At 34.7% G+C, this 72,089-nt stretch overlaps 3 protein-coding genes across 3 annotated transcripts in view; 1 reads left to right on the plus strand and 2 right to left on the minus strand.

Moving 5' to 3' along the window:
- Nucleotides 1-7,435, plus strand: part of LOC142235562 (uncharacterized) — a 12,899-nt gene extending 5,464 nt beyond the window's left edge. Inside the window, exons 3-4 of the mRNA XM_075306815.1 lie at nucleotides 1,986-4,130; nucleotides 4,179-7,435. Of these exons, the coding sequence (XP_075162930.1) occupies nucleotides 1,986-4,130; nucleotides 4,179-7,435 (5,402 nt within the window). The remainder of the gene's footprint in view (nucleotides 1-1,985; nucleotides 4,131-4,178) is intronic.
- Nucleotides 7,436-32,358: 24,923 nt separating this feature from the next.
- LOC142234548 (uncharacterized) lies at nucleotides 32,359-40,802 on the minus strand. Its single transcript, XM_075305708.1, has 2 exons — nucleotides 40,521-40,802; nucleotides 32,359-33,513 (listed from the first exon to the last, which is right to left on the minus strand). Exon 2 carries the CDS (start codon nucleotides 33,509-33,511, stop codon nucleotides 32,585-32,587), a length of 927 nt encoding a protein of 308 aa, XP_075161823.1. The 5' UTR covers nucleotides 33,512-33,513; nucleotides 40,521-40,802; the 3' UTR covers nucleotides 32,359-32,584.
- On the minus strand, nucleotides 33,569-39,092 carry LOC142235563 (uncharacterized). Its single transcript, XM_075306816.1, has 3 exons — nucleotides 38,675-39,092; nucleotides 38,120-38,588; nucleotides 33,569-37,655 (listed from the first exon to the last, which is right to left on the minus strand). Exons 1-3 carry the CDS (start codon nucleotides 39,090-39,092, stop codon nucleotides 33,569-33,571), a joined length of 4,974 nt encoding a protein of 1,657 aa, XP_075162931.1.
- Nucleotides 40,803-72,089: the final 31,287 nt, after the last annotated feature.

Here is a 72,089-nt window from a genome sequence, read left to right on the forward strand (position 1 = left end):
AACATACATTGACCACACAGCTGGTGATGCATTGACTGACCAACAAGCGGACAGCCAAAAAATAGTCAAACACACACACGTACATACAAACATATAAAGCATAGAGAGAAAACAAAATAAAAGGGTAATGACATTAATGCTACACTGTAAAAATAAAAGGTTATGACATTTAAGTAAAATGTTTGAAAAATAGTAAAAAATTGTGGACAATAATAATTTTGAAGTGTTTTTTCGAAAAATTGTGTACTTTTTGAAAAATTAGTGAATTTCTAAGAAAAAAAAAGTGTTTTTCGAAATCAAAAAATTTAATGACCCAACATACAAAAGTGTTTTTTCGTAATTTTTTGATCAATTAATCAAAGAAAAACTGATTTACACTGGAAAAAATAATGAAAAAGTGATTTCCTTTATTTTTTGCCATAAGTAAAATTTTTATTTGTGATATTTTAAAAAATCAGTTTTTTGCAAAATTGGTCAAAAAATTACATACAAGTGACCCATACAAAATTAACCCAAGTTTTTTGTGCATTTTCATTAAAATCAATTCTCGGTTCGGTCGTGTAAAATAAAACAACAAAAAAAAAATTGAACATTGAACTTTGGACATTTTTGGTGAATTTGGACAAAACCGTAACAACGGTTTTTTAAAAACTACATTTTGTCCAACAATAAATATACAGTTTTCACGACACAAATCAGTCTCTAGCGACACAACACAATCTTCAACAGCACTACAAAGCGACACAACAACAAAAACAACACAGCGGCAGAAAGCAGACGCCATTTTTATACATCCAATTGCACACACACATACAAATTTACAAAGCTTCAAAGTGAGTACCTATTTTTTGATTTTTTTTTGTGGATTTTTGGTATACAGTTTTTGCTGAGCTCATAGTTGAGAGCTTGTTGTTGCAAAGACTCTGTATAACCCGAAAAAAAAAAAAAAACAACTCCGAATTTGTGATATGTTCATGACACAGAACTTTGGACACATATTTTATTACGTAATTTGAGAAAAAATTGGAAAACGAATCATTTTGGAAAAAAAAGCGGCTACACTAAAAGAAATTTTTTCCTCAATTCTTGTTGGAAAAAATTACAAACATTTTTAAATTTTATTTTTGCTCAAAAAATTTAATTTATTTTGTTTTCTTAAATCATAAAAAACATCAAATTGGAAAATTCATAAAAATTTTGGATTTTTTTTGTTCATCAAATCGATTTTTGATTTTTTTGGATTTTGGAAATATTTAATTGGGAATTTATCATTTTATTTCCCGTACACCGTAAAAAAAGAGACCCTGGAAAAAATTTACCATTGAATCAATCGGCAACAATTGAAACTTTTTTTGAAGAAAACAATTTATTTTATATTTATATTTTTTATCAACCTTTATTTCAAAGCCAATCTATCTATTCGACCCTCTGACCCACAAAAAGGTAGGAGATAGTTGGTTTTTGAAATTTTTTGACACATTTTTGTTAACAAATTTTTTTTCAGCTTTTTTTTTAATTTCGTTTATTTGTATTGCAAAATTGCTAAAATCCATATATTTTTGAGCATTGTGCTTTAACAAAATATTGCTTTTCTGTTTTTTGATTTTTTGGGTGTTTGGGAAATTTTTCGTAAAATTTTTTTTCGAGATTTTTTTTGGAAATCTTTTGGAACATTTGTTGTAAACGTAAATTTGTGGGATTTTTTTTGTTGTTTTTACGTAATTTTGGCCCAATTTGTCTACTGACCCAATTTTTTTTGTTAAATTTGACTCGTTTTTTAATTTTTCTTGATTAGTAAATATTTTCGACACTACAAATTTTGTCCCGTTTGAAAGGATATCTTGATTTTGAAATAGTTTATTGTAGAAAATTCGTGTTTTTTCTGAATAAAACTAGTTTTTTGAATCTTTCGCGAGTTATAATATATTTTAATTTTTGACCGGTGCAAAAAAGTTTAAAATACATTATGGATAGAATTTTGAAAGAAAAATTTGCCAATTGTTTGAATGATCTCGTGGATGTTGAAAGCGTTTTATCTGTTAAGGCGGCCACCGAAGATTTACACGCGTTGGAAGCGGCTCGAGTAGAGCTAAATACGTTATGGGACCAAGTTAGGCGGGCTTATATAAACTGTCGAGATAGGGTTCCAGTTGAGGGAGAGACTCCAATAGATAAGGATAAGCTTCGCGGTCATTATAAAAACGGTATGGACGTCTATAAGACAGGTTTAAGTACGATTAACTCACAGATCTCGGCGCGGCAGGAACGGGAGAATCAGGAAAAATTAGCTAGGGAATCATTAATGACACAAAATATGGCAGTAGACCCAAATTCGACCCCAAATTTACGATTACCACCATGCGACACCGACATTTTTAAGGGCGGGTATAGCGAATGGCCTACATTCAGAGATTTATTTGCTGCAATTTACATAAATAACCCAAGATTGAGTAAAGTCGAGAAGTTATTCCATTTGACCCAAAAAACTTCGGGAGAAGCGCGGGAAATCATTACAAATGTACCCCTAACTAATGAGGGTTTCGATATAGCTTGGAGAAATTTAGAAAATAGATACGAAAATAAACGGATGCAAGTTAACGAACAGCTTAGGATTCTCTTTAATTTGCCTACAGTATCAGTTGAAAACGCGTCAACGATACAAAAATTACAACGCACGATTAACACTTGTACACAAACTTTGGAAACTTTACTAGTAGACACGGGAGAATGGGACCCAATATTAGTATACCTTGTTTCAACAAAATTACCTCGTACATTCTTGGAAGAATTTGAGAACAGTTTAGAGGATTGTTCGACACTTCCAAGTTGGCAGAAATTAGACGATTTTCTGTCACACAAGTTTAAAACATTGGAATCGGTGGGGAATATTAAAATTCAAAATTCGAAACATAATCAATCAAGATCGGATAATGATAGAAGGGGGAATCGTGTTAATAGTTTTCATACAAATGTCACTCAGAAACATAATCCTTCGGGTTCAAGACTCAATAATAATAATAACAATTCACAAGCCAACCATAATTCGAAAAATATTAATAATCCTAGTCGCAAACAAAGTGAAAGAGTTTGTCCAATTTGTCGGACAAATCATTTGTTGCGAAACTGTCCCAAATTTTTGGAAAAGTCACCCAATGACAGAATACAAATAACGAAACAAAATCATCTTTGCTACAATTGTTTATTGGCCGATCATGGAGTTCGGGAATGCAAAAGTCGTTATAGTTGTAGGGAATGTAATCAGCGACACCACAGTCTGTTACATAAGGGCAATGTTGGCTCTGCCCCTACAAACACAACACATACACGAGACGCAGCACAATCTAGTGCAAGTGCTGTTGCTCTCAACACTTTAATTCATCAAGTACGAGACGGAGCACAACCTAGCACAAGTGCTGCCGCTCTCAACACTTTTGTTAATCAGGTTCAAGGTGGAGCACAATCTAGTGCAAGTGCTGCCACTTGTTCCACTCTAGTTCAATCATCGATTTCATCTAGTATACAGTCCACTTCTACTAACGAAAGGCCTAGTATAACGACTCTCACGTTGCAAGAAGATAGACCCACTCCACGACCCGAAACTACACTTTTGTTTACCGCAATCGTTCAAATCGAATCAAAGGGACAGAGATATGACGCCAGGGCAATCATTGATCCTGGGTCACAATCGACATTTATTTCTGAAAGAATCAAAAACAGATTACAACTTCCTACAGTCAGGAATTTAGTTCACGTCACAGGTTTGAGTGACACAGTTGCTGAGACATCTACAAAGGCTTGTGTTTTTAATCTTTGTTCACGCATAGACCCTACTTTTGAATTAGAGGTTTGGGCACCCGTGTTAAAGACTCTTCCGTCTAATTTACCAACGCATACTCTTGATCGAACATTGTTTGATGAGTTCCGGCATCTTAGATTAGCCGATCCGCAGTTCTTTGATAGTCGACCCGTTGATATGCTCATCGGACTTGATATAGGACCGTTCATATACACTCATGATGTTCCTATGAAATCTTTTGGCTCAATATTGGCACAAGACACTGTATTTGGATGGATAGTTGGCGGACCCATTCAACAAAATATTGAGACAACTAGGAAAATTGCTCTTCACAGTGCCTCATCTTTGGAAAAAATAATCACACGTTTTTGGGAGGTGGAAGAAACCCCAAAAAAGATTTTGAGGTCAGCTGAAGATATTTATTGTGAAACAAATTACACGTCTACGACGAAACGTAATGAAGCGGGAAGATACACAGTGACTCTACCATTCAAAAGTTGCGCAGAAATTGGTGCATCTCGAAACATCGCACTTGCACAATTTCACAGAATGGAGAAGAAATTGGCCAGGACCCCTGATATAAAGGCGGAATACGACGCTGCTATTAGGGAATATCTTCAATTGGGACACATGCGAAAAGTTGATCCACAAAATATTTACAAGACCCCTCATTACTATTTACCGCACCACGCAGTTATTAAACCAGATAGAACGACCACCAAACTTAGAGTGGTATTTAATGCATCAAGCCCTACTTCAAATAAAAAGAGTCTTAATGATATTTTACATACAGGGCCTATTCTTCAACAGGATTTGGTGTTACAAATTTTAAAATGGCGTTTTTTCAAATATGTTTTCAACGCCGATGTTACAAAAATGTATCGGCAGATATTAATAGACCCAAATCAAGCTTCGTTTCAAAGAATACTTTTCCGATTCTCCGAAAATGGCCCAGTGGAAGATTTTGAATTGTTAACCGTCACTTTTGGCGTAAATTGCGCACCGTTTTTGGCAATAAGAACCCTGCTTCAATTAGCTGAAGATGTACAAGACTCATACCCTTTGGGCTCAAAAATAATCAAAGAAAATTTATACGTTGATGATGTATTAGCGGGGGGACACACGATTGAAGACACCATCGCCGCTAGAAAACAATTAACATCTGTTTTAGACTCTGCTGGTTTCGAGTTGAGGAAATGGACCTCTAACGACCCACGTCTATTAAATGATCTACATCCTGATTTATTGTTGCCTGTCAATTGGTTAGATCTTTCTGAAGGATCGTCAACCAAGACCCTTGGCATTCGGTGGAATGTAGCGACCGATGCTTTCTCATTTAAAGCGCCAAATGTTGAAGAAAGAGAACTTTTCACTAAACGCGAAGTTTTATCGACAATTGCTAAATTTTTCGACCCTTGCGGCTGGCTTGCTCCGATCATTATAGTTGCCAAATTAGTGATGCAGCAAGTCTGGTTAGATAAAATAGGGTGGGATGACACATTAAGACCCGTAACCACTATGAATTGGAGAAATTTTGTGAAAAATAGCCCGATTATTAATACTATATCTGTACCAAGATGGATTCGATTTTCACCCTCAAGCGCGGTCGAAATACACGGTTTCTGTGACGCGTCGGAAAGCGCGTACGCTGCTACGCTTTATATTCGAGTAGAAATCGGAAACCAAGTAGACACTTTTCTTTTAGCAGCCAAAACTCGTGTGGCTCCAATAAAGAAAATTTCTCTACCGAGATTAGAGTTATGCGGAGCGGTTATGTTATCAAAGTTAGCAAATGCAATCATTCCAAATCTACAAATAGCGCAATTTACGACACATTTCTGGACTGACTCCACCATAGTTTTAGCGTGGCTTCGTAAACCACCGTGTTCTTGGAGCACTTTTGTTGGAAATCGGGTTTCCGAAATTTTAGAAAGCGTCGGTAATGAAAACTGGAATCACGTGGACTCTGAATCGAACCCAGCCGATATCGCGAGTCGTGGTTGTTCACCAGATGAGTTAAAAGAACATCATTTGTGGTGGACGGGGCCGGAATGGTTGAAATTGCCCAGAGATCGGTGGCCCAAAACTCAACTCAACGCAGATACGAATCTTGAAGCTAAACAAGTTAAAGTTTTCGCGACAACTGTTTTCGAAGACCCTTTGACCCGTTTCTCATCTTTATCACGCGCTTATCGAGTGCTATCGTATGTAATGCGTTTTTGGCGGAATACAGGTTCAAATCGGTCTCGAATTGCGTCGGAGGACATATCCTCATCTGAACTCAATGATATAAAAACTCGTCTAATCATCGTTACTCAAAAACATTATTTTGCTGAAGAATATTTAGCTTTGACTCAAAAGAAGCGAATCTCGCCAAGCAGTAGTATTTTATCGTTTAACCCATTTATCGACTCAAAAGGAGTGCTTAGATCAAACGGTCGTTTAGTTCAATCTCAGGCTCTTACATATAGCGAACGCCATCCTATCTTAATTCCATACGACTCTCGGTTTGCTCTTTTATTTGTAGAATTTGTTCATAAGGTCACAATGCACGGTGGCAATCAACTAATGGTTCGTGTCATTCGATCGGAATTTTGGATTTTTCGTGTGAAACAATTAGTAAAAAAGGTTATTCACAATTGTCGGATACGTTCTATACATCGACACCGGACCCAAACTCAAATTATGGCATCCCTGCCACCAGAACGCACTATGTTATCTAGACCCTTTCAAAATACGGGCGTAGATTTTGCTGGACCCTTTGGGATAAAAAGTTTGACTGCTCGAGCTTGTCTTATTACAAAGGGTTATGTCTGTATATTGGTTTGTTTTTCGACTCGCGCAATCCACTTAGAAGCTACTAGTGATTTGTCGACCCAATCCTTCATAGCTGCTTTAGATCGCTTTATAGGCAGAAGAGGGTGTCCAGAAAAAATATTCTCGGATAATGGGAAAAACTTTATAGGTGCCGCGGAACTTATTAAAAAAGATAGGATCGCATTTATGAAATCAATTCAAGACACTACTATTCAAAGACACGCGCATCAAAATTTAGAATGGAAATTTATTCCTCCAGGGGCTCCCCATATGGGAGGTCTGTGGGAGGCGGGTGTTAAATCGTTCAAGACCCACCTTCGTAAAACAATGCCAAAAATGAATTTTACGTTTGAAGAATTATCAACTATTTTAGCCCGCATAGAGGCTTGTCTTAATTCACGTCCGATTAGTCCAACTAGTGATGACCTTTCAGACTTAGAGCCTTTGACCCCAGGACATTTTCTGATAGGTTCTCCATTGTTGACCCCGGCAGAACCCTATATTTCTGGTGGGGATGTGACATTAATAAATCGGTGGACACGATTAAAAGTTATTTCTCAGAATTTTTGTCAAAGATGGAAATCGGAATATTTGAATGAATTACACCGTAGATACAAATGGAAATACCCACAACAAAACCTTGCCATAAATGATTTAGTTATTATAAAAGATGATCACTTACCTTCAAATGAATGGAAACTAGGGAGGGTTGTCAAAACCTACGAAGGCGCTGACAAAAATATTCGAGTAGTAGACATTAAAACCGCTAGCGGTATGCTCAGCCGACCCATAACGAAGATAGTAAAACTATTTGCGGACTGACTAGCATATCACAAATTCATCAAAAAACACGGTACTCACAAAACTTTTGTTACAGAAATGGCCGGAGTATTACCAGTTCGCGACCCATCACCAAATGGACCCTCTCGCCCCAATCGCCGACACCGACCTGCGCACTGGCAGTATGCATGTGGGCTGTGCCAAGACGACCACCCAATCAGGTCATGTGCCTTCTTCCGCCGCCAGACCCCATATCAGCGGTATGAAACAGTAGAGAGGCGCAGCTACTGCCGTAACTGCCTGGCGCGCAGTCATTTGGCTCCGGACTGCCCAGTCCTCACCGCGTGTCGGGAATGCAACCTCCGTCACCATACGATGTTGCATGGGGCTCCTCAGCTGCGAGAAACCTTTGGACGTTATACGCCACCACCGGTAGAGTTGCCATACCACCGATCTTCGGTTTTTATTCCTACAGCCCAGGTGGATATGATGGCTGAGGAGTCTGAGGACTGGGCCAGTGTAAGAGTGCTTTTATGCCAAGCTGCCACACACACACGAGTTGCTGCATCGACCGTTAACCGGCTCCGAATCCCAACAAGGGAAAAGGATGGTCGTACGTTCGCCACAATCCGACTTAGGGCACGACGCTATGGAAGTCGCCTGGTGTATAAGCTCAGAGCTTTGTTGACCCGCGACCTACCCAGACGCCCATACTCCGACCCCATCCTTGAGGACCCTGCTGCAAATATGGAGGCTCATGAGTTGGCCGATATCGATCCTAGAGGCAATGAGTCCATCGACGTCGAAGTGGGCGCAAGTGCTTATGCCTACTTGCGGCGAGATGGCGTCGTACAGACGGGCCTTGGAAGAGTTTTTGCCCAACTCACCGATTGGGGCTATGTTTTCGTGGGACCAGTCAGTAGTCCAACCGAGGTCAGCAACCAGTAAGGTAAGGTAAACTACACTCTTTCGCGGGGGGCAGAATGTTCAAAGTTTCTTTGAACCCGTTTTGAAACACTGTGCGTAGCGGCACAAATAATTTTTAATCGTCGTGTCCTTTTGTTTTTCTATTTGTTTACCTGGAAAGTTGCCCTTTGATCGATGCTTGTAGTTTTGTCGCTAAGCTTTGCATCGGCTACTAAGCATCACTCAAGAGGGCAACGAACCAGTCTTAAACCGACCATCAACTCGCGTGCGCGCTGCCGATCTCCCCCCGTGATAAACAAGTGTAGTGAAACATTCGTTATTGAAAAAATAAAACAAACTTTGAAACATATAAACATTGAAGTGAACATTTAAAAATAAAGAACATTTACAGGTAAACTATTAGTGAAGACGATTAATACACAGTGATGCATAAAGACACATCAACACCATAACAACCCATTCCCCACTCATAAACCCAAAAAGAAAAGTGCCGGCCACTAACAACAATCATCATCAACAAAAAATCATCAGAACAAAATCACAACACAAAATACACAAATTTTTACTTAATACTATATTGCACTGAAGTTTACATTGAAATTGCACTTAGTTTTACTTACAACTATATTGCACAAACCCATGTTAAATTTGAATTGAAACAACCCTTGTTTACACTGTTTCCTTGAATTAATTTAAAGTATAATTTTTTTTTGTAAATATTTTAAACCTAAATCTAAAACTTAATTGCTAATTTAAAACTTAAATCTAATAATAAATTACGAATAAAAATTAGAATTATATTAAAAATACACTACAAAAACCCTAAAACGATTGAAAATAAATATTCCAGAATTTTAAAATTTAAAACGAAAATTTCTTCAAGTGTAATTATTTCGGAAGGCAAAATTAGTTTTACTTTCCAGCTCTTCTTCAGTTCAACCCCGAACACTGATTATTAGAATTAAATTACAATTAATGACTTTCTTTATGATGTATACATTGAACTAAAAAAGAAATACCTTCTTATTGTTCTAATGTGATAAATAAATAATTAATAATAATATACGCGTCCTAGAGCGAAAAGGACTTTCATTCGTAACACCCCAAAAAATTTAATAATCCACTCAAAACCTAAAAAAATTGCTATTTTTATATGAAAAAGTTATTTTGCCCATATCTCCTTAAATATACGTCCTAGGGCGAGATGGACTTTAATTCGTGACCACCCCCAAAAAATTGACAAATCCACCCAAAACCTAAAAAAATTTAAATTTTGATATGAAAAACTTATTTTGCCCATATCTCCTAAACTAAGCGCCCTAGCGCGGAAAGGACTTTAATTCATGACCACCCCCAAAAAAAATGAATAATCCTCCCAAAACATAAAAAAATTGAAATTTTTATCTGAAAAACTTATTTTGCCCATATCTTCGTATATACGCGTCCTAGAGCGAAAAGGACTTTAATTCATGACCACCCCAAAAAATTTAATAATCCACTCAAAACCTAAAAAAATTTAAATTTTTATCTGAAAAACTTATTTTGCCCATATCTTCGTATATACGAGTCCTAGAGCGAAAGGGACTTTAATTCGAAACACCCCAAACAAATTAATAATCCACTCAAAACCTAAAAAATTGCAATTTTTATATGAAAAAGTTATTTTGCCCATATCTCCTTAAATATACGTCCTAGGGCGAAAAGGACTTTAATTCGTGACCACCCCCAAAAAATTGACAAATCCACCCAAAACCTAAAAAAATTTAAATTTTGATATGAAAAACTTATTTTGCCCATATCTCCTAAACTAAGCGCCCTAGCGCGAAAAGGACTTTAATTCATGACCACCAAAAAAAAATTGAATAATCCTCCCAAAAACTAAAAAAATTGAAATTTTTATCTGAAAAACTTATTTTGCCCATATCTTCGTATATACGCGTCCTAGAGCGAAAAGGACTTTAATTCATGACCACCCCAAAAAATTGACAAATCCACTCAAAACCTAAAAAAATTGAAATTTTTATCTGAAAAACTTATTTTGCCCATATCTTCGTATATACGCGTCCTAGAGCGAAAAGGACTTTAATTCGTAACACCCCAAAAAATTTAATAATCCGCTCAAAACCTAAAAAAATTGCAATTTTTATATGAAAAAGTTATTTTGCCCATATCTCCTTAAATATACGTCCTAGGGCGAAAAGGACTTTAATTCGTGACCACCCACAAAAACTTGACAAATCCACCCAAAACCTAAAAAAATTAAATTTTGATATGAAAAATTTATTTTGCCCATATCTCCTAAACTAAGCGCCCTAGCGCGAAAAGGACTTTAATTCATGACCACCCCCAAAAAAATTGAATTATCCTCCCAAAACCTAAAAAAATGAAATTTTTATCTGAAAAACTTATTTTGCCCATATCTTCGTATATACGCGTCCTAGAGCGAAAAGGACTTTAATTCGTAACACCCCAAAAAATTTAATAATCCGCTCAAAACCTAAAAAATTGCTATTTTTATATGAAAAAGTTATTTTGCCCATATCTCCTTAAATATACGTCCTAGGGCGAAATGGACTTTAATTCGTGACCACCCCCAAAAAATTGACAAATCCACCCAAAACCTAAAAAAATTTAAATTTTGATATGAAAAACTTATTTTGCCCATATCTCCTAAACTAAGCGCCCTAGCGCGAAAAGGACTTTAATTCATGACCACCCCCAAAAAAATTGAATAATCCTCCCAAAACCTAAAAAAATTGAAATTTTTATTGAAAAAATTATTTTGCCCATATCTTCGTATATACGCGTCCTAGAGCGAAAAGGACTTTAATTCGTAACACCCCAAAAAATTTAATAATCCGCTCAAAACCTAAAAAAATTGCTATTTTTATATGAAACAGTTATTTTGCCCATATCTCCTTAAATATACGTCCTAGGGCGAAATGGACTTTAATTCGTGACCACCCCCAAAAAATTGACAAATCCACCCAAAACCTAAAAAAATTTAAATTTTGATATGAAAAACTTATTTTGCCCATATCTCCTAAACTAAGCGCCCTAGCGCGAAAAGGACTTTTATTCATGACCACCCCCAAAAAAATTGAATAATCCTCCCAAAACCTAAAAAATTTAAATTTTGATATGAAAAACTTATTTTGCCCATATCTCCCAAACTAATCGCCCTAGCGCGAAAAGGACTTTAATTCATGACCACTTCCAAAAAAATTGAATAATCCTCCCAAAACCTAAAAAAATTGAAATTTTTATCTGAAAATCTTAGTTTGCCCATATCTTCGTATATACGCGTCCTAGAGCGAAAAGGACTTTAATTCGTAACACCCCAAAAAATTTAATAATCCGCTCAAAACCTAAAAAAATTGCAATTTTTATATGAAAAAGTTATTTTGCCCATATATCCTTAAATATACGTCCTAGGGCGAAAAGGACTTTAATTCGTGACCACCCACAAAAACTTGACAAATCCACGAAAAGGACTTTAATTCATGACCACCCCCAAAAAAAATGAATAATCCTCCCAAAACCTAAAAAAATTGAAATTTTTATCGGAAAAACTTATTTTGCCCATATCTTCGTATATACGCGTCCTAGAGCGAAAAGGACTTTAATTCGTAACACCCCAAACAAATTAATAATCCACTCAAAACCTAAAAAAATTGCAATTTTTATATGAAAAAGTTATTTTGCCCATATCTCCTTAAATATACGTCCTAGGGCGAAAAGGACTTTAATTCGTGACCACACCCAAAAAATTGACAAATCCACCCAAAACCTAAAAAAATTAAATTTTGATATGAAAAACTTATTTTGCCCATATCTCCTAAACTAAGCGCCCTAGCGCGAAAAGGACTTTAATTCATGACCACCCCAAAAAAAATTGAATAATCCTCCTAAAACCTAAAAAAATTGAAATTTTTATCTGAAAAACTTATTTTGCCCATATCTTCGTATATACGCGTCCTAGAGCGAAAAGGACTTTAATTCGTAACACCCCAAAAAATTTAATAATCCGCTCAAAACCTAAAAAAATTGCAATTTTTATATGAAAAAGTTATTTTGCCCATATCTCCTTAAATATACGTCCTAGGGCGAAAAGGACTTTAATTCGTGACCACCCCCAAAAAATTGACAAATCCACCCAAAACCTAAAAAAATTAAATTTTGATATGAAAAACTTATTGTGCCCATATCTCCTAAACTAAGCGCCCTAGCGCGAAAAGGATTTTAATTCATGACCATTTCCAAAAAAAATGAATAATCCTCCCAAAACCTAAAAAAATTGAAATTTTTATCTGAAAATTTTATTTTGCCCATATCTTCGTATATACGCGTCCTAGAGCGAAAAGGACTTTAATTCGTAACACCCCAAAAAGTTTAATAATCCGCTCAAAACCTAAAAAAATTGCAATTTTTATATGAAAAAGTTATTTTGCCCATATCTCCTTAAATATACGTCCTAGGGCGAAAAGGACTTTAATTCGTGACCACCCACAAAAACTTGACAAATCCACGAAAAGGCCTTTAATTCATAACCACCCCCAAAAAAATTGAATAGTCCTCCCAAAACCTAAAAAAATTGAAATTTTTATCTGAAAAACTTATTTTGCCCATATCTTCGTATATACGCGTCCTAGAGCGAAAAGGACTTTAATTCGTAACACCCCAAAAAATTTAATAATCCGCTCAAAACCTAAAAAAATTGCTATTTTTATATGAAAAAGTTATTTTGCCCATATCTCCTTAAATATACGTCCTAGGGCGAAATGGACTTTAATTCGTGACCACCCCCAAAAAATTGACAAATCCACCCAAAACCTAAAAAAATTTAAATTTTGATATGAAAAACTTATTTTGCCCATATCTCCTAAACTAAGCGCCCTAGCGCGAAAAGGACTTTAATTCATGACCACCCCCCAAAAAAATTGAATAATCCTCCCAAAACCTAAAAAAATTGAAATTTTTATCTGAAAAACTTATTTTGCCCATATCTTCGTATATACGCGTCCTAGAGCGAAAAGGACTTTAATTCGTAACACCCCAAACAAATTAATAATCCACTCAAAACCTAAAAAAATTGCAATTTTTATATGAAAAAGTTATTTTGCCCATATCTCCTTAAATATACGTCCTAGGGCGAAAAGGACTTTAATTCGTGACCACACCTAAAAAATTGACAAATCCACCCAAAACCTAAAAAAATTAAATTTTGATATGAAAAATTTATTTTGCCCATATCTCCTAAACTAAGCGCCCTAGCGCGAAAAGGACTTTAATTCATGACCACCCCCAAGGTTAGGTTAGGTTAGGTTAGGTTAAAGTGGCAGCCCGATTAAATTTCAGGCTCACTTAGACTATTCAGTCCATTGTGATACCACATTTAACTAAAAGTACCTATTACATATGGGCACTTCTAGTCTTAACCACTGAACCTTCTCCATTATTTACTTTTGTGGAACCAACCAGATTGCTCCAAAAACATTAACTTAAGTTAACGTGGAACGTAACGTGGAACCAACCAGATTGCTCCAAAAACATTAACTTAAGTTAACGTTTTCCAGGTCAGCCAGTAATCTAAAGTTATATGCTCCTAAAATTCGCTTACGCCTTACACAAAAAGCAGGACACTCACACAAGAGGTGTTTAATTGATTCCTTTTCCTCCACGTCATGACAGCTTATACAATAGGCATTATTCTTCGCACCTATAGTTTTTGCAAATTCGCCTATCAGGCAGCGACCCGTTATAGCAGATATTAGAAGTGCTATCTGACGCCTTGAGAACACTAGCATATCTAGTGTGCGGTTTAAGTTTAAATGGGGCCATATTTGCTTGGTGTCGTTACAACCCTTGCAATTTTCCCATCGAATATTGGCCATCATAACAGCCTTCTCACGCAGTAAGAGCTTGCAGGTGGCCAGAGGCATACCAACAGATTCTAGTTCCCCTGGAATATGTAAGGTAGTTCCTAGCCTTGCTAACACATCTGCTTCACAGTTCCCCGGTATGTTCCTATGACCAGGCACCCATATTAGGTGAATATTGTACTGCTCAGCCATCTCGTTGAGAGATTTGCGGCAGTCTATGGCCGTTTTTGAGTTAAGGAACACAGAGTCCAAGGATTTTATTGCAGGTTGACTGTCTGAGTATATATTAATGCCAATATTTTTTGGAACATTACTTCTCAGCCAATTCACCACCTCTCTTATTGCCAATATTTCAGCCTGAAAAACACTACAGTGATTAGGTAATCTTTTCGCTATTCGAATTTCCAGATCTTTAGAATATACTCCGAACCCCACTTGTCCATTCAATTTGGAGCCATCAGTATAGAAATCTATATATCTTTTATTCCCCGGGGTCTGTGTACACCACGCCTCACTGTTGGGAATTAGAGTTTCAAACTTTTTGTCGAAAAGTGGTTTTGCCAGGGTGTAATCCACTACGTTAGGCACATCTGGCATTACTTTGAGGACCGAACTATGACCGTACATTTTTTCCGACCACAGCGATACCTCGCGCAACCGCACAGCCGTTGTTGCAGCTGACTGTTTGGCCAAAATTTCTAAAGGCAATGATATTAAGGGAGTCTGTTCCTGTCTTACTAAATGCGCCTGAGATACATAAGCTCGCCATACGCTGAACTTTATCTAAACAAGTCGGTTTCTGAAGTGCCGGCCACCAGACTACAACACCATATAGCATTATATGTCTAACCACTGCCGTGTATAGCCAATGCACAATTTTTGGTCTTAGTCCCCACTTTTTCCCTATTGCCTTTTTGCACGAGTACAAAGCTACCGTGGCTTTTCTCGCCCTCTCTTCAATATTAAGCCTAAAATTCAGCTTCCTGTCCAAAATAACGCCAAGGTATTTTGCATACTCACCAAAGGGAATTTCAGTACCCCCTAAGGAAATGGGCCTAACCGTGGGAGTTTTGCGATCTTTGCAGTACATGACTATTTCTGTCTTTGCTGGATTTACACCAAGACCATTATCTTTCGCCCATTTCTCAGTCATCCGGAGAGCTCTCTGTATAATATCTCTGATTGTGGATGGGAATTTTCCCCTGACTGCCAGCGCCACATCATCTGCGTATGCCACCACTTTTATCCTTTCTTTTTCTAGAGAAACCAGAAGGTTGTTTATAGCAACATTCCAAAGAAGAGGTGATAGAACTCCTCCTTGGGGAGTGCCCCTGTTCACATACCTTTGTATGTTTGCTTGCCCTAGTGTGGCTGAAATACGTCTCTTTATTAGAAGTTCGTCTAACAGCCTAAGTATACCTGGATCAACATTCAGAGTTGTCAGTCCATTTAATATCGAGCTCGGATGGACATTATTGAACGCCCCTTCGATGTCTAGAAACGCCACGATTGTGTATTCTTTGACAGATAGTGAGCTTTCAATAAAGCTGACCAGTTCATGCAATGCGGTCTCAGTAGACCTGCCCTTCGAGTATGCATGCTGTCGTTTCGAGAGCAAACTTGAATCCACGCTAGTTCTAAGATACATGTCTATCATCCTCTCCAGGGTCTTAAGTAGGAATGAGGATAAGCTGATTGGTCGGAAATCCTTCGCACTCGAGTGAGAGGCTTTTCCTGCTTTAGGTATGAAGACAACTTTTGTTTCCCTCCACTTTTCTGGAATATATGCTAAGTTTACACATTGTTTATATATCACCGTCAACCAGGGGATAATTCTTTCAGCCACTGCCTGTAACTCCGCCGGAGTAATTCCATCAGGTCCGGGGGATTTGAATGGTCCAAAGCTATTTAAAGCCCATTTTATTCTAGATTCCGACACAATTTCCTCGATAGGAAATGATCGCTGAGCCTCTGTTACACCGCCAGAACATGGTTCAACCGTCTGATTTCCAGGGAAGTGTGTGTCCAAAAGTACCTCCAACGTCTCCTCACTGGACGTTGTCCAATTTCCCTCCGATGTTTTAATGAAACCTGGAGCGGTGTTAGTGGATGCTAGTACCTTCCGTAGTCTGGAAGCCTCTGACGTATTTTCAATACTGCTACAGTAATCATCCCAAGAGTTTTGTTGAGACCTTCTCAGTTCTCGTTTATATTCTCTCAGATTCATCTTGTAAGTGTACCAATCCTCCGGAGCTCTTGTGGACTTTGCTTTGTTAACGAGCTTCCTGCAGGATTTCCTCATATTACTTAACTCCGTAGTCCACCATGGCGGCCGATTTTTTCCCCTTGGCTTTCCTCTAGGGCATGCAGCTTTCAGTGAAATGTTGAAGGCCTTAGTAATCCGCTCCACTGCGTGTTCGATATCTTGCACAGTGCTCATATTTGTCTCCGGCACTTCCGGTATCATCAAATTGAACGATTCCCTATACCTATTCCAATCAGCTTTCCTAACATTTGGCGGAAATATGGTCTTTGAAGTACGAACAGCCAATCTGAAACTGATGTAGCGATGATCTGAGAAGCTATGTTCCCTCAAAACTTGCCACTCAGATATCTTATCATTCAGTTCCGGAGAGGTCAACGTTACGTCCAAAACCTCTTGTCTGTTCCTGGTGACGAAGGTTGGTGCATCTCCCTTATTGCAAACTACCAGGTTAGTACGCAAAATAAACTCTATTAGCGACTCTCCCCTTGCATTAGTATCACTACTTCCCCAAATACTATGATGTGCATTTGCATCGCATCCCATAATGAGTTTTGTCTTTGTTTTTAGTGACTCCTCAACTAAGGTCTTAACGGCACAGGGTGGCATCTCCCTATCATGTCCCATGTAGACCGAAGATACCCAATATTTGCATGTGGATATCTCTAAACTGGCTACGACAGTGTCTGCATTACTCAATGAAGGAAGCAGAAACAAGTTTAGTTCGTTTCTAGCAATTATACATGCTCGATTTATATCGTTACCGGTATTATGCAAAAGACCACCCCCAAAAAAATTGAATTATCCTCCCAAAACCTAAAAAAATTGAAATTTTTATCTGAAAAACTTATTTTGCCCATATCATCGTATATACGCGTCCTAGAGTGAAAAGGACTTTAATTCGTAACACCCCAAAAAATTTAATAATCCGCTCAAAACCTCAAAAAATTGTTATTTTTATATGAAAAAGCTATTTTGCCCATATCTCCTTAAATATACGTCCTAGGGCGAAATGGACTTTAATTCGTGACCATCCCCAAAAAATTGACGAATCCACCCAAAACCTAAAAAAATTTAAATTTTGATATGAAAAACTTATTTTGCCCATATCTCCTAAACTAAACGCCCTAGCGCGAAAAGGACTTTAATTCATGACCACCCCAAAAAAAAAATTGAATAATCCTCCCAAAACCTAAAAAAATTGAAATTTTTATCTGAAAAACTTATTTTGCCCATATCTTCGTATATACGCGTCCTAGAGCGAAAAGGACTTTAATTCGTAACACCCCAAAAAATTTAATAATCCACTCAAAACCTAAAAAATTGCAATTTTTCTATGAAAAAGTTATTTTGCCCATATCTCCTTAAATATGCGTTCTAGGGCGAAATGGACTTTAATTCGTGACCACCCCCAAAAAATTGACAAATCCACCCAAAACCTAAAAAAATTTAAATTTTGATATGAAAAACTTATTTTGCCCATATCTCCTAAACTAAGCGCCCTAGCGCGAAAAGGACTTTAATTCATGGCCACCCCCAAAAAAATTGAATTATCCTCCCAAAACCTAAAAAAATTTAAATTTTTATCTGAAAAACTTATTTTGCCCATATCTTCGTATATACGCGTCCTAGAGCGAAAAGGACTTTAATTTGTAACACCCCAAACAAATTAATAATCCACTCAAAACCTAAAAAAATTGCAATTTTTATATGAAAAAGTTATTTTGCCCATATCTCCTTAAATATACGTCCTAGGGCGAAAAGGACTGTAATTCGTGACCACCCACAAAAACTTGACAAATCCACGAAAAGGACTTTAATTCATGACCACCCCCAAAAAAATTGAATAATCCTCCCAAAACCTAAAAATATTGAAATTTTTATCTGAAAAACTTATTTTGCCCATATCTTCGTATATACGCGTCCTAGAGCGAAAAGGACTTTAATTTGTAACACCCCAAACAAATTAATAATCCACTCAAAACCTAAAAAATTTTTATATGAAAGAGTTTTTTTGCCCATATCTCCTTAAATATACGTCCTAGGGCGAAATGGACTTTAATTCGTGACCACCCCCAAAAAATTGACGAATCCACCCAAAACCTAAAAAAATTTAAATTTTGATATGAAAAACTTATTTTGCCCATATCTCCTAAACTAAGCGCCCTAGCGCGAAAAGGACTTTAATTCATGACCACCCCAAAAAAAAAAATTGAATAATCCTCCCAAAACCTAAAAAAATTGAAATTTTTATCTGAAAAACTTATTTTGCCCATATCTTCGTATATACGCGTCCTAGAGCGAAAAGGACTTTAATTTGTAACACCCCAAACAAATTAATAATCCACTCAAAACCTAAAAAAATTGCAATTTTTATATGAAAAAGTTATTTTGCCCATATCTCCTTAAATATACGTCCTAGGGCGAAAAGGACTGTAATTCGTGACCACCCACAAAAACTTGACAAATCCACGATAAGGACTTTAATTCATGACCAACCCCAAAAAAATTGAATAATCCTCCCAAAACCTAAAAAAATTTAAATTTTTATCTGAAAAACTTATTTTGCCCATATCTTCGTATATACGCGTCCTAGAGCGAAAAGGACTTTAATTCGTAACACCCCAAAAAAATTTAATAATCCACTCAAAACCTAAAAAAATTGCTATTTTTATATGAAAAAGTTATTTTGCCCATATCTCCTTAAATATACGTACTAGGGCGAAATGGACTATAATTCGTGACCACCGCCAAAAAATTGACAAATCCACCCAAAACCTAAAAAAATTTAAATTTTTATATGAAAAACTTATTTTGCCCATATCTCCTAAACTAAGCGCCCTAGCGCGAAAAGGGCTTTAATTCATGACCACCCCCAAAAAAATTGAATAATCCTCCCAAAACCTAAAAAAATTGAAATTTTTATCTGAAAAACTTTTTTTGTCCATATCTTCGTATATACGCGTATTAGAGCGAAAAGGACTTTAATTCGTAACACCCCAAACAAATTAATAATCCACTCAAAACCTAAAAAATTGCAATTTTTATATGAAAAAGTTATTTTGCCCATATCTCCTTAAATATACGTCCTAGGGCGAAAAGACTTTAATTCGTGACCACACCCAAAAAATTGACAAATCCACCCAAAACCTAAAAAAAATTAAATTTTGATATGAAAAATTTATTTTGCCCATATCTCCTAAACTAAGCGCCCTAGCGCGAAAAGGACTTTAATTCGTGACCACTTCCAAAAAATTGAATAATCCACTCAAAACCTAAAAAAATTGACATATTTATCTGAAAAACTTATTTTGCCGATATCTTCGTATATACGCGTCCTAGAGCGAAAAGGACTTTAATTCGTGACCACACCCAAAAAATTGACAAATCCACCCAAAACCTAAAAAAAATTTAAATTTTGATATGAAAAATTTATTTTGACCATATCGCGAAAAGGACTTTAATTCATGACCACCCCCAAAAAAATTGAATAATCCTCCCAAAACCTAAACAATTTAAATTTTGATATGAAAAACTTATTTTGCCCATATCTCCTAAACTAAGCGCCCTAGCGCGAAAAGGACTTTAATTCATGACCACTTCCAAAAAAATTGAATAATCCTCCCAAAACCGAAAAAAATTGAAATTTTTATCTGAAAAACTTATTTTGCCCATATCTTCGTATATACGCGTCCTAGAGCGAAAAGGACTTTAATTCGTAACACCCCAAAAAATTTAATAATCCGCTCAAAACCTAAAAAAATTGCAATTTTTATATGAAAAAGTTATTTTGCCCATATCTCCTTAAATATACGTCCTAGGGCGAAAAGGACTGTAATTCGTGACCACCCACAAAAACTTGACAAATCCACGAAAAGGACTTTAATTCATGACCACCCCCAAAAAAATTGAATAATCCTCCCATATCTTCGTATATACGCGTCCTAGAGCGAAAAGGACTTTAATTCGTAACACCCCAAAAAATTTAATAATCCGCTCAAAACCTAAAAAAATTGCAATTTTTATATGAAAAAGTTATTTTGCCCATATCTCCTTAAATATACGTCCTAGGGCGAAAAGGACTGTAATTCGTGACCACCCACAAAAACTTGACAAATCCACGAAAAGGACTTTAATTCATGACCACCCCCAAAAAAATTTAATAATCCTCCCAAAACCTAAAAATATTGAAATTTTTATCTGAAAAACTTATTTTGCCTATATCTTCGTATATACGCGTCCTAGAGCGAAAAGGACATTAATTTGTAACACCCCAAACAAATTAATAATCCACTCAAAACCTAAAAAATTTTTATATGAAAAAGTTTTTTTGCCGATATCTCCTTAAATATACGTCCTAGGGCGAAAAGGACTTTAATTCGTGACCACACCCAAAAAATTGACAAATCCACCCAAAACCTAAAAAAAATTAAATTTTGATATGAAAAACTTATTTTGTCCATATCTCCTAAACTAAGCGCCCTAGCGCGAAAAGGACTTTAATTCATGACCACCCCCAAAAAAATTGAATTATCCTCCCAAAACCTAAAAAAATTGAAATTTTTATCTGAAAAACTTATTTTGCCCATATCTTCGTATATACGCGTCCTAGAGCGAAAAGGACTTTAATTCGTAACACCCCAAAAAATTTAGTAATCCGCTCAAAACCTAAAAAAATTGCTATTTTTATATGAAAAAGTTATTTTGCCCATATCTCCTTAAATATACGTCCTGGGGCGAAATGGACTTTAATTCGTGACCACCCCAAAAAAATTGACAAATCCACCCAAAACCTAAAAAAATTTAAATTTTGATATGAAAAACTTATTTTGCCCATATCTCCTAAACTAAGCGCCCTAGCGCGAAAAGGACTTTAATTCATGAGCACCCCCAAAAAAATTGAATAATCCTCCCAAAACCTAAAAAAATTGAAATTTTTATCTGAAAAACTTATTTTGCCCATATCTTCGTATATACGCGTCCTAGAGCGAAAAGGACTTTAATTCGTAACACCCCAAACAAATTAATAATCCACTCAAAACCTAAAAAAATTGCAATTTTTATATGAAAAAGTTATTTTGCCCATATCTCCTTAAATATACGTCCTAGGGCGAAAAGGACTTTAATTCGTGACCACACCCAAAAAATTGACAAATCCACCCAAAACCTAAAAAAAATTAAATTTTGATATGAAAAATTTATTTTGCCCATATCTCCTAAACTAAGCGCCCTAGCGCGAAAGAGACTTTAATTCATGACCACCCCCAAAAAAATTGAATTATCCTCCCAAAACCTAAAAAATTTAAATTTTGATATGAAAAACTTATTTTGCCCATATCTCCTAAACTAAGCGCCCTAGCGCGAAAAGGATTTTAATTCATGACCATTTCCAAAAAAAATGAATAATCCTCCCAAAACCTAAAAAAATTGAAATTTTTATCTGAAAATTTTATTTTGCCCATATCTTCGTATATACGCGTCCTAGAGCGAAAAGGACTTTAATTCGTAACACCCCAAAAAGTTTAATAATCCGCTCAAAACCTAAAAAAATTGCAATTTTTATATGAAAAAGTTATTTTGCCCATATCTCCTTAAATATACGTCCTAGGGCGAAAAGGACTTTAATTCGTGACCACCCACAAAAACTTGACAAATCCACGAAAAGGCCTTTAATTCATAACCACCCCCAAAAAAAATTGAATAGTCCTCCCAAAACCTAAAAAAATTGAAATTTTTATCTGAAAAACTTATTTTGCCCATATCTTCGTATATACGCGTCCTAGAGCGAAAAGGACTTTAATTCGTAACACCCCAAACAAATTAATAATCCACTCAAAACCTAAAAAAATTGCAATTTTTATATGAAAAAGTTATTTTGCCCATATCTCCTTAAATATACGTCCTAGGGCGAAAAGGACTTTAATTCGTGGACACACCCAAAAAATTGACAAATCCACCCAAAACCTAAAAAAAATTAAATTTTGATATGAAGAATTTATTTTGCCCATATCTCCTAAACTAAGCGCCCTAGCGCGAAAAGGACTTTAATTCATGACCACCCCCAAAAAAATTGAATTATCCTCCCAAAACCTAAAAAAATTGAAATTTTTATCTGAAAAACTTATTTTGCCCATATCTTCGTATATACGCGTCCTAGAGCGAAAAGGACTTTAATTCGTAACACCCCAAAAAATTTAATAATCCGCTCAAAACCTAAAAAAATTGCTATTTTTATATGAAAAAGTTATTTTGCCCATATCTCCTTAAATATACGTCCTAGGGCGAAATGGACTTTAATTCGTGACCACCCCCAAAAAATTGACAAATCCACCCAAAACCTAAAAAAATTTAAATTTTGATATGAAAAACTTATTTTGCCCATATCTCCTAAACTAAGCGCCCTAGCGCGAAAAGGACTTTAATTCATGACCACCCCCCAAAAAAATTGAATAATCCTCCCAAAACCTAAAAAAATTGAAATTTTTATCTGAAAAACTTATTTTGCCCATATCTTCGTATATACGCGTCCTAGAGCGAAAAGGACTTTAATTCGTAACACCCCAAACAAATTAATAATCCACTCAAAACCTAAAAAAATTGCAATTTTTATATGAAAAAGTTATTTTGCCCATATCTCCTTAAATATACGTCCTAGGGCGAAAAGGACTTTAATTCGTGACCACACCTAAAAAATTGACAAATCCACCCAAAACCTAAAAAAATTAAATTTTGATATGAAAAATTTATTTTGCCCATATCTCCTAAACTAAGCGCCCTAGCGCGAAAAGGACTTTAATTCATGACCACCCCCAAGGTTAGGTTAGGTTAGGTTAGGTTAAAGTGGCAGCCCGATTAAATTTCAGGCTCACTTAGACTATTCAGTCCATTGTGATACCACATTTAACTAAAAGTACCTATTACATATGGGCACTTCTAGTCTTAACCACTGAACCTTCTCCATTATTTACTTTTGTGGAACCAACCAGATTGCTCCAAAAACATTAACTTAAGTTAACGTGGAACGTAACGTGGAACCAACCAGATTGCTCCAAAAACATTAACTTAAGTTAACGTTTTCCAGGTCAGCCAGTAATCTAAAGTTATATGCTCCTAAAATTCGCTTACGCCTTACACAAAAAGCAGGACACTCACACAAGAGGTGTTTAATTGATTCCTTTTCCTCCACGTCATGACAGCTTATACAATAGGCATTATACTTCGCACCTATAGTTTTTGCAAATTCGCCTATCAGGCAGCGACCCGTTATAGCAGATATTAGAAGTGCTATCTGACGCCTTGAGAACACTAGCATATCTAGTGTGCGGTTTAAGTTTAAATGGGGCCATATTTGCTTGGTGTCGTTACAACCCTTGCAATTTTCCCATCGAATATTGGCCATCATAACAGCCTTCTCACGCAGTAAGAGCTTGCAGGTGGCCAGAGGCATACCAACAGATTCTAGTTCCCCTGGAATATGTAAGGTAGTTCCTAGCCTTGCTAACACATCTGCTTCACAGTTCCCCGGTATGTTCCTATGACCAGGCACCCATATTAGGTGAATATTGTACTGCTCAGCCATCTCGTTGAGAGATTTGCGGCAGTCTATGGCCGTTTTTGAGTTAAGGAACACAGAGTCCAAGGATTTTATTGCAGGTTGACTGTCTGAGTATATATTAATGCCAATATTTTTTGGAACATTACTTCTCAGCCAATTCACCACCTCTCTTATTGCCAATATTTCAGCCTGAAAAACACTACAGTGATTAGGTAATCTTTTCGCTATTCGAATTTCCAGATCTTTAGAATATACTCCGAACCCCACTTGTCCATTCAATTTGGAGCCATCAGTATAGAAATCTATATATCTTTTATTCCCCGGGGTCTGTGTACACCACGCCTCACTGTTGGGAATTAGAGTTTCAAACTTTTTGTCGAAAAGTGGTTTTGCCAGGGTGTAATCCACTACGTTAGGCACATCTGGCATTACTTTGAGGACCGAACTATGACCGTACATTTTTTCCGACCACAGCGATACCTCGCGCAACCGCACAGCCGTTGTTGCAGCTGACTGTTTGGCCAAAATGTCTAAAGGCAATGATATTAAGGGAGTCTGTTCCTGTCTTACTAAATGCGCCTGAGATACATAAGCTCGCCATACGCTGAACTTTATCTAAACAAGTCGGTTTCTGAAGTGCCGGCCACCAGACTACAACACCATATAGCATTATATGTCTAACCACTGCCGTGTATAGCCAATGCACAATTTTTGGTCTTAGTCCCCACTTTTTCCCTATTGCCTTTTTGCACGAGTACAAAGCTACCGTGGCTTTTCTCGCCCTCTCTTCAATATTAAGCCTAAAATTCAGCTTCCTGTCCAAAATAACGCCAAGGTATTTTGCATACTCACCAAAGGGAATTTCAGTACCCCCTAAGGAAATGGGCCTAACCGTGGGAGTTTTGCGATCTTTGCAGTACATGACTATTTCTGTCTTTGCTGGATTTACACCAAGACCATTATCTTTCGCCCATTTCTCAGTCATCCGGAGAGCTCTCTGTATAATATCTCTGATTGTGGATGGGAATTTTCCCCTGACTGCTAGCGCCACATCATCTGCGTATGCCACCACTTTTATCCTTTCTTTTTCTAGGGAAACCAGAAGGTTGTTTATAGCAACATTCCAAAGAAGAGGCGATAGAACTCCTCCTTGAGGAGTGCCTCTGTTCACATACCTTTGTATGTTTGCTTGTCCTAGTGTGGCTGAAATTCGTCTCTTCCTTAGAAGTTCGTCTAACAGCCTAAATATACCTGGATCAACATTCAGAGTTGTCAGTCCATTTAATATCGAGCTCGGATGGACATTATTGAACGCCCCTTCGATGTCTAGAAACGCCACGATTGTGTATTCTTTGACAGATAGTGAGCTTTCAATAAAGCTGACCAGTTCATGCAATGCGGTCTCAGTAGACCTGCCCTTCGAGTATGCATGCTGTCGTTTCGAGAGCAAACTTGAATCCACGCTAGTTCTAAGATACATGTCTATCATCCTCTCCAGGGTCTTAAGTAGGAATGAGGATAAGCTGATTGGTCGGAAATCCTTCGCACTCGAGTGAGAGGCTTTTCCTGCTTTAGGTATGAAGACAACTTTTGTTTCCCTCCACTTTTCTGGAATATATGCTAAGTTTACACATTGTTTATATATCACCGTCAACCAGGGGATAATTCTTTCAGCCACTGCCTGTAACTCCGCCGGAGTAATTCCATCAGGTCCGGGGGATTTGAATGGTCCAAAGCTATTTAAAGCCCATTTTATTCTAGATTCCGACACAATTTCCTCGATAGGAAATGATCGCTGAGCCTCTGTTACACCGCCAGAACATGGTTCAACCGTCTGATTTCCAGGGAAGTGTGTGTCCAAAAGTACCTCCAACGTCTCCTCACTGGACGTTGTCCAATTTCCCTCCGATGTTTTAATGAAACCTGGAGCGGTGTTAGTGGATGCTAGTACCTTCCGTAGTCTGGAAGCCTCTGACGTATTTTCAATACTGCTACAGTAATCATCCCAAGAGTTTTGTTGAGACCTTCTCAGTTCTCGTTTATATTCTCTCAGATTCATCTTGTAAGTGTACCAATCCTCCGGAGCTCTTGTGGACTTTGCTTTGTTAAAGAGCTTCCTGCAGGATTTCCTCATATTACTTAACTCCGTAGTCCACCATGGCGGCCGATTTTTTCCCCTTGGCTTTCCTCTAGGGCATGCAGCTTTCAGTGAAATGTTGAAGGCCTTAGTAATCCGCTCCACTGCGTGTTCGATATCTTGCACAGTGCTCATATTTGTCTCCGGCACTTCCGGTATCATCAAATTGAACGATTCCCTATACCTATTCCAATCAGCTTTCCTAACATTTGGCGGAAATATGGTCTTTGAAGTACGAACAGCCAATCTGAAACTGATGTAGCGATGATCTGAGAAGCTATGTTCCCTCAAAACTTGCCACTCAGATATCTTATCATTCAGTTCCGGAGAGGTCAACGTTACGTCCAAAACCTCTTGTCTGTTCCTGGTGACGAAGGTTGGTGCATCTCCCTTATTGCAAACTACCAGGTTAGTACGCAAAATAAACTCTATTAGCGACTCTCCCCTTGCATTAGTATCACTACTTCCCCAAATACTATGATGTGCATTTGCATCGCATCCCATAATGAGTTTTGTCTTTGTTTTTAGTGACTCCTCAACTAAGGTCTTAACGGCACAGGGTGGCATCTCCCTATCATGTCCCATGTAGACCGAAGATACCCAATATTTGCATGTGGATATCTCTAAACTGGCTACGACAGTGTCTGCATTACTCAATGAAGGAAGCAGAAACAAGTTTAGTTCGTTTCTAGCAATTATACATGCTCGATTTATATCGTTACCGGTATTATGCAAAAGACCACCCCCAAAAAAATTGAATTATCCTCCCAAAACCTAAAAAAATTGAAATTTTTATCTGAAAAACTTATTTTGCCCATATCATCGTATATACGCGTCCTAGAGTGAAAAGGACTTTAATTCGTAACACCCCAAAAAATTTAATAATCCGCTCAAAACCTCAAAAAATTGTTATTTTTATATGAAAAAGTTATTTTGCCCATATCTCCTTAAATATACGTCCTAGGGCGAAATGGACTTTAATTCGTGACCATCCCCAAAAAATTGACGAATCCACCCAAAACCTAAAAAAATTTAAATTTTGATATGAAAAACTTATTTTGCCCATATCTCCTAAACTAAACGCCCTAGCGCGAAAAGGACTTTAATTCATGACCACCCCAAAAAAAAAATTGAATAATCCTCCCAAAACCTAAAAAAATTGAAATTTTTATCTGAAAAACTTATTTTGCCCATATCTTCGTATATACGCGTCCTAGAGCGAAAAGGACTTTAATTCGTAACACCCCAAAAAATTTAATAATCCACTCAAAACCTAAAAAATTGCAATTTTTCTATGAAAAAGTTATTTTGCCCATATCTCCTTAAATATGCGTTCTAGGGCGAAATGGACTTTAATTCGTGACCACCCCCAAAAAATTGACAAATCCACCCAAAACCTAAAAAAATTTAAATTTTGATATGAAAAACTTATTTTGCCCATATCTCCCAACCTAAGCGCCCTAGCGCGAAAAGGACTTTAATTCATGACCACCCCCAAAAAAATTGAATAATCCTCCCAAAACCTAAAAAATTTAAATTTTGATATGAAAAACTTATTTTGCCCATATCTTCGTATATACGCGTCCTAGAGCGAAAAGGACTTTAATTTGTAACACCCCAAACAAATTAATAATCCACTCAAAACCTAAAAAAATTGCAATTTTTATATGAAAAAGTTATTTTGCCCATATCTCCTTAAATATACGTCCTAGGGCGAAAAGGACTGTAATTCGTGACCACCCACAAAAACTTGACAAATCCACGAAAAGGACTTTAATTCATGACCACCCCCAAAAAAATTGAATAATCCTCCCAAAACCTAAAAATATTGAAATTTTTATCTGAAAAACTTATTTTGCCCATATCTTCGTATATACGCGTCCTAGAGCGAAAAGGACTTTAATTTGTAACACCACAAACAAATTAATAATCCACTCAAAACCTAAAAAATTTTTATATGAAAAAGTTTTTTTGCCCATATCTCCTTAAATATACGTCCTAGGGCGAAATGGACTTTAATTCGTGACCACCCCCAAAAAATTGACGAATCCACCCAAAACCTAAAAAAATTTAAATTTTGATATGAAAAACTTATTTTGCCCATATCTCCTAAACTAAGCGCCCTAGCGCGAAAAGGACTTTAATTCATGACCACCCCAAAAAAAAAATTGAATAATCCTCCCAAAACCTAAAAAAATTGAAATTTTTATCTGAAAAACTTATTTTGCCCATATCTTCGTATATACGCGTCCTAGAGCGAAAAGGACTTTAATTCGTGACCACCCCCAAAAAATTTAGTAATCCGCTCAAAACCTAAAAAATTGCTATTTTTATATGAAAAAGTTATTTTCCCATATCTCCTTAAATATACGTCCTAGGGCGAAATGGACTTTAATTCGTGACCACCCCCAAAAAATTGACAAATCCACCCAAAACCTAAAAAAATTTAAATTTTGATATGAAAAACTTATTTTGCCCATATCTCCTAAACTAAGCGCCCTAGCGCGAAAAGGACTTTAATTCATGACCACCCCCAAAAAAATTGAATAATCCTCCCAAAACCTAAAAAAATTGAAATTTTTATCTGAAAAACTTATTTTGCTCATATCTTCGTATATACGCGTCCTAGAGCGAAAAGGACTTTAATTCGTAACACCCCAAACAAATTAATAATCCACTCAAAACCTAAAAAAATTGCAATTTTTACATGAAAAAGTTATTTTGTCCATATCTCCTTAAATATACGTCCTAGGGCGAAAAGGACTTTAATTCGTGACCACACCCAAAAAATTGACAAATCCACCCAAAACCTAAAAAAAATTAAATTTTGATATGAAAAATGTATTTTGCCCATATCTCCTAAACTAAGCGCCCTAGCGCGAAAGAGACTTTAATTCATGACCACCCCCAAAAAAATTGAATTATCCTCCCAAAACCTAAAAAAATTGAAATTTTTATCTGAAAAACTTATTTTGCCCATATCTTCGTATATACGCGTCCTAGAGCGAGAAGGACTTTAATTCGTAACACCCAAAAAATTTAATAATCCGCTCAAAACCTAAAAAAATTGCTATTTTTATATGAAACAGTTATTTTGCCCATATCTCCTTAAATATACGTCCTAGGGCGAAATGGACTTTAATTCGTGACCACCCCCAAAAAATTGACAAATCCACCCAAAACCTAAAAAAAATTAAATTTTGATATGAAAAACTTATTTTGCCCATATCTCCTAACCTAAGCGCCCTAGCGCGAAAAGGACTTTAATTCATGACCACCCCCAAAAAAATTGAATAATCCTCCCAAAACCTAAAAAATTTAAATTTTGATATGAAAAACTTATTTTGCCCATATCTCCTAAACTAAGCGCCCTAGCACGAAAAGGATTTTAATTCATGACCATTTCCAAAAAAAATGAATAATCCTCCCAAAACCTAAAAAAATTGAAATTTTTATCTGAAAATCTTATTTTGCCCATATCTTCGTATATACGCGTCCTAGAGCGAAAAGGACTTTAATTCGTAATACCCCAAAAAGTTTAAGAATCCGCTCAAAACCTAAAAAAATTGCAATTTTTATATGAAAAAGTTATTTTGCCCATATCTCCTTAAATATACGTCCTAGGGCGAAAAGGACTTTAATTCGTGACCACCCACAAAAACTTGACAAATCCACGAAAAGGACTTTAATTCATGACCACCCCCAAAAAAATTGAATAGTCCTCCCAAAACCTAAAAAAAATGAAATTTTTATCTGAAAAACTTATTTTGCCCATATCTTCGTATATACGCGTCCTAGAGCGAAAAGGACTTTAATTCGTAACACCCCAAAAAATTTAATAATCCGCTCAAAACCTAAAAAAATTGCTATTTTTATATGAAAAAGTTATTTTGCCCATATCTCCTTAAATATACGTCCTAGGGCGAAATGGACTTTAATTCGTGACCACCCCCAAAAAATTGACAAATCCACCCAAAACCTAAAAAAATTTAAATTTTGATATGAAAAACTTATTTTGCCCATATCTCCTAAACTAAGCGCCCTAGCGCGAAAAGGACTTTAATTCATGACCACCCCCCAAAAAAATTGAATTATCCTCCCATAACCTAAAAAAATTGAAATTTTTATCTGAAAAATTTATTTTGCCCATATCTTCGTATATACGCGTCCTAGAGCGAAAAGGACTTTAATTCGTAACACCCCAAACAAATTAATAATCCACTCAAAACCTAAAAAAATTGCAATTTTTATATGAAAAAGTTATTTTGCCCATATCTCCTTAAATATACGTCCTAGGGCGAAAAGGACTTTAATTCGTGACCACACCCAAAAAATTGACAAATCCACCCAAAACCTAAAAAAAATTAAATTTTGATATGAAAAATTTATTTTGCCCATATCTCCTAAACTAAGCGCCCTAGCGCGAAAAGGACTTTAATTCATGACCACCCCCAAAAAAAATTGAATTATCCTCCCAAAACCTAAAAAAATTGAAATTTTTATCTGAAAAACTTATTTTGCCCATATCATCGTATATACGCGTCCTAGAGTGAAAGGGACTTTAATTCGTAACACCCCAAAAAATTTAATAATCCGCTCAAAACCTCAAAAAATTGTTAATTTTATATGAAAAAGTTATTTTGCCCATATCTCCTTAAATAGACGTCCTAGGGCGAAATGGACTTTAATTCGTGACCACCCCCAAAAAATTGACGAATCCACCCAAAACCTAAAAAAATTTAAATTTTGATATGAAAAACTTATTTTGCCCATATCTCCTAAACTAAGCGCCCTAGCGCGAAAAGGACTTTAATTCATGACCACCCCAAAAAAAAAATTGAATAATCCTCCCAAAACCTAAAAAAATTGAAATTTTTATCTGAAAAACTTATTTTGCCCATATCTTCGTATATACGCGTCCTAGAGCGAAAAGGACTTTAATTCGTAACACCCCAAAAAATTTAATAATCCACTCAAAACCTAAAAAAATTGCAATTTTTCTATGAAAAAGTTATTTTGCCCATATCTCCTTAAATATGCGTTCTAGGGCGAAATGGACTTTAATTCGTGACCACCCCCAAAAAATTGACAAATCCACCCAAAACCTAAAAAAATTTAAATTTTGATATGAAAAACTTATTTTGCCCATATCTCCTAAACTAAGCGCCCTAGCGCGAAAAGGACTTTAATTCATGACCACCCCCAAAAAAATTGAATTATCCTCCCAAAACCTAAAAAAATTGAAATTTTTATCTGAAAAACTTATTTTGCCCATATCTTCGTATATACGCGTCCTACAGCGAAAAGGACTTTAATTCGTAACACCCCAAAAAATTTAATAATCCACTCAAAACCTAAAAAAATGCTATTTTTATATGAAAAAGTTATTTTGCCCATATCTCCTTAAATATACGTCCTAGGGCGAAATGGACTTTAATTCGTGACCACCCCCAAAAAATTGACAAATCCACCCAAAACCTAAAAAAATTTAAATTTTGATATGTGTTTTTTACCACGGTTTTGGTTTCCAAAAAAGTTAGATGCAGGATTTTAATTCAATGTGTGGTTTGTAGTTTTATTGTTTGTTGTATTTATTCTAGGCAAATTAGAGACAACTTCAAGAATTATGCAATGTTTTAGGTATATTAAAACAAGATTTAAGTTATTTTAACTCATGTGCAATATTAGTTTATGGTAAGTATATAAATGTATTTCAATATTTTGTAGTTTTAACAATGTAGATTTAGTCCTTTTTATTACAACCAAGTGCAATATAAATCAAATGTGATATATGTACAAGTAGTTTCATGTAGTTTGTAGATTAGTTTTTAGGGAATCAATGTGCAATATTTACAAAATTTATGGGAAGGTGCAATAATAGGCGTAAGTAAATTATTTTATTCTTTTTTTATACAAATTTACTGGTAAGTTCAGATAAGTCTTTATGTATATAATTTACAGTTTTGTTGTTGTAATCTATGTCACTTTTTATATTCCCTTTGTTTATTACAGTTTCGTTGAGTTTGTATATTTTAATTCAAACAAATTTAACTTATTTTTTGTTCACACAATTTTAAGTTCACTTTATGTTTTAAGTTTTTAATCTTGGGTTTAACACTTTTGTTTTATATTTTTTTGTTTACTGTATTGGTCACGGGGAGAAGCGTACGCTTTGAAAAACCGATTTAGATTAACAAAAAAAGAAGAATCAATGTCATGGCCAGCCTGTTGAAAGTGAAGTTTGGCTCTCATTTACAACAACAATAGGCATGTACTAAAAGGGCTCATATGTATGTGTGACATTTGGAGCAAACCGCTATTTACATGCCTGTAGCATTTAAATAGCACACCATACAGAAACCAATAAGGTGCATAATTTTAGCACACCCTTCAACATTCCGCCCCCCCGTGACCAAGTGTTAAAATATTAATGGCTGAGGTTCCTTATGGGACCGGAAATGATGTATCCCAGCACTGTTTTGTAGGCGTTCACATCGCCAAGTCCGGTGAATGTGGATCCCTCTCGATAAATTGCAGAATAAGTATCCGCACCAAGTTCAATGTCGATGGGTACATTACTTCTCGGGTCTGGGTCGGCAAGGGACTGATCGCTAAAATCTCTTGTAGGGTCTTCGAGTAGAGGGTCCGAATAAGGTCTTCGTGGAAGTTCATCAGTTATGAGCGCGTTTACCTTCAGTGCCCATGTGCTGTTTGTACGACGGGACATAATTTTGAATTTCGTGAACCTTTGACCCTGATATAAAAATGATCTGAGTCCCAAACGTCGAAATGTGGAATATGCGATACGTGACATTGATGATGCTTGACAAATTAGCGCTCTCACTGTCGCCCAACTGTCAACTTCTTCCAAGGCGACTCTTATCATTGCCGTTGGAATGAATACGTGGTCCCATAGATACCTCGTCGAGTTCACAGGCACTGATAAAATGGCAGAGGCTAGAGAGTCCTCTAGCTGAGATGCCCCATGCAGAAGTGTATGGTGTCTGTGACTACAACGGCGACAAGTGATGAGACTTTGACAATCAGGTGCCAAATGACTGCGAGCCAAACAGTTTCGGCAGTACCCTCTTCTTTCTACCGTCTCATATCGTTGGTAAGGGGTCTTGTCGCGAAATCTTTGGCAAGAACTAAGGGGGTGATCCTCCTGGCAGAGTCCGCAAGAATACTGCCAGTTTGCCGGTCGTTCAACTCTACCAGGATGGACTTCGGCTCGACCACTAGATCGGTTTCTTGCGTGTTGGTGATTGCGTCTGTCATCAGCTCTGGGTCTTCTACCATTATCGTTCTGCTGCTCCTCCTCCAATGGCTCACGGCGTGGTAAATAAGCTGCCATACCTGTAACGAAAACTTTGTGAGTACCGCGGCCTTTCATTTGAAAGTACACGACTAGTCATGCTGAAAATAATTTGACGATTTTTGTGATGGGTCTATTAATTGTACCACGAGACGTACGAATATCAACTACTCTGGTATTTTGGTCAGTCCCGGGATAAGTTTTTACGATGCGACCCATTGCCCAGTCAGTCGGAGGAAATCTCTCATCTTTTATGACCACGAGATCATTTTCTTTAATATTTTCTTGTTGATGCTTCCATTTTGTACGACGGTGTAATTCATTAAGGTATTCTAGCTTCCACCTTCTACAAAAATATTGAGAAATAATTTTAAGACGTTGCCACCGATTTGCAAGCGTAACATTCTGATCTGAAATATCAGGCTCCGCTGGCGCCAACATGGATGTACCAATCAGAAAATGGCCAGGAGTCAAAGGGGACAAGTCATTAGGGTCATCACTAGCCCTACTTAATGGTCTTGAGTTTAGACAAGTTTCAATGCGTGCCAATATAGTGGAAAGTTCTTCGAACGTAAAGCTCATACTAGGAATGAATTTGCGCAAAAGAGTTTTAAAGGATTTCACGCCCGCTTCCCACAAACCACCCATGTGAGGAGCGCCAGGAGGTATAAATTTCCAATTAAGGTCATTATGCGAATATTGTTGCAGTGTTTCTGCTTGCAGAGTCTTCATAAACTCGAGCCGATCTTTTTTGAATAGAGCAGCCGCTCCCGTAAAATTCTTCCCATTGTCGGAATAAATGCAAGAAGGGCAGCCTCGTCGAGCAATAAATCTCGCAAAAGCCGCAAGAAAAGACTGCGAGGATAGATCACTTGTAGCTTCTAAGTGAACAGCTTTTGTCGCAAAACATACGAAAATACATACGTAGCCCTTTGTTATTAAACAAACCCGAGTTTTGTAATTTTTTATATCGAAGGGTCCAGCAAAGTCAACCCCTGTATTAGTAAATGGTCGGGAAAGAAAAGTTCGCTCAGGTGGAAGTGAGGCCATTATCTGAGACTGGGTGTGTCTCTTAAACAAAATGCATGTTTTACAATTGCGTATAACCTTCTTCACTAAAGGTTTTAGTCTGAATATCCAGAATTCAGATCTCAGGGATTGGGTCATCAATTGATTTCCCCCGTGTATTGTAATTTTATGAGTAAATTCAACAAGAAGTTGTGTTAAACGTGCTTCGTAAGGTAAAATAATAGGGTGTCTTTCATTATAAGTCAATGCAGGCGATTGAACAAGCCGCCCATTGGATCGCATTATACCACCAGAGTCTAAAAACGGATTCATAGTTAATAAACTGCTACTGGATGAAATTCTAATTTTATTTTCCAAGTTTGCATATTCCTTTGCAAAGTAGTGTTTTTGGGTCATGATTATTATACGACGTTTCACGTCTAAAATTTCTTCAGGCCTGATCTCATCAGATCTAATTCTAAGATGTGTACGATTTGAGCCGGTATTTCGCCAAAAGCGCAAAGCATAACACAATACACGATAAGCATGTGACAGCGAAGAAAATCTTATTAAAGGGTCTTCGAATGTAGTGGTTGTCAAAACTTTCACAGCTTTTGCTTCTAGATTTGTATCTCCCAGAATTTCATATGCTGGCCACCAATCTTTAGGCAACTTAAGCCATTGGGGCCCATGCCACCACAACGCATGATTATTCAGATCAGACGGTGAACAACCTCTGCTAGCTAGATCGGCTGGATTACTTTCAGAGTCAACGTGTTGCCAATTATGATTACCAACATTCTCTAAGATTTCTGAAACACGATTACCAACAAAGGTACTCCAATTGCATGGAGGCTTTTTCAACCAAGCTAAAACAATCGTTGAATCTGTCCAAAAATGAGTCGTCAAATCGGAGATCGGAAGTTTTGCAATTACTGTGGATGCTAACTTCGAAAGTAAAACAGCACCACACAATTCAAGACGTGGCAATGAAATCTTTTTTATAGGAGCGACTCTAGTCTTAGCCGTTAGAAGATGAGTGTCTACTTGTTTATTAATGTGTTCTACCCTAATGTTTAAAGTGGCTCCATAAGCGCTTTCAGACGCATCGCAGAAGCCATGAATCTCTACATTGGACTGGGGAGTGAAGTTAATCCATCGAGGAATTTTTACTAATTCTACTGCAGCACTATGTTTTACAAAATTTTTCCAATTCATGAGTGTAACTGGCTTCAACGTGTCATCCCAGTCAACTTTATCAAGCCATATTTGTTGCATGACTAATTTGGCCACGATAACAACTGGTGCCAACCAACCACACGGGTCAAATAACTTTGCGATTGCGGATAAAACTTCACGTTTCGTATAGTTTGACCTAAGTTCCATGGATGGAGGAGTAAAGGTAAAACAATCACCTGAAATGTTCCATCTGATACCTAGGGTCTTTGTAGATGAGTCTTCAGACAAATCTAACCAGTTTACTGGAAGTAATTGATCTTTCGGCAAATCTTGAATGATGTTGTGATTATTAGTAGTCCATTTCATAAGTTGAAACCCTGCGGATTCCAAAGCTAAGATCAACTGCTTTCTAGATGTTATAGCATCTTCTATTGTGTGTGCCCCTGCTAACACATCATCAACATAAAGATTTTTTTGAAGAATTTTTGAAGCTAAAGGGTATGTGTCAGCAACATCTTCAGCGAGTTGAAGAAGTGTACGAATTGCAAGAAAAGGCGCGCAATTGACTCCAAATGTAACTGTTAAGAGTTCATAATCTTCTAGTGTTTCAGTGGGCGATTTCCGAAAAAGTATACGTTGAAACTGTGTCTGAGACGAATCAAGAAGGATCTGCCTGTACATTTTTGTAATGTCGGCATTATAAACGTATTTGAAGAACCTCCATTTCAATATTTGCAAAACAAGGTCTTGTTGCAGTATGGGACCCGCAAACAAGTTATCATTGAGGCTACGTTTGTTGGACGAAGGACTGGAGGCATTAAAAACTACTCTAAGTTTTGTTGTGAGTCGATCTGGTTTGATAACCGCATGATGGGGCAAATAGTAATTTGGGGTCTTAGCAATTTCATGAGGCGTTATCTTCCTCATGTGTCCCAGTTCCAAATATTCTAAAATGGTTTTGTCATATAATTCTCTTATATCAGGTGTTCTCATTAGTTTTCGCTCCATTCTATAGAATTGGGCCATTGCAATATTCCGAGAACTTCCCAACTCTTCACGATTTTTAAATGGTAGTGTCACAATGTACCTGCCATTTTCGCTTCTTTTTGTGGTTTGTTTGAAATGCTTTTCGCAAAATGTGTCATCTTCAGACCTCAAAATACTTTTGGGGGTCTCCTCCACCTCCCAAAATCGTGTGAGTATGCTTTCAATAGAAATTGTATTGTGTAAAGAAATTTTATTATGATCATATGTTCCCTTGGTTATCGGTCCACCGATAATCCATCCGAATACTGTTTTTTGTGCAATAAGTGAACCGATTGACTTCATAGGAGTTGTAATATCAAAAATTAAGGGTCCTATGTCCATACCAATTAGGAGATCAACCGGTTGGCTAATGTGAAAGTTTGGATCTGCCAATTCAAGGTTGACAAAATCGCTCAGCTGAGTCAAACCCAAGTTTCGTGTCGGCAAATTTGATGGCAAAGTTTTTAAAACAGGGGCCCAGACGTCTAATTCAAATCTAGGTTCCAACCGCGAACGCAAAGAGAAAAGACAAGATTTTGTAGATGTTTCTGATAATATTTGACTGACCCCCGTGACATGAACTAAATTTCTTTTGGACGGAAGAGTCAACTTATTCTTAAGTTTTTCAGTAATGAATGTCGACTGTGATCCAGAGTCAATAATAGCTCTAGCATCATACAATTGTCCTCGAGATTCAATTTGGACAAGAGCTGTAAAAAGTAGAGTGCCACCAGGATGATTCTCCCAAGTTCGATCATTCTGGAGGGTCAAAGTTGTAACATTGTTTTCCAAGCTAGGTGTGGACTGTATTTGTGTTGTCAGAGCAGCAGCACTGGTACAAGGTCGTACTGCCTCTGTCGATGGATCTTGTGAATAAGGTTGGGTTTGTATACCCTTATGTAACATAGTGTGATGTTTCATATTACATTCTCTGCAATTATACTTGCTTTTGCAATCTTTTATCCCATGGCTGGATGAAAGACAATTATAGCAGAGATGTGAAACTTCACACAAAGAAAATTTCATTAAAATTGAGCCAATGAAAATTTTTCATTGATACAACGAAACATTTTCATTAAGACAATGAAAATATTCGTTAATAGTACGAAACGTTTCGTTGACTAACAGAAAAATCGTTATAATAACGAAAAATTTCGTTATATCAATGATTTTGTTTCATTGGCTCAATTTTAATGTCACATTTCATTAATATAACGAAACTTTTTCTACCAGTGTTTAACCACATGAATTCGGTCATTGATATTCTTTTCTATAAACTTTGGACAATCTCGGATAAAATGTTGTGCCTTACAAAGATGGCATTGTTGTTTGGTCATATTTTGGTTCCTGGATACCAAATTCGCATTAAATTTACTTTTTTCCCCATAACTTTGTGTCTTTTGTGAAATATTTGTATGAAAACTCTTTACGAACTTCCCTTTATCAAATCTGCTTTGATTATTATCATATTTATTTTGAATCTGCTTGTTGAGAATTGGCTTGATATTGCCAACTGACTCAAGCGTTTTGAATTTATGGGTCAGAAATTTGTCAAATTTTTCCCAACTTGGTAGTATTTTACAATCATCAAGTGTATTTTCAAATTCTTCAAGGAAGGATCTTGGTAACTTTGACGAACATAAGTAAATTAAAATTGGATCCCATTCCTTTACTTCGACCCCAATTGTTTCCAGAGTTTGCATGCAACTATTTACGGTTCTTTGCAATTTCTGTAAAGTGTGACTTGATTCTGGCGTTACATTTGGAAGATTAAATAGAATTTTCAACTGTTCGTTCACCTGCATTCTTCGATTTTCGTAGCGATCAGTTAAGTTTTTCCACGCCAATGAAAAGCCCTCGTTAGTCAGAGGGACATTGCTTATTATTTCCCTAGCTTCACCGGCTGTTTTTTGAGTTAAATGAAAAAGTTTTTCAACATTGCTTAATCTCGAATTTTTTATGTAAATTGCCGAAAAAAGATCCCTAAACGTGGGCCATGATGTATATCCCCCTTTGAAAACATCAGTGTCACAAGGAGGTAGCCGTAAGGCTGGAGAAAAATCCCCATCACTGATGATTCTCTTTGTGATTCTTCTTTGGCAGCATCTTCCTTTAACGCAAGAATATCAGCATTCACAGAACTCATTACTCGCTTATATGCCTCCATGGCTTCACTATAATGGGTCCGAAGTTGTGTCTTGTCAATGGGTCTTTCCCCCTCCGTCTGTTCATGATTTCGACAGTCTAAATATGACTTCTTTACATTTTTCCACAGGGTTTCAATTTCTGCTCGTATGGCCTCAAGCGAATGAATATCACCCGTTGTGGTCGCGACAGCATAAGTACTTTCAAAATCATTGAGGTCGTTGATGCAATTGGCAAATCTTTCGCTTTTTACTTTTTCCATTTTGTGCTGTTTAATATCTTACTTCAAGGTTTTCAATTTTTCGAAATCCTCGTGAAGATTGACACAAGTTGTAGAATGCAATTCGGAATAAAACTTCTTTTCAAAAAAGAACACTTTTTTGAAAGAGTTTTTTTCGAAATTTAAAATAAACGCCAAAAGTTGTTTTTTTTTTGATGAAAATACTCGCACACAACTTAGAATTTCAGTCTTTATCTTATTCAAAATTAATTTTCTCCCAATTCAGTTAAGCAATTTTTCCAAAAACGGATGAAATATAACCAATTCGTCTTGGGTCACTATGGCGTAGAAACTACAGTTAACGAGGGTCAAATATCCACCTGCTATGAAAGTTTCACGAAACCGACAATGGAGATGAACGATTCAAAATGCAAAAATTTTAACAATTTTCGCTGAATGTTTGAAAGTTTAATAAACTTGATCGCGCGGGATATAATTTCGTGAGAGTCGGAGATTATATTTTTTATCGGCTAATTGTTTTTGACAAATATCAACACAACTTTCGAAGAAATTTTTATCCAATTTTGATTAAAGTTGAATTTTAATGCATCATGAAAAAAAAACAATTCAAACACAACAGCCAATTTTCATGTTCTTACATAAGAAAACCATAAGAAACAAGAAACAAATTGGTACGAAAATCCACACAAAAAAAATCCAGAAAATGTGATAGTAGTCATCACAAAATTTTTCCAAATTTTCACCAGCGTGATTGATAATCGAATTCTTCTTAAATATTCTCAAAGTCCAGGGATGATGAGACAAGTATCAAGAAAACCAAATTAAGTTTAATTATTTTCAAAATGTTGACTTAAGTCTTTTTCCAAAAAAAAAAAACACAAAATTAATGGCAACCCAGTTGAGTCCTATTGTTACACAGCGTACACAATACAAAAATGGTGGTGGTGGAGTACATGGGTCAAAAAATGCTTTCCCAAATGCAAGTTAATATTATTTGTATTTTTTTTATAAAAAACCGCTCTTTTTTCGATACAAAAAATATTTATACATTGCATACACCTCTAAGTGATCGTGTTTATAAATTTTTAATAATTTGTGTCATATTGCAAAAAAAAATTTTTTCCAAAAAAAATTTATTTAAGTTGTTTTGCAAAAAATTTACCGAATATGTTTTTATGTGGAATGGAAAAATTTACATAAGTGTCAATGTGTCAAAATGTAGTTGAAAATGCGAGCGAGTCAAAAATATGGTGGGTCAACAACTTCACCAACATAAATCGCCAAATATTACACGCAACAACAAGTCTACAGCACGAAACAAGTACAGCATACCGGGTAATACATGGATCGCCAGATCTTTCTCTTATGTACAAGGAAAGGGAGAGTCAAAGCCGCCCAATATTCTCTCCTTGTATCGTGCACAAATAAAATGAAAAAAATGGTACTCACTTTGGATGTATATGTGTATGTGTGTAATGTGTGGTTGTGTACTTGCGCGGGAATAGGGTCGCTGGTGTGTCTGTCCACTTCTGAAATTCCGTTGCAACGGGAATTTACTGGCAGGTTAAATTTTTGATTATGTAATTCTTTGATTACGTAACCGAAACTACCGAGTTGGCACTATGTTAAATTGTTCTTGCACTAGGCTCACAATGTTTTTGAGATTTAAAATTTTCAGACTATTTTTAGTTTTTACTACAAAAAATTTTCTGTAAACATCCACTTATTGAATTTACAAATTTTCTTGAATTTTTTCACTTTTTTAACAACTTTTGTTTTTGTAGCTCACAATTTTTTTCCAATACAATTTTTTCTTAGATCCAACCACACAATTTTGAGAGTTTTCACAGGTAAGTGTAAGAAATGTTTTTATTATTTTGCTTTTTATTATTTCTAGGGGAATTTTGCAATATTAGCACGTAAGTATAACACAATTTTGACGTTAAATTTTTTTCAATTAATCCAAGTCTATTTTATTTTTTATAATTTTGTTAATTTTGTAGTACAGTGTAATTTCCAAAATCAACTTTGTCCTTCTTCAATTGCTATTTCACAAATTTTATTTTCTCACTATAACAAGTCTTTTTAATTTTCACTTAATTTTCTGTTTGTCCAAAGTATTATTAGCAAAAACACAATTCGGCTTCGAATGGACCAAAATGTTTTTTACCACGGTTTTGGTTTCCAAAAAAGTTAGATGCAGGATTTTAATTCAATGTGTGGTTTGTAGTTTTATTGTTTGTTGTATTTATTCTAGGCAAATTAGAGACAACTTCAAGAATTATGCAATATTTTAGGTATATTAACACTAGATTTAAGTTATTTTAACTCATGTGCAATATTAGTTTATGGTAAGTATATAAATGTATTTCAATATTTTGTAGTTTTAACAATGTAGATTTAGTCCTTTATATTACAACCAAGTGCAATATAAATCAAATGTGATATATGTACAAGTAGTTTTATGTAGTTTGTAGATTAGTTTTTAGGGAATCAATGTGCAATATTTACAAAATTTATGGGAAGGTGCAATAATAGGCGTAAGTAAATTATTTTATTCTTTTTTTATACAAATTTACTGGTAAGTTCAGATAAGTCTTTATGTATATAATTTACAGTTTTGTTGTTGTAATCTATGTCACTTTTTATATTCCCTTTGTTTATTACAGTTTCGTTGAGTTTGTATATTTTAATTCAAACAAATTTAACTTATTTTTTGTTCACACAATTTTAAGTTCACTTTATGTTTTAAGTTTTTAATCTTGGGTTTAACACTTTTGTTTTATATTTTTTTTTTGTTTACTGTATTGGTCACGGGGAGAAGCGTACGCTTTGAAAAACCGATTTAGATTAACAAAAAAAGAAGAATCAATGTCATGGCCAGCCTGTTGAAAGTGAAGTTTGGCTCTCATTTACAACAACAATAGGCATGTACTAAAAGGGTTCATATGTATGTGTGACATTTGGAGCAAACCGCTATTTACATGCCTGTAGCTTTTAAATAGCACACCATACAGAAACCAATAAAGTGCATAATTTTAGCACACCCTTCAACAGATATGAACAACTTATTTTGCCATATCTCCTAAACTAAGCGCCCTAGCGCGAAAAGGACTTTAATTCGTGACCACACCCAAAAAATTGACAAATCCACCCAAAACCTAAAAAAAATTTAAATTTTGATATGAAAAATTTATTTTGACCATATCTCCTAAACTAAGCGCCGTAGCGCGAAAAGGGCTTTAATTCATGACCACCCCCAAAAAAATTGAATAATCCTCCCAAAACCAAAAAAAAATTGAAATTTTTATCTGAAAATCTTATTTTGCCCATATCTTCGTATATACGCGTCCTAGAGCGAAAAGGACTTTAATTCGTAACACCCCAAAAAATTTAATAATCCGCTCAAAACCTAAAAAATTTGCCATTTTTATATGAAAAAGTTATTTTGCCCATATCTCCTTAAATATACGTCCTAGGGCGAAAGGGACTTTAATTCGTGACCACCCACAAAAACTTGACAAATCCACGTAAAGGACTTTAATTCATGACCACCCCCAAAAAAATTGAATAATCCTCCCAAAACCTAAAAAATTGAAATTTTTATCTGAAAAACTTATTTTGCCCATATCGTAACACCCCAAAAAATTTAACAAGTATATACGGCCGTAAGTTCGGCCAGGCCGAAGCTTATGTACCCTCCATCATGGATTGCGTAGAAACTTCTTCTAAACACTGCCATCCACAATTGAATTACTTAAGTTGCGATAACGCTTGCCGATGGCAAGGTATCTTAAAACCTCCTAACACCATCTTCTAAAATGTATGTAAGTCCATACGTGGTATATATTAAATCAAAAAAGATCGATCCAATACGTATATAATTCAGTTTGACAAATTAGACATAAAATTTTGACAAAATTTTCTACAGAAATAAAATTTTAATAAAATTTTCTATAGAAATAAAATTTTCACAAAATTTTCTATAGAAATAAAATTTTGGTAGACTATTTTTGGCTCTAGTGGCAACCATGATTATGAACCGATATGGACCAATTTTTGTGTGATTGGACCAATTTTGGTATGGTTGTTAGCGACCATATACTAACACCACGTTCCTAATTTGAACCGGATCGGATGAATTTTGCTCCTCCAAGAGGCTCCGGAGGTCAAATCTGGAGAACGTTTTATATGGGGGCTATATATAATTATGGACCGATATGAACCAATTCTGGCACGCTTGTTAAAGATCATATACTAACACCATGTTCCAAATTACAACCGGATTGGATGAAATTTGCTTCTCTTGGAGACTTCGCAAGCCAAATCTGGGGATCGGTTTATATGGGGGCTATATATAATTATGAACCGATGTGGACCAATTTTTGCATGGTTGTTAGAGACCATATACCAATATCATGTACCAAATTTCAGGCGGATCGGATGAAATTTGCTCCTCTTTGAGGCTCCGGAACCCAAATCTGGGGATCGGTTTATATGGGCGCTATATATAATTATGGACCGATGTGGACCAATTTTTGCACGGTTGTTAGAGACCATATACCAACACCATGTACCAAATCTCAGCCGGATCGGATGCAATTTGCTTCTCTTTGAGGCTTCGCAAGCCAAATCTGGATATCGGTTTATATGGGGTCTATATATAATTATGGACCGATGTGGACCAATTTCTGCATGGTTGTTAGAGACCATATACCAACATCATGTACCGAATTTCAGGCGGATCGGATGAAATTTTCTTCTCTTTGAGGCTCCGCAAGCCAAATCTGGGGATCGGTTTATATGGGGGCTATATATAATTATGGACCGATGTGGACCAATTTTGGCATGGTTGTTAGAGACCATATACTAACACCATGTACCAAATTTTAGCCGGATCGGATGAAATTTGCTTCTCTTTTAGGCTCCGCAAGCCAAATCTGGGGATCGGTTTATATGGGGGCTATATATAATTATGGACCGATGTAGACCAATTTTTGCATGGTTGTTAGAGACCATATACCAACACCATGTACCAAATTTCAGCCGGATCGGATGAAAAATGCTTCTGTTAGAGGCTCCACAAGCCAAATCTGAGGATCCCTTTATATGGGGGCTATACGTAAAAGTGGACCGATATGGCCCATTTTCAATACCATCCGACCTACATCGATAACAACTACTTGTGCCAAGTTTCAAGTCGATAGCTTGTTTCGTTCGGAAGTTAGCGTGATTTCAACAGACGGACGGACGGACACGCTTAGATCGACTCAGAATTTCACCACGACCCAGAATATATATACTTTATGGGGTCTTAGAGCAATATTTCGATGTGTTACAAACGGAATGACAAAGTTAATATACCCCCATCCTATGATGGAGGGTATAATAATAAACTCAAAACCTAAAAAAATTGCAACCTAAAAAAATTGAAATTTTTATCTGAAAAACTTATTTTGCCCATATCTTCGTATATACGCGTCCTAGAGCGAAAAGGACTTTAATTCGTAACACCCCAAAAAATTTAATAATCCGCTCAAAACCTAAAAAATTGTTATTTTTATATGAAAAAGTTGTTCTCCCATATCTCCTTAAATATACGTTCTAGGGCGAAAAGGACTTTAATTCGTGACCACCCCCAAAAAATTGACAAATCCACCCAAAACCTAAAAAAATTGAAATTTTGATATGAAAAGCTTATTTTGCCCATATCTCCTAAACTAAGCGCCCTAGCGCGAAAAGGACTTTAATTCTTGACCACCCCCCAAAAAATTGAATAATCCTCCCAAAACCTAAAAAATTGAAATTTTTATCTGAAAAACTTATTTTGCCCATATCTTCGTATATACGCGTCCTAGAGCGAAAAGGACTTTAATTCGTAACACCCCAAAAAATTTAATAATCCACTCAAAACCTAAAAAAATTGCGATTTTTATATGACAAAGTTATTTTGCCCATATCTCCTTAAATATACGTCCTAGGGCGAAAAGGACTTTAATTCGTGACCACCCCCCCAAAAAACTGAATAATCCTCCCAAAACCTAAAAAATTGAAATTTTTATCTGAAAAACTTATTTTGCCCATATCTTCGTATACACGCGTCCTAGAGCGAAAAGGACTTTAATTCATAACACCCCAAAAAATTTAATAATCCGCTCAAAACCTAAAAAAATTGAAATTTTTATCTGAAAAACTTATTTTGCCCATATCTTCGTATATAAGCGTCCTAGAGCGAAAAGGACTTTAATTCGTAACACCCCAAAAAATTTAATAATCCACTCAAAACCTAAAAAAATTGCGATTTTTATATGACAAAGTTATTTTGCCCATATCTCCTTAAATATATGTCCTAGGGCGAAAAGGACTTTAATTCGTGACCACACCCAAAAAATTGACATATCCACCCAAAACCTAAAAAAAATTTAAATTTTGATATGAAAAATTTATTTTGACCATATCTCCTAAACTAAGCGCCGTAGCGCGAAAAGGACTTTAATTCATGACCACCCCCAAAAAAATTTAATAATCCTCCCAAAACCAAAAAAAAAATGAAATTTTTATCTGAAAATCTTATTTTGCCCATATCTTCGTATATACGCGTCCTAGAGCGAAAAGGACTTTAATTCGTAACACCCCAAAAAATTTAATAATCCGCTCAAAACCTAAAAAAATTGCAATTTTTATATGAAAAAGTTATTTTGCCCATATCTCCTTAAATATACGTCCTAGGGCGAAAAGGACTTTAATTCGTGACCACCCACAAAAACTTGACAAATCCACGAAAAGGACTTTAATTCATGACCACCCCCAAAAAAATTGAATAATCCTCCCAAAACCTAGGTTAGGTTAGGTTAGGTTAGGTGGCAGCCCGATGTATCAGGCTCACTTAGACTATTCAGTCCATTGTGATACCACATTGGTGAACTTCTCTCTTATCACTGAGTGCTGCCCGATTCCATGTTAAGCTCAATGACAAGGGACCTCCTTTTTATAGCCGAGTCCGAACGGCGTTCCACATTGCAGTAAAACCACTTAGAGAAGCTTGAAACCCTCAGAAATGTCACCAGCATTACTGAGGTGGGATAATCCACCGCTGAAAAACTTTTTGGTGGTCGGTCGAAGCAGGAATCGAACCCACGACCTTGTGTATGCAAGGCGGGCATGCTAACCATTGCACCACGGTGGCTAAAAAATTGAAATTTTTATCTGAAAAACTTATTTTGCCCATATCGTAACACCCCAAAAAATTTAATAATCCACTCAAAACCTAAAAAAATTGCAATTTTTATATGAAAAAGTTATTTTGCCCATATCTCCTTAAATGTACGTCCTAGACCGAAAAGGACTTTAATTCGTGACCACACCCAAAAAATTGACAAATCCACCCAAAACCTAAAAAAAATTAAATTTTGATATGAAAAATTTATTTTGCCCATATCTCCTAAACTAAGCGCCCTAGCGCGAAAAGGACTTTAATTCATGACCACCCCCAAAAAAATTGAATAATCCTCCCAAAACCTAAAAAAATTGAAATTTTTATCTGAAAATCTTATTTTGCCCATATCTTCGTATATACGCGTCCTAGAGCGAAAAGGACTTTAATTCGTAACACCTCAAAAAATTTAATAATCCACTCAAAACCTAAAAAAATTGCTATTTTTATATGAAAAAGTTGTTTTGCCCATATCTCCTTAAATATACGTTCTAGGGCGAAAAGGACTTTAATTCGTGACCACCCCCAAAAAATTGACAAATCCACCCAAAACCTAAAAAAATTGCGATTTTTATATGACAAAGTTATTTTGCCCATATCTCCTTAAATATACGTCCTAGGGCGAAAAGGACTTTAATTCGTGACCACCCCCCAAAAAATTGAATAATCCTCCCAAAACCTAAAAAATTGAAATTTTTATCTGAAAAACTTATTTTGCCCATATCTTCGTATATACGCGTCCTAGAGCGAAAAGGACATTAATTCGTAACACCTCAAAAAATTTAATAATCCACTCAAAACCTAAAAAAAATTGCAATTTTAATATGAAAATGTTATTTTGCCCATATCTCCTTAAATATACGTCCTAGGGCGAAATGGACTTTAATTCGTGACCACCCCCAAAAAATTGACAAATCCACCCGAAACCTAAAAAATTTAAATTTTGATATGAAAAACTTATTTTGCCCATATCTCCTAAACTAAGCGCCCTAGCGCGAAAAGGACTTTAATTCATGACCACCCCCAAAAAATTTAATAATCCGCTCAAAACCTAAAAAATTGCAATTTTGATATGAAAAACTTATTTTGCCCATATCTCCTTAAATATACGTCCTAGGGCGAAAAGGACTTTAATTCGTGACCACCCCCAAAAAATTGACAAATCCACCCAAAATCTAAAAAAATTGCAATTTTTATATGAAAAAGTTATTTTGCCCATATCTCCTTAAATAAACGTCCTAGGGCGAAAAGGACTTTAATTCGTGACCACCCACAAAAACTTGACAAATCCACGAAAAGGACTTTAATTCATGACCACCCCCAAAAAAATTGAATAATCCTCCCAAAACCTAAAAAAATTGAAATTTTTATCTGAAAAACTTATTTTGCCCATATCTTCGTATATACGCGTCCTAGAGCGAAAAGGACTTTAATTCGTAACACCCCAAACAAATTCATAATCCACTCAAAACCTAAAAAAATTGCAATTTTTATATGAAAAAGTTATTTTGCCCATATCTCCTTAAATATACGTCCAAAGGCGAAAAGGACTTTAATTCGTGACCACACCCAAAAAATTGACAAATCCACCCAAAACCTAAAAACAAATTAAATTTTGATATGAAAAACTTATTTTGCCCATATCTCCTAAACTAAGCGCCCTAGCGCGAAAAGGACTTTAATTCATGACCACCCAAAAAAAAAAAAAAAAATTGAATAATCCTCCCAAAACCTAAAAAAAATTGAAATTTTTAACTGAAAAACTTATTTTGCCCATATTTTCGTATATACGCTTCCTAGAGCGAAAAGGACTTTAATTCGTAACACCCCAAACAAATTCATAATCCACTGAAAACCTAAAAAAATTGCGATTTTTATATGACAAAGTTATTTTGCCCATATCTCCTTAAATATATGTCCTAGGGCGAAAAGGACTTTAATTCGTGACCACACCCAAAAAATTGACATATCCGCCCAAAACCTAAAAAAAATTTAAATTTTGATATGAAAAATTTATTTTGACCATATCTCCTAAACTAAGCGCCGTAGCGCGAAAAGGACTTTAATTCATGACCACCCCCAAAAAAATGGAATAATCCTCCCAAAACCTAAAAAATTGAAATTTTTATCTGAAAAACTTATTTTGCCCATATCGTAACACCCCAAAAAATTTAATAATCCACTCAAAACCTAAAAAATTGCAATTTTTATATGAAAAAGTTATTTTGCCCATATCTCCTTAAATATACGTCCTAGGCCGAAAAGGACTTTAATTCGTGACCACACCCAAAAAATTGACAAATCCACCCAAAACCTAAAAAAAAAATTAAATTTTGATATGAAAAATTTATTTTGCCCATATCTCCTAAACTAAGCGCCCTAGCACGAAAAGGACTTTAATTCATGACCACCCACACAAAAATTGAATAATCCTCCCAAAACCTAAAAAAATTGAAATTTTTATTTGAAAAACTTATTTTGCCCATATCTTCGTATATACGCGTCCTAGAGCGAAAAGGACTTTAATTCGTAACACCCCAAAAAATTTAATAATCCGCTCAAAACCTAAAAAAATTGCTATTTTTATATGAAAAAGTTGTTTTGCCCATATCTCCTTAAATATACGTTCTAGGGCGAAAAGGACTTTAATTCGTGACCACCCCCAAAAAATTGACAAATCCACCCAAAACCTAAAAAAATTGAAATTTTGATATGAAAAACTTAGTTTGCCCATATCTCCTAAACTAAGCGCCCTAGCGCGAAAAGGACTTTAATTCTTGACCACCCCCCAAAAAATTGAATAATCCTCCCAAAACCTAAAAAATTGAAATTTTTATCTGAAAAACTTATTTTGCCCATATCTTCGTATATACGCGTCCTAGAGCGAAAAGGACTTTAATTCGTAACACCCCAAAAAATTTAATAATCCACTCAAAACCTAAAAAAATTGCGATTTTTATATGACAAAGTTATTTTGCCCATATCTCCTTAAATATACGTCCTAGGGCGAAAAGGACTTTAATTCGTGACCACCCCCCAAAAAATTGAATAATCCTCCCAAAACCTAAAAAATTGAAATTTTTATCTGAAAAACTTATTTTGCCCATATCTTCGAATATACGCGTCCTAGAGCGAAAAGGACTTTAATTCGTAACACCCCAAAAAATTTAATAATCCGCTCAAAACCTAAAAAATTGCAATTTTTATATGAAAAAGTTATTTTGCCCATATCTCCTTAAATATACGTCCTAGGGCGAAAAGGACTTTAATTCGTGACCACCCCCAAAAAATTGACAAATCCACCCAAAATCTAAAAAAATTGCAATTTTTATATGAAAAAGTTATTTTGCCCATATCTCCTTAAATATACGTCCTAGGGCGAAAAGGACTTTAATTCGTGACCACCCACAAAAACTTGACAAATCCACGAAAAGGACTTTAATTCATGACCACCCCTAAAAATAATCCTCCCAAAACCTAAAAAAATTGAAATTTTTATCTGAAAAACTTATTTTGCCCATATCTTCGTATATACGCGACCTAGAGCGAAAAGGACTTTAATTCGTAACACCCCAAACAAATTCATAATCCACTCAAAACCTAAAAAATTGCAATTTTTATATGAAAAAGCTATTTTGCCCATATCTCCTTAAATATACGTCCTAGGGCGAAAAGGACTTTAATTCGTGACCACACCCAAAAAATTGACAAATCCACCCAAAACCTAAAAAAAAATTAAATTTTGATATGAAAAACTTATTTTGCCCATATCTCCTAAACTAAGCGCCCTAGCGCGAAAAGGACTTTAATTCATGACCACCCAAAAAAAAAAAAAAAAATTGAATAATCCTCCCAAAACCTAAAAAAAATTGAAATTTTTATCTGAAAAACTTATTTTGCCCATATTTTCGTATATACGCTTCCTAGAGCGAAAAGGACTTTAATTCGTAACACCCCAAACAAATTCATAATCCACTGAAAACCTAAAAAAATTGCGATTTTTATATGACAAAGTTATTTTGCCCATATCTCCTTAAATATATGTCCTAGGGCGAAAAGGACTTTAATTCGTGACCACACCCAAAAAATTGACATATCCGCCCAAAACCTAAAAAAAATTTAAATTTTGATATGAAAAATTTATTTTGACCATATCTCCTAAACTAAGCGCCGTAGCGCGAAAAGGACTTTAATTCATGACCACCCCCAAAAAAATGGAATAATCCTCCCAAAACCTAAAAAATTGAAATTTTTATCTGAAAAACTTATTTTGCCCATATCGTAACACCCCAAAAAAATTAATAATCCACTCAAAACCTAAAAAATTGCAATTTTTATATGAAAAAGTTATTTTGCCCATATCTCCTTAAATATACGTCCTAGGCCGAAAAGGACTTTAATTCGTGACCACACCCAAAAAATTGACAAATCCACCCAAAACCTAAAAAAAAATTAAATTTTGATATGAAAAATTTATTTTGCCCATATCTCCTAAACTAAGCGCCCTAGCGCGAAAAGGACTTTAATTCATGACCACCCCCAAAAAAATTGAATAATCCTCCCAAAACCAAAAAAAAAATTGAAATTTTTATCTGAAAATCTTATTTTGCCCATATCTTCGTATATACGCGTCCTAGAGCGAAAAGGACTTTAATTCGTAACACCCCAAAAAATTTAATAATCCGCTCAAAACCTAAAAAATTGCAATTTTTATATGAAAAAGTTATTTTGCCCATATCTCCTTAAATATACGTCCTAGGGCGAAAAGGACTTTAATTCGTGACCACCCACAAAAACTTGACAAATCCACGAAAAGGACTTTAATTCATGACCACCCCCAAAAAATTGAATAATCCTCCCAAAACCTAAAAAATTGAAATTTTTATCTGAAAAACTTATTTTGCCCATATCGTAACACCCCAAAAAATTTAATAATCCACTCAAATCCTAAAAAATTGCAATTTTTATATGAAAAAGTTATTTTGCCCATATCTCCTTAAATATACGTCCTAGGCCGAAAAGGACTTTAATTCGTGACCACACCCAAAAAATTGACAAATCCACCCAAAACCTAAAAAAAAATTAAATTTTGATATGAAAAATTTATTTCGCCCATATCTCCTAAACTAAGCGCCCTAGCGCGAAAAGGACTTTAATTCATGACCACCCCCAAAAAAAATGGAATAATCCTCCCAAAACCTAAAAAAATTGAAATTTTTATCTGAAAAACTTATTTTGCCCATATCTTCGTATATACGCGTCCTAGAGCGAAAAGGACTTTAATTCGTAACACCCCAAAAAATTTAATAATCCACTCAAAACCTAAAAAAAATTGCGATTTTTATATGACAAAGTTATTTTGCCCATATCTCCTTAAATATACGTCCTTGGGCGAAAAGGACTTTAATTCGTGACCACCCCCCAAAAAATTGAATAATCCTCCCAAAACCTAAAAAATTGAAATTTTTATCTGAAAAACTTATTTTGCCCATATCTTCGTATATACGCGTCCTAGAGCGAAAAGGACTTTAATTCGTAACACCCTAAAAAATTTAATAATCCGCTCAAAACCTAAAAAATTGCAATTTTTATATGAAAAAGTTATTTTGCCCATATCTCCTTAAATATACGTCCTAGGGCGAAAAGGACTTTAATTCGTGACCACCCCCAAAAAATTGACAAATCCACCCAAAATCAAAAAGTTATTTTGCCCATATCTCCTTAAATATACGTCTTAGGGCGAAAAGGACTTTAATTCGTGACCACCCACAAAAACTTGACAAATCCACGAAAACGACTTTAATTCATGACCACCCCCAAAAAAATGGAATAATCCTCCCAAAACCTAAAAAATTGAAATTTTTATCTGAAAAACTTATTTTGCCCATATCGTAACACCCCAAAAAATTTACTAATCCACTCAAAACTTAAAAAATTGCAATTTTTATATGAAAAGTTATTTTGCCCATATCTCCTTAAATATACGTCCTAGGCCGAAAAGGACTTTAATTCGTGGACACACCCAAAAAATTGACAAATCCACCCAAAACCTAAAAAAAAAATTAAATTTTGATATGAAAAATTTATTTTGCCCATATCTCCTAAACTAAGCGCCCTAGCGCGAAAAGGACTTTAATTCATGACCACCCACACAAAAATTGAATAATCCTCCCAAAACCTAAAAAAAATTGAAATTTTTATCTGAAAAATTTATTTTGCCCATATCTTCGTATATACGCGTCCTAGAGCGAAAAGGACTTTAATTCGTAACACCCCAAAAAATTTAATAATCCACTCAAAACCTAAAAAAATTGCTATTTTTATATGAAAAAGTTGTTTTGCCCATATCTCCTTAAATATACGTTCTAGGGCGAAAAGGACTTTAATTCGTGACCACCCCCAAAAAATTGACAAATCCACCCAAAACCTAAAAAAATTGAAATTTTGATATGAAAAACTTATTTTGCCCATATCTCCTAAACTAAGCGCCCTAGCGCGAAAAGGACTTTAATTCTTGACCACCCCCCAAAAAATTGAATAATCCTCCCAAAACCTAAAAAATTGAAATTTTTATCTGAAAAACTCATTTTGCCCATATCTTCGTATATACGCGTCCTAGAGCGAAAAGGACTTTAATTCGTAACACCCCAAAAAATTTAATAATCCACTCAAAACCTAAAAAAATTGCGATTTTTATATGACAAAGTTATTTTGCCCATATCTCCTTAAATATACGTCCTAGGGCGAAAAGGACTTTAATTAGTGACCACCCCCCAAAAAATTGAATAATCCTCCCAAAACCTAAAAAATTGAAATTTTTATCTGAAAAACTTATTTTGCCCATATCTTCGAATATACGCGTCCTAGAGCGAAAAGGACTTTAATTCGTAACACCCCAAAAAATTTAATAATCCGCTCAAAACCTAAAAAATTGCAATTTTTATATGAAAAAGTTATTTTGCCCATATCTCCTTAAATATACGTCCTAGGGCGAAAAGGACTTTAATTCGTGACCACCCCCAAAAAATTGACAAATCCACCCAAAATCTAAAAAAATTGCAATTTTTATATGAAAAAGTTATTTTGCCCATATCTTCTTAAATATACGTCCTAGGGCGAAAAGGACTTTAATTCGTGACCACCCACAAAAACTTGACAAATCCACGAAAAGGACTTTAATTCATGACCACCCCTAAAAAAATTGAATAATCCTCCCAAAACCTAAAAAAATTGAAATTTTTATCTGAAAAACTTATTTTGCCCATAGCTTCGTATATACGCGTCCTAGAGCGAAAAGGACTTTCATTCGTAACACCCCAAACAAATTCATAATCCACTCAAAACCTAAAAAAATTGCAATTTTTATATGAAAAAGTTATTTTGCCCATATCTCCTTAAATATACGTCCTAGGGCGAAAAGGACTTTAATTCGTGACCACACCCAAAAAATTGACAAATCCACCCAAAACCTAAAAAAAAATTTAATTTTGATATGAAAAACTTATTTTGCCCATATCTCCTAAACTAAGCGCCCTAGCGCGAAAAGGACTTTAATTCATGACCACCCAAAAAAAAAATTGAATAATCCTCCCAAAACCTAAAAAAATTGAAATTTTTATCTGAAAAACTTATTTTGCCCATATCTTCGTATATACGTGTCCTAGAGCGAAAAGGACTTTAAATCGTAACACCCCAAAAAATTTAATAATCCACTCAAAACCTAAAAAAATTGAAATTTTTATCTGAAAAACTTATTTTGCCCATATCTTCGTATATAAGCGTCCTAGAGCGAAAAGGACTTTAATTCGTAACACCCCAAAAAATTTACTAATCCACTCAAAACCTAAAAAAATTGCGATTTTTATATGACAAAGTTATTTTGCCCATATCTCCTTAAATATATGTCCTAGGGCGAAAAAGACTTTAATTCGTGACCACACCCAAAAAATTGACATATCCACCCAAAACCTAAAAAAAATTTAAATTTTGATATGAAAAATTTATTTTGACCATATCTCCTAAACTAAGCGCCGTAGCGCGAAAAGGACTTTAATTCATGACCACCCCCAAAAAAATTGAATAATCCTCCCAAAACCAAAAAAAAATTGAAATTTTTATCTGAAAATCTTATTTTGCCCATATCTTCGTATATACGCGTCCTAGAGCGAAAAGGACTTTAATTCGTAACACCCCAAAAAATTTAATAATCCGCTCAAAACCTAAAAAAATTGCTATTTTTATATGAAAAAGTTATTTTGCCCATATCTCCTTAAATATACGTCCTAGGGCGAAAAGGACTTTAATTCGTGACCACACCCAAAAAATTGACAAATCCACCCAAAACCTAAAAAAAAATTAAATTTTGATATGAAAAATTTATTTTGCCCATATCTCCTAAACTAAGCGCCCTAGCGCGAAAAGGACTTTAATTCATGACCACCCCCAAAAAAATTGAATAATCCTCCCAAAACCAAAAAAAATTGAAAATTTTGTCTGAAAATCTTATTTTGCCCATATCTTCGTATATACGCGTCCTAGAGCGAAAAGGACTTTAATTCGTAACACCCCAAAAAATTTAATAATCCGCTCAAAACCTAAAAAATTGCAATTTTTATATGAAAAAGTTAATTTGCCCATATCTCCTTAAATATACGTCCTAGGGCGAAAAGGACTTTAATTCGTGACCACCCACAAAAACTTGACAAATCCACGAAAAGGACTTTAATTCATGACCACCCCCAAAAAATTGAATAATCCTCCCAAAACCTAAAAAATTGAAATTTTTATCTGAAAAACTTATTTTGCCCATATCGTAACACCCCAAAAAATTTAATAATCCACTCAAATCCTAAAAAATTGCAATTTTTATATGAAAAAGTTATTTTGCCCATATCTCCTTAAATATACGTCCTAGGCCGAAAAGGACTTTAATTCGTGACCACACCCAAAAAATTGACAAATCCACCCAAAACCTAAAAAAAAATTAAATTTTGATATGAAAAATTTATTTTGCCCATTCTCCTAAACTAAGCGCCCTAGCGCGAAAAGGACTTTAATTCATGACCACCCCCAAAAAATGGAATAATCCTCCCAAAACCTAAAAAAATTGAAATTTTTATCTGAAAAACTTATTTTGCCCATATCTTCGTATATACGCGTCCTAGAGCGAAAAGGACTTTAATTCGTAACACCCCAAAAAATTTAATAATCCACTCAAAACCTAAAAAAAATTGCGATTTTTATATGACAAAGTTATTTTGCCCATATCTCCTTAAATGTACGTCCTAGGGCGAAAAGGACTTTAATTCGTGACCACCCCCCAAAAAATTGAATAATCCTCCCAAAACCTAAAAAATTGAAATTTTTATCTGAAAAACTTATTGTGCCCATATCTTCGTATATACGCGTTCTAGAGCGAAAAGGACTTTAATTCGTAACACCCTAAAAAATTTAATAATCCGCTCAAAACCTAAAAAATTGCAATTTTTATATGAAAAAGTTATTTTGCCCATATCTCCTTAAATATACGTCCTAGGGCGAAAAGGACTTTAATTCGTGACCACCCCCAAAAAATTGACAAATCCACCCAAAATCAAAAAAAAAATTGCAATTTTTATATGAAAAAGTAATTTTGCCCATATCTCCTTAAATATACGTCCTAGGGCGATAAAGGACTTTAATTCGTGACCACCCACAAAAACTTGACAAATCCACGAAAAGGACTTTAATTCATGACCACACCCAAAAAAAATTGAATAATCCTCCCAAAACCTAAAAAAATTGAAATTTTTATCTGAAAAACTTATTTTGCCCATATCTTCGTATATACGCGTCGTAGAGCGAAAAGGACTTTAATTCGTAACACCCCAAACAAATTAATAATCCACTCAAAACCTAAAAAATTGCAATTTTTATATGAAAAAGTTATTTTGCCCATATCTCCTTAAATATATGTCCTAGGGCGAAAAGGACTTTAATTCGTGACCACCCCCAAAAAATTGACAAATCCACCCAAAACCTAAAAAAATTTAAATTTTGATATGAAAAACTTATTTTGCCCATATCTCCTAAACTAAGCGCCCTAGCGCGAAAAGGACTTTAATTCATGACCACTTCCAAAAAATTGAATAATCCTCCCAAAACATAAAAAAATTGAAATTTTTATCTGAAAATCTTATTTTGCCCATATCTTCGTATATACGCGTCCTAGAGCGAAAAGGACTTTAATTCGTAACACCCCCAAAAAATTGACAAATCCACCCAAAATCTAAAAAAATTGAAATTTTTATATGAAAAAGTTATTTTGCCCATATCTCCTTAAATATACGTCCTAGGGCGAAAAGGACTTTAATTCGTGACCACCCCCCAAAAAATTGAATAATCCTCCCAAAACCTAAAAAATTGAAATTTTTATCTGAAAAACTTATTTTGCCCATATCTTCGTATATACGCGTCCTAGAGCGAAAAGGACTTTAATTCGTAACACCCCAAAAAATTTTACAATCCGCTCAAAACCTAATAAAATTGCTATTTTTATATGAAAAAGTTGTTTTGCCCATATCTCCTTAAATATACGTTCTAGGGCGAAAAGTACTTTAATTCGTGACCACCCCCAAAAAATTGACAAATCCACCCAAAACCTAAAAAAATTGAAATTTTGATATGAAAAACTTATTTTGCCCATATCTCCTAAACTAAGCGCCCTAGCGCGAAAAGGACTTTAATTCATGACCACTTCCAAAAAAATTGAATAATCCTCCCAAAACCTAAAAAAATTGAAATTTTTGTCTGAAAATCTTATTTTGCCCATATCTTCGTATATACGCGTCCTAGAGCGAAAAGGACTTTAATTCGTAACACCCCAAAAAATTTAATAATCCGCTCAAAACCTAAAAAATTGAAATTTTTATATGAAAAAGTTATTTTGCCCATATCTCCTTAAGTATACGTCCTAGGGCGAAAAGGACTTTAATTCGTAACACCCCAAAAAATTTAATAATCCGCTCAAAACCTAAAAAAAATGCAATTTTTATATGAAAAAGTTATTTTGCCGATATCTCCTTAAATATACGTCCTAGGGCGAAAAGGACTTTAATTCGTGACCACCCCCAAAAAATTGACAAATCTACCCAAAACCTAAAAAATTTAAATTTTGATATGAAAAACTTATTTTGCCCATATCTCCTAAACTAAGCGCCCTAGCGCGAAAAGGAATTTAATTCATGACCACTTCCAAAAAAATTGAATAATCCTCCCAAACCCTAAAAAAATTGAAATTTTTATCTGAAAATCTTATTTTGCCCATATCTTCGTATATACGCGTCCTAGAGCGAAAAGGACTTTAATTCGTAACACCCCCAAAAAATTGACAAATCCACCCAAAATCTAAAAAAAATGCAATTTTTATATGAAAAAGTTATTTTGCCCATATCTCCTTAAATATACGTCCTAGGGCGAAAAGGACTTTAATTCGTGACCACACCCAAAAAATTGACAAATCCACCCAAAACCTAAAACAAAATTAAATTTTGATATGAAAAACTTATTTTGCCCATATCTCCTAAACTAAGCGCCCTAGCGCGAAAAGGACTTTAATTCATGACCACCCCCAAAAAAATTGAATAATCCACCCAAAACCTAAAAAAATTTAAATTTTTATCTGAAAAACTTATCTTCGTATATACGCGTCCTAGAGCGAAAAGGACTTTAATTCATGACCACCCAAAAAAAAATTGAATAATCCTCCCAAAACCTAAAAAAATTGAAATTTTTATCTGAAAAACTTATTTTGCCCATATCTTCGTATATACGCGTCCTAAAGCGAAAAGGACTTTAATTCGTAACACCCCAAAAAATTTAATAATCCGCTCAAAACCTAAAAAAATTGCAATTTTTATATGAAAAAGTTATTTTGCCCATATCTCCTTAAATATACGTCCTAGGGCGAAAAGGACTTTAATTCGTGACCACCCCCAAAAAATTGACAAATCCACCCAAAACCTAAAACAAAATTAAATTTTGATATGAAAATTGACAAATCCACCCAAAATCAAAAAAAAAATTGCAATTTTTATATGAAAAAGTAATTTTGCCCATATCTCCTTAAATATACGTCCTAGGGCGAAAAGGACTTTAATTCGTGACCACCCACAAAAACTTGACAAATCCACGAAAAGGACTTTAATTCATGACCACCCCCAAAAAAAATTGAATAATCCTCCCAAAACCTAAAAAAATTGAAATTTTTATCTGAAAAACTTATTTTGCCCATATCTTCGTATATACGCGTCGTAGAGCGAAAAGGACTTTAATTCGTAACACCCCAAACAAATTAATAATCCACTCAAAACCTAAAAAAATTGCAATTTTTATATGAAAAAGTTATTTTGCCCATATCTCCTTAAATATACGTCCTAGGGCGAAAAGGACTTTAATTCGTGACCACACCCAAAAAATTGACAAATCCACCCAAAACCTAAGAAACATTTAAATTTTGATATGAAAAATTTATTTTGACCATATCTCCTAAACTAAGCGCCGTAGCGCGAAAAGGACTTTAATTCATGACCACCCCCAAAAAAATTGAATAATCCTCCCAAAACCTAAAAAAATTGAAATTTTTATCTGAAAAACTTATTTTGCCCATATCTTCGTATATAAGCGTCCTAGAGCGAAAAGGACTTTAATTCGTAACACCCCAAAAAATTTAATAATCCACTCAAAACCTAAAAAAATTGCGATTTTTATATGACAAAGTTATTTTGCCCATATCTCCTTAAATATATGTCCTAGGGCGAAAAGGACTTTAATTCGTGACCACCCCCAAAAAATTGACAAATCCACCCAAAACCTAAAAAAATTTAAATTTTGATATGAAAAACTTATTTTGCCCATATCTCCTAAACTAAGCGCCCTAGCGCGAAAAGGACTTTAATTCATGACCACTTCCAAAAAATTGAATAATCCTCCCAAAACATAAAAAAATTGAAATTTTTATCTGAAAATCTTATTTTGCCCATATCTTCGTATATACGCGTCCTAGAGCGAAAAGGACTTTAATTCGTAACACCCCCAAAAAATTGACAAATCCACCCAAAATCTAAAAAAATTGCAATTTTTATATGAAAAAGTTATTTTGCCCATATCTCCTTAAATATACGTCCTAGGGCGAAAAGGACTTTAATTCGTGACCACCCCCCAAAAAATTGAATAATCCTCCCAAAACCTAAAAAATTGAAATTTTTATCTGAAAAACTTATTTTGCCCATATCTTCGTATATACGCGTCCTAGAGCGAAAAGGACTTTAATTCGTAACACCCCAAAAAATTTAACAATCCGCTCAAAACCTAAAAAAATTGCTATTTTTATATGAAAAAGTTGTTTTGCCCATATCTCCTTAAATATACGTTCTAGGGCGAAAAGGACTTTAATTCGTGACCACCCCCAAAAAATTGACAAATCCACCCAAAACCTAAAAAAATTTAAATTTTTATCTGAAAAACTTATCTTCGTATATACGCGTCCTAGAGCGAAAAGGACTTTAATTCATGACCACCCAAAAAAAAAAATTGAATACTCCTCCCAAAACCTAAAAAAATTGCAATTTTTATATGAAAAAGTTATTTTGCCCATATCTCCTTAAATATACGTCCTAGGGCGAAAAGGACTTTAATTCGTGACCACCCCCAAAAACTTGACAAATCCACCCAAAACCTAAAAAAATTGCAATTTTTATATGAAAAAGTTATTTTGCCCATATCTCCTTAAATATACGTCCTAGGGCGAAAAGGACTTTAATTCGTGACCACCCCCAAAAAATTGACAAATCCACCCAAAACCTAAAAAAAATTAAATTTTGATATGAGAAACTTATTTTGCCCATATCTCCTAAACTAAGCGCCCTAGTGTGAAAAGGACTTTAATTCATGACCACCCCCAAAAAAATTGAATAATCCTCCCAAAACCTAAAAAAATTGAATTTTTTATCTGAAAAACTTATTTTGCCCATATCTTCGTATATACGCGTCCTAGAGCGAAAAGGACTTTAATTCGTAACACCCCAAAAAATTTAATAATCCGCTCAAAACCTAAAAAATTGCAATTTTTATATGAAAAAGATATTTTGCCCATATCTCCTTAAATATACGTCCTAGGGCGAAAAGGACTTTAATTCGTGACCACCCCCCAAAAAATTGAATAATCCTCCCAAAACCTAAAAAATGTAAATTTTTATCTGAAAAACCTATTTTGCCCATATCTTCGTATATACGCGTCCTAGAGCGAAAAGGACTTTAATTCGTAACACCCCAAAAAATTTAATAATCCGTTCAAAACCTAAAAAAATTGCAATTTTTATATGAAAAAGTTATTTTGCCCATATCTCCTTAAATATACGTCCTAGGGCGAAAAGGACTTTAATTCGTGACCACCCCCAAAAAATTGACAAATCCACCCAAAACCTAAAAAAAATTGAAATTTTTATCTGAAAAACTTATTTTGCCCATATTTTCGTATATACGCGTCCTAGAGCGAAAAGGACTTTAATTCGAAACACCCCAAAAAATTTAATAATCCGTTCAAAACCTAAAAAAATTGCAATTTTTATATGAAAAAGTTATTTTGCCCATATCTCCTTAAATATACGTCCTAGGGCGAAAAGGACTTTAATTCGTGACCACCCCCAAAAAATTGACAAATCCACCCAAAACCTAAAAAATTTAAATTTTGATATGAAAAACTTATTTTGCCCATATCTCCTAAACTAAGCGCCCTAGCGCGAAAAGGACTTTAATTCATGACCACCCCCAAAAAAAAATGAATAATCCTCCCAAAACCTAAAAAAATGAAATTTTTATCTGAAAATCTTATTTTGCCCATATCTTCGTATATACGCGTCCTAGAGCGAAAAGGACTTTAATTTGTAACACCCCCAAAAAATTGACAAATCCACCCAAAATCTAAAAAAATTGCAATTTTTGTATGAAAAAGTTATTTTGCCCATATCTCCTTAAATATACGTCCTAGGGCGAAAAGGACTTTAATTCGTGACCACACCCAAAAAATTGACAAATCCATCCAAAACCTAAAACCAAATTAAATTTTGATATGAAAAACTTATTTTGCCCATACCTTCGTATATACGCGTCCTAGAGCGAAAAGGACTTTAATTCGTAACACCCCAAAAAATTTAATAATCCGCTCAAAACCTAAAACATTGCAATTTTATATGAAAAAGTTATTTTGCCCATATCTCCTTAAATATACGTCCTAGGGCGAAAAGGACTTTAATTCGTGACCACACCCAAAAAATTGACAAATCCATCCAAAACCTAAAACAAAATTAAATTTTGATATGCAAAACATATTTTGCCCATATCTCCTAAACTAAGCGCCCTAGCGCGAAAAGGACTTTAATTCATGACCACCAAAAAAAAAAATTGAATAATCCTCCCAAAACCTAAAAAATTGAAATTTTTATCTGAAAAACTTATTTTGCCCATATCTTCGTATATACGCGTCCTAGAGCGAAAAGGACTTTAATTCGTAACACCCAAAAAAATTAATAATCCACTCAAAACCTAAAAAAATTGAAATTTTTATCTGAAAAACTTATTTTGCCCATATCTTCGTATATAAGCGTCCTAGAGCGAAAAGGACTTTAATTCGTAACACCCCAAAAAATTTAATAATCCACTCAAAACCTAAAAAAATTGCGATGTTTATATGACAAAGTTATTTTGCCGATATCTCCTTAAATATACGTCCTAGGGCGAAAAGGACTTTAATTCATGACCACCCCCAAAAAAATTGAATAATCCTCCCAAAACCTAAAAAAAATTGAAATTTTTATCTGAAAAACTTATTTTGCCCATATTTTCGTATATACGCGTCCTAGAGCGAAAAGGACTTTAATTCGTAACACCCCAAAAAATTTAATAATCCGTTCAAAACCTAAAAAAATTGCAATTTTTATATGAAAAAGTTATTTTGCCCATATCTCCTTAAATATACGTCCTAGGGCGAAAAGGACTTTAATTCGTGACCACCCCCAAAAAATTGACAAATCCACCCAAAACCTAAAAAATTTAAGTTTTGATATGAAAAACTTATTTTGCCCATATCTCCTAAACTAAGCGCCCTAGCGCGAAAAGGACTTTAATTCATGACCACCCCCAAAAAAAAATGAATAATCCTCCCAAAACCTAAAAAAATGAAATTTTTATCTGAAAATCTTATTTTGCCCATATCTTCGTATATACGCGTCCTAGAGCGAAAAGGACTTTAATTTGTAACACCCCCAAAAAATTGACAAATCCACCCAAAATCTAAAAAAATTGCAATTTTTGTATGAAAAAGTTATTTTGCCCATATCTCCTTAAATATACGTCCTAGGGCGAAAAGGACTTTAATTCGTGACCACACCCAAAAAATTGACAAATCCATCCAAAACCAAAAACCAAATTAAATTTTGATATGAAAAACTTATTTTGCCCATACCTTCGTATATACGCGTCCTAGAGCGAAAAGGACTTTAATTCGTAACACCCCAAAAAATTTAATAATCCGCTCAAAACCTAAAACATTGCAATTTTATATGAAAAAGTTATTTTGCCCATATCTCCTTAAATATACGTCCTAGGGCGAAAAGGACTTTAATTCGTGACCACACCCAAAAAATTGACAAATCCATCCAAAACCTAAAACAAAATTAAATTTTGATATGCAAAACATATTTTGCCCATATCTCCTAAACTAAGCGCCCTAGCGCGAAAAGGACTTTAATTCATGACCACCAAAAAAAAAAAAATTGAATAATCCTCCCAAAACCTAAAAAATTGAAATTTTTATCTGAAAAACTTATTTTGCCCATATCTTCGTATATACGCGTCCTAGAGCGAAAAGGACTTTAATTCGTAACACCCAAAAAAATTAATAATCCACTCAAAACCTAAAAAAATTGAAATTTTTATCTGAAAAACTTATTTTGCCCATATCTTCGTATATAAGCGTCCTAGAGCGAAAAGGACTTTAATTCGTAACACCCCAAAAAATTTAATAATCCACTCAAAACCTAAAAAAATTGCGATGTTTATATGACAAAGTTATTTTGCCGATATCTCCTTAAATATACGTCCTAGGGCGAAAAGGACTTTAATTCATGACCACCCCCAAAAAAATTGAATAATCCTCCCAAAACCTAAAAAAAATTGAAATTTTTATCTGAAAAACTTATTTTGCCCATATTTTCGTATATACGCGTCCTAGAGCGAAAAGGACTTTAATTCGTAACACCCCAAAAAATTTAATAATCCGTTCAAAACCTAAAAAAATTGCAATTTTTATATGAAAAAGTTATTTTGCCCATATCTCCTTAAATATACGTCCTAGGGCGAAAAGGACTTTAATTCGTGACCACCCCCAAAAAATTGACAAATCCACCCAAAACCTAAAAAATTTAAGTTTTGATATGAAAAACTTATTTTGCCCATATCTCCTAAACTAAGCGCCCTAGCGCGAAAAGGACTTTAATTCATGACCACCCCCAAAAAAAATTGAATAATCCTCCCAAAACCTAAAAAAAATGAAATTTTTATCTGAAAATCTTATTTTGCCCATATCTTCGTATATACGCGTCCTAGAGCGAAAAGGACTTTAATTCGTAACACCCCAAAAAATTTAATAATCCGCTCAAAACCTAAAAAATTGCAATTTTTATATGAAAAAGTTATTTTGCCCATATCTCCTTAAATATACGTCCTAGGGCGAAAAGGACTTTAATTCGTGACCACCCCCCAAAAAATTGAATGATCCTCCCAAAACCTAAAAAATTTAAATTTTTATCTGAAAAACCTATTTTGCCCATATCTTCGTATATACGCGTCCTAGAGCGAAAAGGACTTTAATTCGTAACACCCCAAAAAATTTAATAATCCGTTCAAAACCTAAAAAAATTGCAATTTTTATATGAAAAAGTTATTTTGCCCATATCTCCTTAAATATACGTCCTAGGGCGAAAAGGACTTTAATTCGTGACCACCCCCAAAAAATTGACAAATCCACCCAAAACCTAAAAAAAATTGAAATTTTTATCTGAAAAACTTATTTTGCCCATATTTTCGTATATACGCGTCCTAGAGCGAAAAGGACTTTAATTCGAAACACCCCAAAAAATTTAATAATCCGTTCAAAACCTAAAAAAATTGCAATTTTTATATGAAAAAGTTATTTTGCCCATATCTCCTTAAATATACGTCCTAGGGCGAAAAGGACTTTAATTCGTGACCACCCCCAAAAAATTGACAAATCCACCCAAAACCTAAAAAATTTAAATTTTGATATGAAAAACTTATTTTGCCCATATCTCCTAAACTAAGCGCCCTAGCGCGAAAAGGACTTTAATTCATGACCACCCCCCAAAAAAAAAAAATTGAATAATCCTCCCAAAACCTAAAAAAAATGAAATTTTTATCTGAAAATCTTATTTTGCCCATATCTTCGTATATACGCGTCCTAGAGCGAAAAGGACTTTAATTCGTGACACCCAAAAAATTAAATAATCCACTCAAAACCTAAAAAAATTGAAATTTTTATCTGAAAAACTTATTTTGCCCATATCTTCGTATATAAGCGTCCTAGAGCGAAAAGGACTTTAATTCGTAACACCCCAAAAAATTTAATAATCCACTCAAAACCTAAAAAATTGCAATTTTATATGAAAAAGTTATTTTGCCCATATCTCCTTAAATATACGTCCTAGGGCGAAAAGGACTTTAATTCGTGACCACCCCCAAAAAATTGACAAATCCACCCAAAACCTAAAAAAAATTAAAATTTTTATCTGAAAAACTTATTTTGCCCATATTTTCGTATATACGCGTCCTAGAGCGAAAAGGACTTTAATTCGAAACACCCCAAAAAATTTAATAATCCGTTCAAAACCTAAAAAAAAAATGAAATTTTTATCTGAAAATCTTATTTTGCCCATATCTTCGTATATACGCGTCCTAGAGCGAAAAGGACTTTAATTCGTAACACCCCAAAAAATTTAATAATCCGCTCAAAACCTAAAAAATTGCAATTTTTATATGAAAAAGTTATTTTGCCCATATCTCCTTAAATATACGTCCTAGGGCGAAAAGGACTTTAATTCGTGACCACCCCCCAAAAAATTGAATAATCCTCCCAAAACCTAAAAAATTTAAATTTTTATCTGAAAAACCTATTTTGCCCATATCTTCGTATATACGCGTCCTAGAGCGAAAAGGACTTTAATTCGTAACACCCCAAAAAATTTAATAATCCGTTCAAAACCTAAAAAAATTGCAATTTTTATATGAAAAAGTTATTTTGCCCATATCTCCTTAAATATACGTCCTAGGGCGAAAAGGACTTTAATTCGTGACCACCCCCAAAAAATTGACAAATCCACCCAAAACCTAAAAAAAATTGAAATTTTTATCTGAAAAACTTATTTTGCCCATATTTTCGTATATACGCGTCCTAGAGCGAAAAGGACTTTAATTCGAAACACCCCAAAAAATTTAATAATCCGTTCAAAACCTAAAAAAATTGCAATTTTTATATGAAAAAGTTATATTGCCCATATCTCCTTAAATATACGTCCTAGGGCGAAAAGGACTTTAATTCGTGACCACCCCCAAAAAATTGAAAAATCCACCCAAAACCTAAAAAATTTAAATTTTGATATGAAAAACTTATTTTGCCCATATCTCCTAAACTAAGCGCCCTAGCGCGAAAAGGACTTTAATTCATGACCACCCCCAAAAAAAAATTGAATAATCCTCCCAAAACCTAAAAAAAATGAAATTTTTATCTGAAAATCTTATTTTGCCCATATCTTCGTATATACGCGTCCTAGAGCGAAAAGGACTTTAATTTGTAACACCCCCAAAAAATTGACAAATCCACCCAAAATCTAAAAAAATTGCAATTTTTGTATGAAAAAGTTATTTTGCCCATATCTCCTTAAATATACGTCCTAGGGCGAAAAGGACTTTAATTCATGACCACCCCCAAAAAAATTGAATAATCCTCCCAAAACCTAAAAAAAATTGAAATTTTTATCTGAAAAACTTATTTTGCCCATATCTTCGTATATACGCGTCCTAGAGCGAAAAGGACTTTAATTCGTAACACCCCAAAAAATTTAATAATCCACTCAAAACCTAAAAAAATTGCGATTTTTATATGACAAAGTTATTTTGCCCATATCTCCTTAAATATACGTCCTAGGGCGAAAAGGACTTTAATTCGTGACCACCCCCCAAAAAATTGAATAATCCTCCCAAAACCTAAAAAATTGAAATTTTTATCTGAAAAACTTATTTTGCCCATATCTTCGTATATACGCGTCCTAGATCGAAAAGGACTTTAATTCGTAACACCCCAAAAAATTTAATAATCCGCTCAAAGCCTAAAAAATTGCAATTTGTATATGAAAAAGTTATTTTGCCCATATCTCCTTAAATATACGTCCTAGGGCGAAAAGGACTTTAATTCGTGACCACCCCCAAAAAATTGACAAATCCACCCAAAATCAAAAAAAAATTGCAATTTTTATATGAAAAAGTTATTTTGCCCATATCTCCTTAAATATACGTCCTAGGGCGAAAAGGACTTTAATTCGTGACCACCCACAAAAACTTGACAAATCCACGAAAAGGACTTTAATTCATGACCACCCCAAAAAAAATTGAATAATCCTCCCAAAACCTAAAAAATTGAAATTTTTATCTGAAAAATTTATTTTGCCCATATCTTCGTATATACGCGTCGTAGAGCGAAAAGGACTTTAATTCGTAACACCCCAAACAAATTAATAATCCACTCAAAACCTAAAAAAATTGCAATTTTTATATGAAAAAGTTATTTTGCCCATATCTCCTTAAATATACGTCCTAGGGCGAAAAGGGCTTTAATTCGTGACCACACCCAAAAAATTGACAAATCCACCCAAAACCTAAAACAAAATTAAATTTTGATATGAAAAACTTATTTTGCCCATATCTCCTAAACTAAGCGCCCTAGCGCGAAAAGGACTTTAATTCATGACCACCCAAAAAAAAAAAAATTGAATAATCCTCCCAAAACCTAAAAAAATTTAAATTTTTATCTGAAAAACTTATTTTGCCCATATCTTCGTATATTTAAATTTTGATATGAAAAACTTATTTTGCCCATATCTCCTAAACTAAGCGCCCTAGCGCGAAAAGGACTTTAATTCATGACCACCCCCAAAAAAAATTGAATAATCCTCCCAAAACCTAAAAAAAATGAAATTTTTATCTGAAAATCTTATTTTGCCCATATCTTCGTATATACGCGTCCTAGAGCGAAAAGGACTTTAATTCGTAACACCCCAAAAAATTTAATAATCCGCTCAAAACCTAAAAAATTGCAATTTTTATATGAAAAAGTTATTTTGCCCATATCTCCTTAAATATACGTCCTAGGGCGAAAAGGACTTTAATTCGTGACCACCCCCCAAAAAATTGAATAATCCTCCCAAAACCTAAAAAATTTAAATTTTTATCTGAAAAACCTATTTTGCCCATATCTTCGTATATACGCGTCCTAGAGCGAAAAGGACTTTAATTCGTAACACCCCAAAAAATTTAATAATCCGTTCAAAACCTAAAAAAATTGCAATTTTTATATGAAAAAGTTATTTTGCCCATATCTCCTTAAATATACGTCCTAGGGCGAAAAGGACTTTAATTCGTGACCACCCCCAAAAAATTGACAAATCCACCCAAAACCTAAAAAAAATTGAAATTTTTATCTCAAAAACTTATTTTGCCCATATTTTCGTATATACGCGTCCTAGAGCGAAAAGGACTTTAATTCGAAACACCCCAAAAAATTTAATAATCCGTTCAAAACCTAAAAAAATTGCAATTTTTATATGAAAAAGTTATATTGCCCATATCTCCTTAAATATACGTCCTAGGGCGAAAAGGACTTTAATTCGTGACCACCCCCAAAAAATTGAAAAATCCACCCAAAACCTAAAAAATTTAAATTTTGATATGAAAAACTTATTTTGCCCATATCTCCTAAACTAAGCGCCCTAGCGCGAAAAGGACTTTAATTCATGACCACCCCAAAAAAAAAATTGAATAATCCTCCCAAAACCTAAAAAAAATGAAATTTTTATCTGAAAATCTTATTTTGCCCATATCTTCGTATATACGCGTCCTAGAGCGAAAAGGACTTTAATTTGTAACACCCCCAAAAAATTGACAAATCCACCCAAAATCTAAAAAAATTGCAATTTTTGTATGAAAAAGTTATTTTGCCCATATCTCCTTAAATATACGTCCTAGGGCGAAAAGGACTTTAATTCATGACCACCCCCAAAAAAATTGAATAATCCTCCCAAAACCTAAAAAAAAATTGAAATTTTTATCTGAAAAACTTATTTTGCCCATATCTTCGTATATACGCGTCCTAGAGCGAAAAGGACTTTAATTCGTAACACCCCAAAAAATTTAATAATCCACTCAAAACCTAAAAAAATTGCGATTTTTATATGACAAAGTTATTTTGCCCATATCTCCTTAAATATACGTCCTAGGGCGAAAAGGACTTTAATTCGTGACCACCCCCCAAAAAATTGAATAATCCTCCCAAAACCTAAAAAATTGAAATTTTTATCTGAAAAACTTATTTTGCCCATATCTTCGTATATACGCGTCCTAGAGCGAAAAGGACTTTAATTCGTAACACCCCAAAAAATTTAATAATCCGCTCAAAGCCTAAAAAATTGCAATTTTTATATGAAAAAGTTATTTTGCCCATATCTCCTTAAATATACGTCCTAGGGCGAAAAGGACTTTAATTCGTGACCACCCCCAAAAAATTGACAAATCCACCCAAAATCAAAAAAAAAAATGCAATTTTTATATGAAAAAGTTATTTTGCCCATATCTCCTTAAATATACGTCCTAGGGCGAAAAGGACTTTAATTTGTGACCACCCACAAAAACTTGACAAATCCACGAAAAGGACTTTAATTCATGACCACCCCAAAAAAAAATTGAATAATCCTCCCAAAACCTAAAAAATTGAAATTTTTATCTGAAAAACTTATTTTGCCCATATCTTCGTATATACGCGTCCTAGAGCGAAAAGGACTTTAATTCGTAACACCCCAAACAAATTAATAATCCACTCAAAACCTAAAAAAATTGCAATTTTTATATGAAAAAGTTATTTTGCCCATATCTCCTTAAATATACGTCCTAGGGCGAAAAGGACTTTAATTCGTGACCACACCCAAAAAATTGACAAATCCACCCAAAACCTAAAACAAAATTAAATTTTGATATGAAAAACTTATTTTGCCCATATCTCCTAAACTAAGCGCCCTAGCGCGAAAAGGACTTTAATTCATGACCACCCAAAAAAAAAAAAATTGAATAATCCTCCCAAAACCTAAAAAAATTTAAATTTTTATCTGAAAAACTTATTTTGCCCATATCTTCGTATATACGCGTCCTAGAGCGAAAAGGACTTTAATTTGTAACACCCCAAAAAATGTAATAATCCACTCAAAACCTAAAAAAATTGAAATTTTTATCTGAAAAACTTATTTTGCCCATATCTTCGTATATAAGCGTCCTAGAGCGAAAAGGACTTTAATTCGTAACACCCCAAAAAATTTAATAATCCACTCAAAACCTAAAAAAATTGCGATTTTTATATGACAAAGTTATTTTGCCGATATCTCCTTAAATATACGTCCTACGGCGAAAAGGACTTTCATTCATGACCACCCCCAAAAAAATTGAATAATCCTCCCAAAACCCAAAAAAAATTGAAATTTTTATCTGAAAAACTTATTTTGCCCATATCTTCGTATATACGCGTCCTAGAGCGAAAAGGACTTTAATTCGTAACACCCCAAAAAATTTAATAATCCACTCAAAACCTAAAAAAATTGCAATTTTTATATGAAAAAGTTATTTTGCCGATATCTCCTTAAATATACGTCCTAGGGCGAAAAGGACTTTAATTCGTGACCACCCCCAAAAAATATGAAAAACTTATTTTGCCCATATCTCCTAAACTAAGCGCCCTAGCGCGAAAAGGACTTTAATTCATGACCACCCCCAAAAAAAAAATTGAATAATCCTCCCAAAACCTAAAAAAATTGAAATTTTTATCTGAAAAACTTATTTTGCCCATATCTTCGTATATACGCGTCCTAGAGCGAAAAGGACTTTAATTCGTAACACCCCAAAAAATTTAATAATCCACTCAAAACCTAAAAAAATTGCAATTTTTATATGAAAAAGTTATTTTGCCGATATCTCCTTAAATATACGTCCTAGGGCGAAAAGGACTTTAATTCGTGACCACCCCCCAAAAAATTGAATAATCCTCCCAAAAACCTAAAAAATTGAAATTTTTATCTGAAAAACTTATTTTGCCCATATCTTCGTATATACGCGTCCTAGGGCGAAAAGGACTTTAATTCGTAACACCCCAAAAAATTTAATAATCCGCTCAAAACCTAAAAAATTGCAATTTTTGTATGAATATACGCGTCGTAGAGCGAAAAGGACTTTAATTCGTAACACCCCCAAAAAATTGACAAATCCACCCAATATCTAAAAAAATTGCAATTTTTATATGAAAAAGTTATTTTGCCCATATCTCCTTAAATATACGTCCTAGGGCGAAAAGAACTTTAATTCATGACCACCCCCAAAAAAAATTGAATAATCCTCCCAAAACCTAAAAAAAATGAAATTTTTATCTGAAAAACTTATTTTGCCCATATCTTCGTATATTTAAATTTTGATATGAAAAACTTATTTTGCCCATATCTCCTAAACTAAGCGCCCTAGCGCGAAAAGGACTTTAATTCATGACCACCTCCAAAAAAAATTGAATAATCCTCCCAAAACCTAAAAAAAATGAAATTTTTATCTGAAAATCTTATTTTGCCCATATCTTCGTATATACGCGTCCTAGAGCGAAAAGGACTTTAATTCGTAACACCCCAAAAAATTTAATAATCCGCTCAAAACCTAAAAAATTGCAATTTTTATATGAAAAAGTTATTTTGCCCATATCTCCTTAAATATACGTCCTAGGGCGAAAAGGACTTTAATTCGTGACCACCCCCCAAAAAATTGAATAATCCTCCCAAAACCTAAAAAATTTAAATTTTTATCTGAAAAACCTATTTTGCCCATATCTTCGTATATACGCGTCCTAGAGCGAAAAGGACTTTAATTCGTAACACCCCAAAAAATTTAATAATCCGTTCAAAACCTAAAAAAATTGCAATTTTTATATGAAAAAGTTATTTTGCCCATATCTCCTTAAATATACGTCCTAGGGCGAAAAGGACTTTAATTCGTGACCACCCCCAAAAAATTGACAAATCCACCCAAAACCTAAAAAAAATTGAAATTTTTATCTGAAAAACTTATTTTGCCCATATTTTCGTATATACGCGTCCTAGAGCGAAAAGGACTTTAATTCGTAACACCCCAAAAAATTTAATAATCCGTTCAAAACCTAAAAAAATTGCAATTTTTATATGAAAAAGTTATATTGCCCATATCTCCTTAAATATACGTCCTAGAGCGAAAAGGACTTTAATTCGTGACCACCCCCAAAAAATTGAAAAATCCACCCAAAACCTAAAAAATTTAAATTTTGATATGAAAAACTTATTTTGCCCATATCTCCTAAACTAAGCGCCCTAGCGCGAAAAGGACTTTAATTCATGACCACCCCCAAAAAAAAATTGAATAATCCTCCCAAA

Source organism: Haematobia irritans, chromosome 4, assembly GCF_050003625.1.
Source record: "Haematobia irritans isolate KBUSLIRL chromosome 4, ASM5000362v1, whole genome shotgun sequence".
Classification (NCBI taxonomy): Eukaryota; Metazoa; Arthropoda; class Insecta; order Diptera; family Muscidae; genus Haematobia; species Haematobia irritans.

What these genes read in the sequence shown, in the direction of transcription:
- LOC142234548 (XM_075305708.1), bottom strand. Translation starts at nt 33,511, where the DNA reads ATGGCAGCTTATTTACCACGCCGTGAGCCATTGGAGGAGGAGCAGCAG.
- LOC142235563 (XM_075306816.1), bottom strand. Translation starts at nt 39,092, where the DNA reads ATGGAAAAAGTAAAAAGCGAAAGATTTGCCAATTGCATCAACGACCTC. An exon ending in GGATATACATCATGGCCCAC is followed by an intron (nt 38,589 to 38,674) that starts GTTTAGGGATCT and finishes CTCAAAAAACAG; the next exon opens with CCGGTGAAGCTAGGGAAATA. An exon ending in AGCAGATTTGATAAAGGGAA is followed by an intron (nt 37,656 to 38,119) that starts GTTCGTAAAGAG and finishes TCTTTCATCCAG; the next exon opens with CCATGGGATAAAAGATTGCA.